General features: G+C 32.9%; 5 protein-coding genes across 9 annotated transcripts in view; 2 read left to right on the plus strand and 3 right to left on the minus strand.

Annotated features, from left to right (window-relative positions):
* The window catches only part of LOC109338646 (putative acyl-activating enzyme 19), a 16,620-nt gene extending 7,506 nt beyond the window's left edge, over positions 1-9,114 (minus strand). Inside the window, exons 1-5 of one of the 3 annotated variants that reach the window (XM_019575921.1) lie at positions 8,718-9,110; positions 4,126-4,629; positions 2,873-3,069; positions 2,407-2,610; positions 78-806 (exon numbers count right to left, since the gene is read on the minus strand). In XM_019575921.1, the coding sequence (XP_019431466.1) occupies positions 78-806; positions 2,407-2,610; positions 2,873-3,069; positions 4,126-4,629; positions 8,718-9,045 (1,962 nt within the window). In that variant the 5' untranslated portion in view covers positions 9,046-9,110. Of the gene's footprint in view, positions 1-77; positions 807-2,406; positions 2,611-2,872; positions 3,070-4,125; positions 4,630-8,717 lie in introns of those variants that run through there. The other 2 variants (XM_019575924.1, XM_019575923.1) reach the window with 2 other exon arrangements.
* A 19,266-nt stretch (positions 9,115-28,380) lies between these two features.
* On the plus strand, positions 28,381-30,779 carry LOC109338650 (geraniol 8-hydroxylase-like). Its single transcript, XM_019575929.1, has 2 exons — positions 28,381-29,313; positions 29,735-30,779. Exons 1-2 carry the CDS (start codon positions 28,426-28,428, stop codon positions 30,338-30,340), a joined length of 1,494 nt encoding a protein of 497 aa, XP_019431474.1. The 5' UTR covers positions 28,381-28,425; the 3' UTR covers positions 30,341-30,779.
* An 875-nt stretch (positions 30,780-31,654) lies between these two features.
* Positions 31,655-36,790, minus strand: LOC109338643 (ribosomal RNA processing protein 36 homolog). Of its 2 annotated transcripts, none has more exons than XM_019575918.1 (9): positions 36,460-36,790; positions 35,702-35,835; positions 35,426-35,492; positions 34,183-34,235; positions 32,927-32,981; positions 32,769-32,843; positions 32,572-32,689; positions 32,012-32,058; positions 31,655-31,908 (listed from the first exon to the last, which is right to left on the minus strand). In XM_019575918.1, exons 1-9 carry the CDS (start codon positions 36,556-36,558, stop codon positions 31,804-31,806), a joined length of 753 nt encoding a protein of 250 aa, XP_019431463.1. In that variant the 5' UTR covers positions 36,559-36,790; the 3' UTR covers positions 31,655-31,803. The 2 variants fall into 2 exon arrangements, with proteins under 2 accessions (XP_019431463.1, XP_019431462.1); XM_019575917.1 differs by having other exon boundaries at positions 35,702-35,838; positions 36,460-36,745.
* Positions 36,791-40,866: 4,076 nt separating this feature from the next.
* On the plus strand, positions 40,867-43,265 carry LOC109338642 (geraniol 8-hydroxylase-like). The gene is made up of 2 exons (XM_019575916.1): positions 40,867-41,799; positions 42,221-43,265. The coding sequence occupies exons 1-2, from the start codon at positions 40,912-40,914 to the stop codon at positions 42,824-42,826; spliced, it is 1,494 nt and encodes a 497-aa protein (XP_019431461.1). The 5' UTR covers positions 40,867-40,911; the 3' UTR covers positions 42,827-43,265.
* An 875-nt stretch (positions 43,266-44,140) lies between these two features.
* Positions 44,141-49,275, minus strand: LOC109338645 (ribosomal RNA processing protein 36 homolog). 2 transcript variants are annotated; one of them, XM_019575920.1, is made up of 9 exons: positions 48,946-49,275; positions 48,188-48,321; positions 47,912-47,978; positions 46,669-46,721; positions 45,413-45,467; positions 45,255-45,329; positions 45,058-45,175; positions 44,498-44,544; positions 44,141-44,394 (listed from the first exon to the last, which is right to left on the minus strand). In XM_019575920.1, exons 1-9 carry the CDS (start codon positions 49,042-49,044, stop codon positions 44,290-44,292), a joined length of 753 nt encoding a protein of 250 aa, XP_019431465.1. In that variant the 5' UTR covers positions 49,045-49,275; the 3' UTR covers positions 44,141-44,289. The 2 variants fall into 2 exon arrangements, with proteins under 2 accessions (XP_019431465.1, XP_019431464.1); XM_019575919.1 differs by having other exon boundaries at positions 48,188-48,324; positions 48,946-49,230.
* Positions 49,276-65,482: the final 16,207 nt, after the last annotated feature.

Genomic DNA, 65,482 nt, shown 5'->3' on the forward strand with positions numbered 1-65,482 from the left:
AGACAAATTCAAAGGAGAAATTATGATTTCAGTTCAAATACACAAGATAAATTGTAATATTAAATTATGAAACATACCTTTTTAATAAGTTGCAGAAGATTGCTACAGTCCATGTTACCAACCTTATCCCGGGCATTCTTTGTCAATAAAGCTAAAGCTGAGCCAACCAACAACTCGTAATTAACTTTACCACTAGAAGACATGGGAAATGATTCTGTAAAGATGTAGCGATTAGGAAGCACTACTGATGGTAGTTTCTTAATCAACCAACTTCTGATTGCAGGTATTAATGGTTCACCCAACCTTCCCTTGTCTTTTAATATTATAAAGGCTTCCAAAAGAAGAGGCTCTGCTTCATTATTTCGACAAATCACAGCAGCAGCATTTATATATGGATGTTCCCTTAGCAAATCTTCAATTTCTTCCAGGGCAATACGCTGTCCGTTGACTTTTATCATGCGATCTTTTCTTCCCAAAAATATAAAATCACCAGTTGGCAACCGTTTGGCTAAATCACCAGTTCTAAAGTATAATTGACTTCGGCAAGCATTAGCAGAATCTCTACAACCATGACTTTGAGGTAACTTTACAAATCTATCAGACATTATATTAAACTCAGAATAGTAGCCCCTAGAAATGCAGGAACCACCAACATATAGCTCTCCCTCATTTGACGCATCATTTTCACCAAGAAGCACCACATCACAGTTACTAATGGGTAAACCTATTGGCACACTGCGTAGCATATCTTCCTTCAAAATCGATGGTATCCTCTTGCAATCAAAATACGTACAGTCACCAGAGACCTTAGTTTAAACAATAGCAAAGGAAATGAATGATTAGCCAATGATAATGATACAAAAAAACTTGGAAAGTGCAATATGACAAGCACTGTGACAAAAATTCATATTAACCAGTTACATAAACTGCATCAATAATAAAATAAGAAAAGAAAAAGAAATTAAATGTATTAGACAATGGTAATGACACAGAAGGTGCGGTGCAAAGTAGAGCCTCATAAAAAATACTAATGTAAATAGATTACATAATATCCCCTAATCTCAAGTGGCGCCAAATTCCTTTGGACAATATTTGATACCTCCTACCAAAATGGCTTTGCTTCAACTTTATCCGATCCTTTCCTTGTCCACACTAATTCTTAAACCTCTTTTGAAACCCACGGTCCGAAAAAATAATCAAAAAGGAGATAAATACATAATTTGTATTGGTGATATTTTAGTAAATATTAAAATAAATTAAAATAAAAGGCAACTCCAAGTGCAATAAGTTGCAGAAGAGGACAAATTCATGTGCTTAACCATTTTTGTAAATCAAACCTAACCTACTACTCCTTAATCAAATCCAACATTATTATCTAAATTTCTAAAACTATTGCGCTTGAATTTATACTCATTATTTTGTTCTCTCCAGAGGGTGAACTTTGACACAACAATATGGTTGCTGCTTAGTGACCAAGAAGTCACGGGTTCAAATCTTGGAAACAGTCTCTCCGTTTGCATGTATAAGGCAGCGTGTATCTACCCCTCCCAGACCTCACTAAATAGGAGTCTCGTGCATTGGGTTTCCTCTCTTTATTTTGTTCTCTCTCAATAAATTCTGAGTCTTCATGGTTTTCTACTTGGCATGCTGATCTAGTTAAACTTTGAGTAAGTTAGGTAAACCTTGAGGTTATGAAGCCAGCCTATATAAATACATCATCTAGTTTTTTATAATAAACTCACCTAAAATGTTACAAGAAGTTGAACATGGATTGCAATAGAAATAAGGTCAAAATTTTCTAAAGCACACCCAAAATATTGCATTTGAACTGCTATAATAATCAAATATCATCTCCTACCTAAAAGAAATGGAGTGATTCCGGTAACAAAGAAAAGAATCAGTGTGCAAGATAGCTCATTCACATTATTCAATTATTTTGTCAGTGAAGTTGTGCAAGTAGTGATAATGATTATTAATAAGTGTGGCAATTTTAAAGGATGTCCCAATACAAAAGGCTCCCACTTATTGGGGTCCGGGGAGGGTAGATGTACGTAGCATTACCCCCACAAGTGGAGAGACTGTTACCAGGATTTGAACCAGTAACATCATGGTCAATAAGCAACAACCTTATGAGTATTGGATTACAGGAACCTCATGGTCGCTAGTCAATATTTCAAAACATTTCCTGGCTGTTGCCTTGTTTTTTATCCTCACTTAATCTATAATATCCCAAAATTGTGACATCATGAGCATTGGATTGCAGTAACAAAGCAAGAACAGAAGGTAAAAAAAATAAGGAAAGAATGCTATGGCAAAATTGAGCTACAACAATTAGAAGCAGACGGCAAATACAAATTACAAACTTTCTTGCAAAACCAGAAAAGAAAGATAGTGTTCGGTTCTGACCTCAGTACTTCCATATAAATTCAAGATTGATGTCTTTGGTAATATGGTTGAAATCATCTCCCACAAGGTAAAAGGAAATATTTCACCACTTAGCACAAGCAATTTCAGCGAACTTTGAATCCGTGACTCATCATGAGTTTGCAATCCAGGCAGAATTGTCCTCAACAGTGATGGCACAGCTGTAAGCCGATTAACAAAATAAGCCTACAGAAGCATTTAATATTCCAGGAAAAGTTAAGAAATTTAAAAAGTAAAATTTCATTACTAACTGATAGAGACTAATAGCATACAGACTGTTTCTCAAATATAAGTGACGTTCAAAATATAAATTACAGTGTTTTTGAACAAAGTTTAACTGATATCTCTATACACATAGAAGCATTGCAAAATAGCATTTCCTAATCTTACCAAGAGAACAATACTAACAACACACAAATTACAAAAGCTAAATCATGAAGCACCATACCTTCAGAAAATCTACTATAGAATATATGTTTTCTTTGAGCTCACTGGAAGGAGGAATAACTAACACACAAGCAGTTAAAATAGCACTGAGAAATTCTTGCAGGTGATCAACAAAGCTGATCGATGACTTAAACAACAGAAGCTCCTGTCCTTTCATTGGATACGTTCCTTGCATCCATAAAAATCGATTTGAAAGACCTAGCAAGAAGGTAAAACAAATTGTGATTTGTGATATAATATGGTATGTAGATATATTCAAGAGAATTATGATTCACGATTTTTTAAAATTAAAAGCATATATTTTATAGAGAATTCTCTGTTTTGGATGACAAGATCTTAAAAGTTTTCGTTAAGAAATGAACAAATGGAATAACAACAAAAACAATCACCAGGCCTTTGTTGGGACTTGGGACCAAGGATTATTCAAGGCATAAATGGAATAATTTTGCAATTAGCAACATGCACCAAAGTAGATCTAACAGAGCTACATTACATCTACAAAAATACACAACTTCGCAATATTGAATGTGTGCAAAGCATAAAAAACGACACCAGGCTTTAACATGGAAAGTCCTCAATATGAATGGAAAACCCATGGGACAAACCACGAAAAATATTCCACTGCATTAAAGGACAACAATATCTTCTCAACACTCTCACGTCCAACAGATACAGATATAGTGATTCCGCATGCAACTCACTCCTATTCAAGTACAACAATTCTCGGTGATTGCAGTACTAAGGAGTAATAGAGATGATACCCAACCTGCTGTATTTTTCTCACTCCTCAAACTCTCAGTATTTATTAATACTCTACTTTTCTTTCTCACTTTTCAGAAGCTCTTCCTATATTTTTTCCGATTCTAACACCCCTCAACCCCTTTTAGCCTCCTTTCTTAACTGATTCTCTCCCTTCACAGCTTGTCAGATATCTTTGTTGCACAACAGTTTTGTATGCTCATCATTTCCCAGCCCATGTTCCTAATAAATGATTCCTCCTAAAAAAGTTTGAGGTGTCCTAAAAGTTTCTTAGATCTTCCTTAAGGATCCACTTTTCATGTCGGACCCATTATTACTCTTCTTCTCAAATGACCAAACCACCTTATATAGATTTCAGTTAGAAGTTGGTAAATAAGATATGCTTATTCACATGTGTAACACGTACAGATCAAAGAGAGGAAAAGTACACTGACATTAAAGAAATCTTGTTTTCATGTACAATAACATTCAGAAGAAAATTAACTAACAACCTACCTTGTTCAGTGCCACACACTCCTTTAGGCTTTCCGGTTGATCCAGAAGTGTACATCAGGTAACAGAATGTTCTCTGATTTTCAATAGCACATGGCCATGCCAAATCTGTTGGAAAACAATGTTCCTGAAAGTTTTCTTCAATGGAGAAGTTCAAAACAGGACAACTAATTGACTTTACCAGCCAATGCAATTCATCAAGCTGGTCAAGGTTACTTTTACCAAATGAAGACTGTGACCCTATAATGAGATCAACATTTGAAGAAGTAATAACAGACAGTATCCTTTCATTTGGCCAAAAAGGATCCAGAGGCAAGAAGGCCTCTCCACACCTCAATACAGAAAGTACAGCAACAACATATTCAACAGAGGGTGGCATATATATTCCTACTATCTTTGGTCTATCCTCTTTACTTGTGTCACCCATTGGCTCGGCATTAGGCATGACAGTTTCTGTGGATTCATGTGTCTGAAAAGTTCCCCCTTCACTGTGGAAGTCATCATTAACTGCAGCAAAATACAGGATCACAATGCAACATCAAGTATAACTCTCACCTCATTTTCACATATAAAGACTAGGTGTGTTTGGATTATCTTATTTTATCATCAAAGTAACACAACCTTTATCTAACCGAGAGCTTTGGTAAAATAAAAAAATAAAAAAAATGTGAACTTCCCCTAAAGATTAATCAAATCAAAGCATGCACTAATAGTTAATGAGCCATCAAATAATTGCTTGTTAGCATTTCCTAAAACCTGTAGAGACCGGACATTAGAGCATTTGGAACCACATGGCTCCTCCTTAATATTAGTTATTAAATTGAGAGGTTATTAGGTAATCTTCCAATCATCCATTATTCACTTCTATAAACATTTCATAAAATTTTCAATTTAGAAATGAAAAATTACATGACTCTTCCCATTCTCCTCTAGACAAGCACATTGTAAAGCTTCATTAGCTACGCATGTCCAGACTGAAAAGGAAAGGAATAGGCCTAAGAATTGAGCTCATCCATTGTTCGGTATCAACTTAATATTGAAATGCAAGAGATTTTGAATAATAGGCTTTACATATCCCCTACATTTTTGCATCCCTCTCGTCTAAATGCTATGGGGTTTACATTATAGTCATTCCTGTCACTGAAAAAATGCTACTAACAGTCTTTGTTATTGAGTAGAATTCGACTCACTGAGTAGAGAGTACTGGACTCGTGTGATTTAATAAGTCCCACATGAATTCCAGTTGTGTCAAATTGTGTTTAAAAGAGCATGTTAGTAACCTTGCTCTTCATAAACGAAAAATTACGAGATTAAATAAAGGGAAACATCGTCTTTTTCATTTCCTAATAACAAACAAAGCATAATGCAACTTCTTCACAGTTATAAAAAGGGGCAGCAAGGCTCGGTGCATGAGCCTCCCACCTCGTGGAGTCTGGGATAGATGTTTACAGTCTTACAATCCTAACATGCGGTCACAAGCAACCTTAGCATTATGCCAAGTCTTACACTATGTAACTACAGTCACAAGCAATCTTAGCATGTATACAGTCATATCATTATGCCGAGTCTTTCTATGATTTGAACTCAAAATCTCTCGGTCAAAAACAACCTTAACATTACGCCGAGTCTCACACTACGTAACTACAGTCACAATTATTTTACTAATACTTTAAAATAAGTAAAACTAAGTGAATATTTTGCATAACGAAGTAAACAACAAACCTGGATGTTTATTTCCGATCAAGTGTGGGTCATCCACACCAAGCAAGATAGACCTGAGGCGATAACTAAGGGAAGTAACAGCGTTCAAAAGAAGAGAATAAGTGAAAGAAGAATCACCGTTATAGAGTGGAGGAGACAGTGATTCCACACGCTTTTCTAAGAGTGTGGTGATGTCTCGGTCGAAGTTGGGAGATGGAGAATTTTGGCGTAAGTATTTGGAAAGGTGAGCGACGCCGGAAGCGTAAATGATAGCGATTTTGTTAAGGTTGGCGGTGGCTATTCGGAAGAACTGGTGGGAAATGCAGCAGTATTGTGTTCCCCTTCCATGTGCTTTTTCTTTCATCTGTTTTCTACTGTTACAATTTTGTTTTTGTATTTTCTTTCATCCGTTTTTTACTCTCTTGATTTATTCATGGATAAAAAGGTAACTACTTAGATTAAGACTGGTTCAACAGAAGATTTGGGGAAAGCCAAAGTAGGGTTATAAATGAGGCAAATCGAATCAAACTAAAGTTCAGCTCAATAAGAATTTGCTTAGCTCGAAACTCGACTCGAGTTCGATACACTTATATTTTTAGCCTGAGTTCAACTCGATTAAAGTACGTGAACTGTTCGGTTCAGTTCGAATTGGTTCATTTGAACAATTCAAATAATTAATTAATTTTTTAAAATATTATAAAATGTATCTAGAAATATAACATTATTTATATATATAATAACAATAAATATAAAAAATAATGCATGAGTCATGGTATAATAACAATAAACATTAAATAATATTTTATATATATATTGAGTCAGCTCATGAACCTAACGAGATGAACTATATCTAGCTCAAGTTCGACTCATTTACTTAACAAGCTCAATTTTCAGCTCAAGTTCGGCTCATTTGATTCATGATGGTGAGAAACCGTCAGATAAAAATCAATTGTTAAGATTATAAGCTCATTTTAAAACCCTAATGTTACATCTTTTTCTTTCTATCCATATAAATGTGTGTTTTTGCATAACTACTCCATTCTGATGCAACTAACCTTGTATCTCCTTTGCAACACAACCCACTTTCCACCAATATTGAGCCCTATATCTCCTCTGAACTCACAAATAAATGACTCATTGTACATTCTTGTGAAGAATGTTTCATTATATTTCAGTTGTGAGGATGTTTAATTATATTTCAAGGATGCATGATCTCTTTGTCGGTTGCTTCTTCACTAGCAGCGTCTTTCTTGTTCATTATTAATAAAAAATGTCATAAGCATTTGTTAAGGGAGAAAAAAAGAAAAAGAAAACTTTATCCAAGGAATAATGTGTTTTAACAAATTACACAAGACTCGTGCTTCTTTTCAATAATCTCTACATTGCTTCATTGTTTTTACATGAAACTTTATGAAAACATTTGTTTATATCATCACAATCTCTTGACAAAAAATCCAGTTGTGTAACAACTTTAGAGAATAGGTCAATTAACTAGTACTAAATAAAATGCAAATGATAAAAATCCCAACTTAGAATCCCAAAAGTATAGACTAGAGAGAGTAATGTTTCTTTCACATACTCCACACACACTATTTGGTGAACAAAACTAACAAGTCGGTTGAGCTATTTAAGTGAAAGAAAATTACTCTTTACACAGATAATCCAAGTACATACACTCCTTAAAATATAAAAGTTAAATAACACTTATATGTCTTTTATTTTAGTGCTTGGAAGCACTATATATTTATCATTTCAACTATACATATATAACTCTGTTGCGACTCAATTTTTGACATATAAAGACTAAGTGTGTTTGGATTATCTTATTTTATCGTCAAATTAACACAATATTATCCATCCGAGAGTTTTGGTAAAATAAAAAAACAAAAAACTGTGAACTTCCCCTAAAGATTAATCAAATCAAAGCATGCACTAATAGTTAATGAGCCATCAAATAATTGCTTGTTAGCATTTCCTAAAAACTGTAGAGACTGGACATTAGAGCAATTGGAACCACATGTCTCCTCCCTAATATTAGTTATTAAAATGGGAGGTTATTAGGTAATCTTCCAATCGCCCAGTATTCACTTTTATATACATTTCATAAACTTTTCAGTTTATAAATGAAAAATTGCATGACCCCTCCCATTCTCCTCCAGACAAGCACATCGTAAAGCTTTGTTTGCCATGCATGTTCGGACTGAAAAGGAAAGGAAGAGGCCTAAGAATTGAGCTCATCCATTGTTTGGTATCAACTTCAAATTGAAATGCAAGAGATTTTGAATAATAGACTTTACATATCCCCAACATTTTTGCATCCCTCTCATGTAAATGCTTCTAACAGTCTTTGTTATTTGGCGAAATTCGACTCACTGAGTAGATAGTACTGGACTCGTGTGATTTAGTGAGTCCCACATGAATTCCAAGTTTGTCGAATTGTGTTGAAAAGAGCATGTTAGTAACCTTGCTCTTCATTAACGAAAAATTATGAGATTAAATAAAGAAGGGAAGCATCGTTTTTTTTTTTCATTTCCTAATACCAAACAGAACATAACACAACTTCCTCACAGTTGTAAAAAAGGTCGGCAAGGCCGAATGCAGGAGGATCCCACCTGGTGGAGTCTGTGATAGATGTATACAGTCTTACAATCCTAACATGCGGTCACAAGCAACCTTAGCATTATGCTGAGTCTTACACTATGTAACTACAGTCACAAGCAACCTAAGCATGTATACGGTCTTTCCAGGATTTGAACTCAAGACCTATCAGTCACAGGCAACCTTAACATTACGCCGAGTCTCACACTATGTAACTACAGTCACAATTATTTTACTAATACCTTACAATAAATAAAACTAACTGAATATTTTGCATAACGAAGTAAATAACAAACCTGGACGTTTATTTCCGATCAAGTGTGGGTCGTCAGCACCAAGCAAGATAGACCTAAGGCGACAACTAAGGGAAATAACGGCGTTCAAGAGAAGAGAATAAGTGAAGGAAGAATCGCCGTTATAGAGTGGAGGAGACAGTGACTCCACGCGCTTTTCTAAGAGCGTGGTGATGTCTCGGTTGAAGTTGAGAGATGGAGAATTTTGGCGTAGGTGTTTGGAAAGGTGAGCGACGCCGGAAGCGTGAATGACGGCGATTTTGTTAGGGTTGGCGGTGGCTACTCGGGAGAATTCGTGGGAAATGCAGCAGTATTGTGTTTCCTCTTCCATGTGCTTCTTCTTTCATCTGTCTTCTACTGTTACAATTTTGTTTTTGTATTTTCCACAACTCTATTTTGATTTATTCATGGGTAAAAAGGTAACTATGTAGGCATGACTCGTCAGCAAAATCACATTTTCTATGCCTATAGCACTTTATGTTTTCATTATTTCTAAAACTGTTAAATATGTATTAATTTTACACTCCTTAGCTAATGGGAATGAAACGGTTAGAGAAGATGTGCTCTCCCAAGTTGATGGGAGATTAATCTTGATAGACTTGCCTACGTTTGTTGTTAATTAGTGACATGGGCACACATGTTATGTTCACAATGGCGAGTTTGACATGTCATTAAGACGGCGTCGTTTTTATAAAAAAATTGTCTAATTTTAAATAAAATAACGTTGTTTTAGTTAGTTTTTAAAAGAAAACTTACACACAAACCGATGTCGTTTAGGTTGTCTTCTTTCATCTCATTTGATGTCTTTTAGAATCACAAGAAATGATCTCTCTCATTCGATGTCTTTTAGAACCATAAGAAATGATCCCTCTCATTTGATGTCTTTTAGTTTCATGAAATCCTTCATGAAATCCTTTGTAATGATCTTTGATTTTGTGTCTTATTTTATTTAAGTATTTTAATTTGGTGATCTCTTGTAATGGATGCAATTTGGTCTATATATATTATGATATCTTTCAATTTTCTTTATATACAATTTAATGTTCTAATTTGTTTTCTTGTAGTTGCTCTATATACATTTTTCCAAAATTGTCCACATCAGTAACATATTTTCATTTCATTCATAATCAATGTTCAATATATATACACCACTTCCACCAACAATCCTTAAAAGTATCATCTTCAAACACTATCTACTTAGAAAGACAAATACATATAACATTAACAATAAATATAACACAAAACATGGTAACTACAACCACAATTTTTTGGGACCATTTAACATATTTTTCATCATAATTTTAATTTGTTCATTGTAACCCAATCATGTCTAATGCATTGTCTATCACATGTTCCTTTATTATTTAAATTCTTTCTCAATTTTCGATCCACATAAAAAAATCGAACAATATTTACTTTCCTTCTACAAAACAATCAAAATGTCACGACAACAATGATTACCAAAAATTGAAAATGAATGAACATTGATAACCTTAAAATATGGACATTTATAGAACTATTTCTTTGGATTCTTCACAGTTTTTAATATGTATAAAAAAACAACTATATTAAAGTGACAGATTGGAGGAGGAAAACTACTTCTAGTCACACACTAGTTACAATGTGTGCCCAGATCAAGGTTGTTATACGTGCTCACATTGCCATAGATTTTTATCATGTTTGGGCATGAAAATTTATCAATGAGTCAAAGAAAATAGTTAGGGGTTCATAGTAACATTTTGTAGGAAAAACTGAGTTCAGGTAGAATAAGATAACTTAAACAACGTCGTTTTATATTTAATGTTTTTTTAAACAACCAAAACAAGGTCGTTTGAATGGTAAAACTCAATTAAATTGGTAATATTGCCACCAATTTTCAATTGAATACTGGCTTTGTAATTTACGAATAGATTAAACTCAATTTTAGTCTCTCCCAAAAAGTTGGAATCACCATTATATTTTTTGCAGTTAAAATATAGAAAGAGTGTAATATAAGTATACTATTAGTATAGTGATTTAAACATAGTCAATATATCATCTACCATTCATTTTGTTACTTTTTTGAAGAGTCAATGATAATTAAATATGAATAGTTGATGATATTGTGACAATGTTAAAACTCATACACTTTCACTATATACATCTTTTTCTCACGTAGAAAAATCTTTTTAGACCCAACTAGATAAAATAAGCTCGAAAGTTGATTACAAATTGGAGAATATTTTAACACTATGTTCGCCCATATTTACATAACATTCTTGCTAATTGCATAAACTTTTATACTATTAATTTATTTTATTAAAATTTTGGTGACTATAACAAAATAACACTTTTAAATTATTATTATTATAAAGTAAATTAATTAACATAAATTAAGAAAAAAGATGTGTACAGTGACTAGGGATGAGAATGACTCGACCCTACCCGCTCGCCCGGTACGACCAAATCATGATGGAGTCCGAATAGGGTCAGGTCTCATAGGTCTAGGGCTGGGTTCAGGTTTAAAAATTAGACTCGGTCAATATTTAAGTTCAGATAGGGACCAAACATGACTCGACGCGACTCATCCCATGATTGATGAGTGTGAAATTATGCTACATTTGCATTGCATTTAATATGCATTTTAGGACATAATTAGGACTTTATGATTGTTTTTAGCTTTTATTTCTCTTTGTTCGGGTTGAACGGATGTTTTTGGCTATGTTGTGCAGTTTGGATTGATTAAAGCAAAAAAGAGTAGAGATTGGGTGCAAGAAGATGAAATTCAGTGTTGAGGCTATGTGAAGACCAATTGAAGGGCCAAAAGAAGTCATAGATGTTATATTATATTCCTATTTTTTAGATTTGTTTTGTTGGGCTTAGCTCAATATTTTGTAATTAGGATAAATAAGGGTTTTCCGTCAAGGATGGGAATACTTTACACTTTAAATTATAATTCTCTAATTTAGAATTTGGTATTCTCTTCCTCATTATGAGTGAGTAATTCCCCTTGTTTCTAGGATTGGGGCTATGCCCGTTTACATGCAATAAACATTTGTTCTTACTTCTATTTCATTGAGTGTTGCGATTTGAATTATTAAACTGAGTTTTATTCATGTGAGTTGTCTGGCCAACAAATTACACCTGTTAGATACATTGGGGAAGACCATTCAGTTATTCAAACTAGAATCCTAATTCACGAGAGTAGTCTTAGGATTCTCGGGGTTTTCTGGAATTCACCTTGGGTTGCAACGAAGCGATTGGATAGAAAGATCCAAGTAAAAGATTTGATTAATAACTGTACCACGAGAGTATATGTGAATTCAATTGAGTACACATGTTGAAGCTCGAGAGAGGATGACACATATCAAAGAGCAATTCACCCTCACAATTTAAAGTGCATGAAAAGGAGCAAAACAAGGATTTTCGAGTGTAAAGGCAGTAACCCTTATCCTGTGAACTCTTCCTAAATTAGATTTCAATCTTTTTTTACTATTTTCATAATTATTTTTGTCAATTGTTCTAAATTCATTTTTAATTCCTATTTGAGTTAAAGATAAATTAATTGTCATAATTTAAGGAGTTTTCCCGTCCTCATGGGATTGATATTTTATTACTTAACGACATAATCATGCACTTGCAATTTGCCTTATCAAGTTTTTGGCGCCGCTGCCGAGGACTGTGTCAAAATTTCTTTAATTCTCAATTAATTCATTACTTTACTCTAGTGTATTACACGTTTTCCTTTTTCTTGGTACCTCTGCAGGTTGTCAATTTGGTTTATGCAAAGTTCAAATTACTACTCAGAGCCAGAAATGACTCTCCGTAGAAGAAGAAGACAACAAAGAGATAGAGCGAGAGAAAGACGTGCACATGTATAAACAATGGCTGAACGAGATGAAAAACCACTTCGCGACTATGCAGCCCCTAATGCTCATAATTCACGTCCTGGAATAATCTGCCCAACTATTGTAGGAGAGAACTTTTATTTGTCATCTGCTTTGATCCAAATGGTGATGCAAAACCTATTTGGATGAAGAGCTCTTGAAGATCTGAATGCCCATATTGACTAGTTCTTGGAATTCTGTGAGCTAGTGAGGATTCATGGGCCTCTGAAGATGTCATTCGTCTCCGCAAGTTTCCATATTCCCTTAGAGACAGAGCTAAGACGTAGCTAAGGAATCAAAATGCTGAAATTCAAGCAACATGGCGAACTTTGGAGGAGACTTTTCTCAACAAATATTTTCCTCTTTCCAAAACTGTGCTATAGGCACCTCATTCAGAACTTCAGTCAAAAGGATGGGGAGTCAAGCTGAAGCATGAGAAAGATTAAATGAGTTAACTGAAGCTTGCCCTCATCATGGCATTCCACGTTGGATGCTAGTTCAGAACTTCTATAGTGGACTAAACTTTTCATCACAACAACTCTTAAACTATTCAGCAGGTGGTGCCTTTATGTGTAAAAGAATTGATGTTGCTTCAAAGATCATAGAGAATGTAGTTTCTAATCATCGTCAGTGGGCGAATGAGAGGAGGCACCACCCAAGAAGAGACTCTGGTGCATAATATTCAGGCAATTAGATGGAGAAGGTAATTTTCACGCTGGAGAATCTTTCTCAAAGGTTTGGAAAGCTGGAAAAGTATCATACTATTTCTATTGGGTCAACTACAACATGTGAGAGGTGTGGAATAAAAGGTCATGAGTGGTCTGAATGCAAACAATTCACTACACCTATATATGGAGCTTGGGCCAATGAACAACCTGAATCATGCAATTACTATGACAACAAGGAGATGAGTGGACAACAATTCAACCCACCATACAGGCAGAGCAATCTCAACCTTTCCTCTAGGAGCAACAACACTTTAAATCATCAACATCAGGATGAACAAGGTAATATGAAACCTACAACACGATTTCCACAGGTATAATCTTCTCATATTGATCCCACTCTTATAACAATAATGGAAAGTCAAGAAAAATTACTTATTAACCTTAATAAATTTCAAGATGATCAAATCACGATTAATATTTTTTATTGCAAATATGTTAGATTTGAATTCTAAGATAGAAAACCTAACAATCAATTGAAAAATGTTAGAAACACAAATTGTCCAATAAGCCAAAGAAACATGGATGTTACCAGGACAAATAGGCAAATATGGATGTTTTTAGGACAGCCAAAGAAAAATCCAAATAATGATCATTATAAGGCTATCCGATTAAGGGTTGGGAAGGAACTCCATGATGTTCCACGAACTAAGAATGATATACAAGTGGGAGAGAAACATACTGGGACACAACTCCCCGAAGAAGAACAAAATTCTGAAAATGTGTCTAAGTATGTAGCTCCACCGCCATATGTACCACCAATTCCTTTCCCCAGAGAATTGCAAATGCAAAGTTAGAAAAGAAAGATGAGAAATTCTTAGATATCCTTAAGAAATTATATATCGAATTGCCCTTCAGTGAGGCACTACAAGAGATGCATGCGCACATGAATTTTCTTAAGGATATTCTATCTAACAAGAGAAGACTAGACGATTATGAAACAATTGCTTTAATTAAGGAGTGCAGCGCTTTAATACAAAATAAGTTGCCTCTGAAACTAAAAGATCCTCGTAGTTTCTCTATCCCTTTCTTAATTGGTAACACTTAGGGCTGGCAATGAACCGAACCAACTCGGTATTCGTTCGAAAATCGATTTGTTATTTAGCTCGATAAACTTGGCTCATGAACCAAATGAGCTGAACTTGAGCTGAAAATTAAGCTCATTAAATAAACGAGCCGAACTTGAGTTGGATGTAGTTCGACTCGTTTAGTTCATGAGCTGACTCAATATATATATACATATATATATATATATGTATATGTATCTATATATATATATATATATATAGATACATATACATATATATATATATATGTATATGTATCTATATATATATATATATATATAAAGAAGATTATATTTATATATATAAAACTTTTTTGAAGTATTTTAATTTAATTAATTATTTGAGTTGTCAAAACGAACTAGTCGAAATGAACTGAATAGTTCGCGAACTTTAATCGAGTCGAACTCGAGCTAACATAATAACTCGTATCGAACTCGAGTCAAGTTTCGAGCTGAACCATTCCTTATCGAGTTGAACCGAGCTGAGCTCTGGTTTGACTCGGTTCGGCTCGTTTACAACCCTAGTAACACTCATTTTGACCGTGCTTTATGTGACTTAGGGGCAAGTGTGGTCCTCATGCCCTTATCCGTGTGTAAAAAATTGGAAGTGGGTGAACTAAAACTCACTACTATATCACTTCAATTAGCGGATAGGTCAGTTAAATTCCTTATTGACATCTTAGAGGATGTGTCTATCAAAGTTGAAATTTTTTACATTCCAAGTGTTTTAATTTTTTAGTGTCTGCATTAGTGTCTTCTTGAGTTTGGAACCTTTGTAAGTGGATGTATATAGTATCGGATACACAAAAAATCATAAACTCTAAAATAAAAATAAAATAAAATTACATGGAAAAGTGTTAACACGACATTGCATATTAGCTGCCTCATTCAAATAGGATATTTGCACTTAGTCCATCTAGGACATATGGGTCGTTTGAGACATTTTTCTATTCTTTTACAGGTACTTCCACTACACCCAATAAAGCCAACTACTTATAATTGACACGTGAGTTTATGACACTTCCTACCTAACCTGTGAGTTTTCTTTTTCTCTCCCTTATTAATTAGATTTTTACATTGGAGACAATGTAAATTTCTAAGCTTGATGGAGTTTTGAATTTAGATAGTTCATTCATGTCATATATATCATATATATTTTAAATTTTTTAGGTTGAATATTCATATTATCATGCATTTCGCATATGTTACATATCTCATGTATTCTATGCTTTGTTCTATGTGTTGTTTGTCTTCTTTAAATGAAAAAGTATGTCTGAATAATGATGGTTGATCTGTGACCCTCATGGGAAAAAAGTTTTAATATAATAATAGCATGAAAGACATTAGATTTGACAATTATGAATTAAATTTGGTTAAATAAAAGTTTTTATTTCATTACTTCTGCTGAATGTACCAAATGCGAGAAACTTGGGTCAAACACAATAAGGGTTCTGATTTGAATTGACAATTGCATAAAACCTTTTTTTCTTTCATGAGTGTATAATTTTCTTTTATTGCACATTCTAGAACTTGATTTGTGACCATTTCAAGATTGAAGTTTGTCTGTATGCATTAAAATGATAGAAGTAAGTAGGATCTTTTCTTTTGACCTTCAACCCCTTGCTATAAATGTTGAAAACTCATTAGTTGCCCACTTTTGAGCCTGGATTTTAATGATTTTTCATAGCTACTCAAATGAGTGTTTGGGGTAATTTATGATATTTGGTTGAGGCAATAAGAAAGGTAAAAAGGTCATGTGTGATGAAAGAATCCATAAAAATATGAAGAAGAAAATAAATAAATAAATTTCATTCATTCTCTTTTAGAAAATCTCAAAAAAAAAATACAAAATATACTATAAGAGAAGGTACTGAAAAAAGTGTGTTATAAGGAGAAAGGTTTATTGAAAAAAGATCATATGATAAAGTAAAACATATGAAGAGAATCGCAATGCTTCAATCAGATGTCTAAAATGTTTAAGTATTTTGGAAAACATTTGTAAGCCTTTTGAATTACCATTTCTTTGACTATCTCACCATAAATCATTCACCTTGGTCTCATTACAACCATTGAAAGACCTCTTGATTTTTGCATGCATTCAAATACAGTCAGTGGCGATTTGGTCTATAATCAAGTCAATGGTAATTTACTTTCATGAATTTTTTTGAGCGAAACACTATGACATTTGAACACATGAGAGTGACCCTAATTCATGCAGTTGTTATGACTCAAAGACTTAGCTTGAATTAAATTTGTTTATGATTGTCTTTATCCTGATGTCTAGATTCTTTCAAAACTAACATGTGATTGCTTGTTATTTTGGGTCATGGTTTCTATATCATCATTCATACATGATTGTGAAAGTTAGACATAATACTTGTTTGAGGACAAGCAAGAGATAAACTTGAGAGGATTTGATGAGTGTGAGATTATGCTACATTTGCATTGCATTTAACTTGTATTTTAGGACATAATTAGGACTTTAGGATTGCTTTTAGCTTTTATTTCTCTTTGTTCGGGTTGAGCGGATGTTTTTGGCTATGTTGTGCAGTTTGAATAGATTAAAGCAAAAAAGAGTAGAGAATGAGTGCCAGAAGATGTAATTCAGTGTTAAGGCTATGCGAAGACCAATTGAAAGGCCAAAAGAAGTCATATATGTTATATTATATTCCTATTTTTTAGATTTATTTTGTTGGGCTTATCCCAATATTTTGTAATTAGGATAAATAAGGGTTCTCCCTCAAGGATAAAAACACTTTTTACAACATTATACTTTACATTACAATACTCTAATTTAGCATTTAGGATTCCCTTCTATGAGTAATTCCCTTTGTTTTTAGGATTGGGGCTATGCCCTTTTGCATTTAATAAACATTTGTTCTTACTTCTATTTCATTGAATGTTGTGATTTGAATCATTAAACTGAGTTTTATTCGTGTGAGTTGTCTAGCCAACAAATTACACCTCTTAGATACATTGGAAAATGACTGAGAGGTAAACCCAACTATCTGACCATTCAGTTATTCAAACTATAGTCCTAATTCACGAGAGTAGTCTTAGGATTCTCGGGGTTTCAGGAATTCACTTTGGGTTGCTACGAAGCGATTGGATAGAAAGATCCAAGTAAAGGATTTGATTGATAACCGTACCATGAGAGTAGGTGTGACTTCAATTGAGTACATGTGTCGGAGCTCGAGAGACGATGACATATATCAAAGAGCAATTCACGCTCACATCTCAAAGTTCATGAAAATGAGCAAAACAAGAATTTGCGAGTGTAAATGCGGTAACTCTTATCCTGAGAGCTCTTCCTAAATTAGATTTCAATCTCTTTTTACTATTTTCATAATTATTCTTGTCAATTGTTCTAAATTCACTTTTAATTCCTATTTGAGTTAAGAATAAATTAATTGTCATAATTAAAGGAGTTTTCCAGTCCTCGTTGAATCGATATTTTATTACTTGATGATATAATCGTGCACTTGCGATTTTCCCTATCAATGATCACCCACTCATCATATTTGTATGTTTCTCAATTCAAATATGTACAAAGTAATAACATTTTTTTTGTCGAAAATATTATTGATTCTCTAAATTTTTTATCATATATACATGATTAAGAATATGAGAATAAAGTATTTTCTGGTATAAGGAAATAAGTTATCTCATTCAGCCACTAAAATCATGACATGTGTTCTATTTAATTATTTTCTAAAAAAATATTTCTAAAACTAAACAAAATAGCACACATATTATACTTTTACTAGCTGAAGGAGATAAATTATCTCATGGTATGAGAATATACTTTATTCTCTAAAAACATATATACATATGTCATTTAATGTATCAAATTACATATTTATAATAATAAATAATATTGAGAAGATTTTATCTAAAATGAGTATGTATGATATTTAGTCGGGTGTAGGGTCGGGTTTAAAGGCGAACTCGGTTGATATTTTGGGGTCAGGTTAGCTTCGGGTATATGGTTGGGTCCGAGTTCAAAAAATGATACCACCAACATTTAGGGTCGGATAAGGACAAACCTTAACTCGTCCTAACTCAGCCCATGCTCACACCTAACATTGATAATGTAAGAGTTTTTTTACTGTTACTATGATCGAGGTTGTACGCGATACAAATAATATAACAATTAAAAATGCAGTACTAGGAAGTGACTCATAGGTCGTTTCCCAATGATTATCTTTCAAGCAAAGCTTCAAACACCTTATACTCACACACACAAGGGGTTTTTTTTGTTGGATAGTATGAACATAAATCAAATTTAGAAACAGTAGTTAAACAATGTAATAAATCGGCTAAATTCCTTTTGTTCGTTTGTTCACAACTCAATCCTCGGTTTCAAAATATTATTTTCAAATTCCAACCATTAACTTCCGAATTTGTTGAGAATCAATTAACTAAGTGATAATCAATTTAAAATTCTATAACCTAAACCTCAAACTAGGCGAAATCAGCATAAGCATGAAACGATTAACAAATTCACACGAACTAAGCATTTATGCACTAGAGAGAGTAATTCAATTAAGTGAAGATAAACTCAACCAAACAGTTTCTAAGCAATGGAATTAAGCAAACCATATTCAGAAATAAGATAGAAGAAATCAACAATAAAGAAACCGAAAATGCATTAATAACAAAACCTCAAGAGTTGTGATACATTACCAAAGGAACTTAGTCCAGAAATTTAGCCTTCCATGGCAATGGAAGAACAAACCGAAAATGAAAAATGAAGAAGGAGTGAAACCCTAGCAGAGCAAAAAGAGTGAAATCAGAAATGTGTTTATGTTTCAAAGTGAAGCAAAGTAAAAGTGTGTGTGTTTGGAGTGGGGAATCCAAATTTAACCCCTCCAACACCATAAATCGAATTGGGCCTAAACAATGAGCTCAAAGCTAAATTACAATAAAAACAACTCCTAAATTAAAAATACAATCTTCACTTCAACACATATCCTTGACTTCCATAATGCCCAAAATGTCATTGGTGCCAAATGTGATCTGAAAAATGATAATAGATTTAATCAGGCCAAATAATCCCAAATTAACTCATTTTAGGAATATTAGTCCAATAAAGTCTAAAACACTAAACCATGTGAAACAAAGTCAATTAATGTGAAACAAAGTCAATTAGGCATCAAGAATCATCAATCATGTTAAATTAAGGTTATGAATAGTGTGTAATATATTGCTCATCAGACTACATTATCTATCATTCATTAATTATTAACTCTTAAATAAAAGTAATATAAATTAACATTAGATAATACATGGACCATGTATAAATCTTTACACAATCAATACATAAATATCAAACTCTACAAATCTATTAACAATATAATATAAAAAATTCCCTCATGCCACATGTCACTCTCTCCTTCCCTCATGCCACATGTCATTTTCTCCTTACATTTTTTTCTTCATGTCACATGTCACCTCCTCCTCACATATTTTTCTTCTTACTTTTTATATATTATATATTTTATATGCTAATAATAATTTAATATTAATTAGTGATTGGTTCATGTCGCTACCCCACTAAAATTGAGTGTTTACAACGTCTATGTTTTGTTATGTTAAAAAGTAATAGTCATTGAACATAAGATGAAATCGAAATCATCTCAAATTATTTCTTTACATTAATCTATCTATATAATTTAATGTTTACCATTAATCTAAGAATAATTGTACTTTTTCACTTCATCAAAGTTTTTTGACATTTTTCGCACTGAATTTTAATATTACAGTTCAGATTCTTTGAATTTTAATTTTTCTCTATTAACAACATAATAAAAAAAACTTTCTTATGCCACATGTCAATTTCTCCTTGCATTTTTTTCTTCATGTCACATGTCACCTTCTCCTCATATTTTTTCCTTCTACTTTTTATATATTTTATATGTTAATAATAATTTAATACTAATTGTAGAAAATTCAAATTAAAAATTATCAATTTATTTTTCTTATGTGCTTAAACATGCAAATACACAAGTAAGATGTATATTCTTAATAATATGAATGTACGAGTAATATGTGCGTTTTAACTATGCGAATACATGGGTAACATGTGTTTTCTTAGTAATGCGAATGTACGGGTAACATGTGTGTTTTTAGCCATGCGAATGCACGGGTCACATTTATTTAATTACTATCATTATATTATTTAATTAAAAGATAACAATGATATATATATTCATGAAAAATATATGTATTTTAATTAGTAATATAACAAATCAATTATTAGACTCTTTTTATTATTTTGATTAAATTTATCATAAAAATATCTGTCATATCCTAACTTAGTGTGTTTTTAATTTATGAGTTATTTTCATACAATGATTATTATCTAAAACATGATCAAATAAATAACATTTAATTATACAATATTTGAATGCTAAAAATATATTCAAATATTTATACACAATGAACATTAATCTAAAATAAAACATAAGCATTTAAGAGATATGCTAAAAAATCCTTATGACTTTATATGATACTTATAAACGTAATCACAAAAAATATGATGCAAAAATAACTCCTTATATTTATAATTTTATATAGAGAATATAGTGGTGAGATATTATCCAATACAATTTGAATTTTATTTATTGAGTTATTTAAGACTCAAATATTTTTCTATAATCACACTTTCAACAAATAAATGCTTATACAAACACATTTATAATTGTTAATATTTTACATATACACTCAAAAATCAATGTTAATATTGCACTTATATGAATGTGAAATATAATGTTTCAATACTATAAAAAAAGTATATGTATATTATATTTGCATTATGCATAAACAAATAAGCGACCCGTGCAAGTGCACAGGTACACGGCTAGTAAAACATAAAATATATACCTTCACATTGCTCACATGAGAAGACGGCAATGTAATGCTGGAATGTGACACCTTGATGTGTGGAGGAGATAATCAAATCATTGCACCTAGTGGTCTTATGCACATAAGAATAGGAATATAGTAATAATATATCTCCATATTAAATTATGTCAGTGATCCTCATAAAAGGGACACATGTCCCTTATGAACTAATGTGTTAAAACGGACTACCCAGATGGGTTCGAGCTAGCCCACATCGGATTCGGACTAAGCCGGGTCGGGCTAAAAAGTACAGATATAATTTATGCATATTAAATGGTAGTCCAAATTCGCCCTAAGCGGGTTATGGGTTATTGCGGACCGGCCCGCATAAACTAAAAAATATTTTTTTTTAAATTTTTAACATATTTAATCTATTCAAAAAAATATGTATCATTTGATATTAAGTATAACTTTTCTTAACATATTTGTTATGACAAATGCAACCAAACTTATAGATCTAATGCATTGTGTTTGAGTTAAGACGTGATGTTAAGTCCACATGTATGATTTTTAACATAACTATTTTATTAAATCTCTCATTTCTATTGAACTCTCACTCTCTAACACAATATAATTTGTAACTTCACTTTAATATATAAACATTTGATACTAATAAAAATATATCTTTTGTATGTTCTTTATCAACACTTTCATTGTGAATTATTATAATAAATTTGGTGGTGTGGAGTTCTCTATGATAAACAATTTATGTTAATTTTAGTTTTGTTGTAAACATTATTTTCTTCATTATATTTTTGTGATAAAGTTAAATCTAATTAAATACATAATAACATAATACTTATTATCTATTTTTTTATTATAAGTTGTTTTGTAAATTTTCTTTTAGTGCTTATTACCAAACTAAAAGTCTCAAAAAAAGAGATTAAAACATATAAGTAAAACGGGTAGCCCGAATCCGCATAGGTAAGCCCGGCCCGAACCCGAATTTATAATAGCCTGACCGGGCCGGCTAAAAAACCCGATTTAATAAAAGTACTTAAAATGATACACAAGCCCTATAAATTTTCGAGCTTTAGCGTGCCTGCCCAACCGGCCCGACCCATTTTTACAGCTCTAAACCATACTAATAAATAAAATATTAACTTGTTACATATGACACTTTGTCAAATTATTTTGTAATTCCCACACCTTGTCAATCACTAATAAACATTTGTATTTATATTTGTTTGCATTCAGTCAAAAGAAAAATTTGTGATTTAATTAAAAAGATCCAGAAAAAAAGAAATATTTTTATATTGAGAGAAAATTGTTTAGAATTTAGATGCATGTTTTCTATTTTAGAATGTAACATTTTTTCTCTATTCTTCTATCTCACACTTTCTTCCCATTTTAATTTTTTTATAAGTAAACATCTCTTTTTGGTGAAATTATACAAATCACCTTTCAACTTTTTACATTTATAAAAACTTTCTGATTTATATATATACATTATACTAACTACCCATGTATGATAAATAAGTGTGATCTTTTATATAAAAAATATAATAAGTGTAATTAAGTTAAACAAAATATGATATATTGTAGAAACAAATCCAAATAGTATACCAATACAATTTCATTAATTTTGGTTCTCTATAAAATGCATCGTTTAATTCTAATAATATATTATTTAAGTCACTCTTATATTATATTGTAATGAACAAAAAATAATGAAAATGTATTAACTCGTATACTATTTATACTAGTTTCTATAATATATCATGTTTTGTTTAACTTAATTACATATATCACTATTTTTTTGTTTAAAAAACCACATTTATTTCTCATATAGATGTAGTTTATATAATATATATATAAAAATCAGGGTTTTTTTATGTGTAAAAAATAAATGAATGATTTGTGCAATTTGACTACAACTCATAAAATGTTAGTGTAACCTATTCTTTTTTGTTTATCCTCTCACCCTTTTTTAATATTATGGAAGAGAGCACCAAAACAATATTATGGAAGAATGATTTGTATAATTACATTAAAACTAAGTTAATTTACTCTTTTTTTGTTTATCCTCTCTCACCCTTTTTTTAGTATTTTATTTCTTTTTCTCATTCTCCTTTCACTCTTCTCTAGTTATCCATTTTTTGTGCTTTTCAATGACAAATCTTTCTCCTCTATACATCTTCTTTCCTCTACAATTTTTTTCTTCCTTTTCTATCAAAATTCTCTTTCTTATTCTCTTATCTTTTTTCTCTGTAAAATTTTCAGCCTCTCAGTCTCAAATTTTCTGATATCCCTTTTTGTGTTGCACGTTCCTCCTTTCCTTTTAAGCAGTCTTTTCATTGTTTATCTGTGATTCCCTTTTCTCCATTCCCTTTATGTTACTCTTTTTATCTTGTTAATTAAAAAAATCATATTTATCAATTCTATTCTCTTTTAAATGGAAAAAATGTATATATCACATAATGTAAGAACTTTTACAATTTCAATGTATTATTTATCATTAATTTTTAATGATCATTGATTGTTCAAAAAAACTTGCACAAATGAATAATGAATGATATATTAATTATATAAATATTTACATAGATAGTGCATAAATATTACATTCATATTTTAAATTACAGATATACTTGTCAATTTATTTTGTAATTCTCACACTCGGTGCAGATTTTTTTACTCAAATACAAGTGTTAAAAATAAGCTAAAAGATTTATTATTTATTATTATAAGTCTAAGAGGTAATCCAATTCTAAGAAAGTCTCTCATTTTATTTTCTTTGTTATCTTATTTGTTTTTTCCTTTTTCTTATCTTTTTATCCTTATATTTTTAATCATATTTAATTTAAATTCTAATTTATTTTCTAAGTATTTAAAATAATTAAACAAAATTATTTCCAATATGTGTGGGATTGATATTCTTTTATTACTTGATGAAAAACTCATACATTTCGGCATTGCATGCATCACCACCCAACCTTGGACATGATAAATGCTTATTATGCTCTTATCTTACTTTCTAATATATTTAGTATTTATTCTATCCTCACTGCGGAAAAGATAATATAATATATATGTCTTATTCTTTTAGAATCTAGAGTTTAGTGTGCCAAAAAGATATGTTATCCAAATGATTTATCTTTCAAGTTGGCCTAATGTGTTTTTTATCTCATAGGCAATCTCACTTAGAAATAAAGATAATAGGATAGTGAAGTTTCCCTTATACTCTTATAATAAACACCACTATTACCACCATAATATTATCACTACCACTATCGCATCAATATTATCATTATCTAGTCCAAATTAAATAATATACATGATAAAAGTTGATCATATTCTACCATATCTTACTTATATTTTGTTGTCAATTCTATTATGTCGTTATTCTATCTTGACCACCAAACAATGTTTGAAGATATTACTTAAAGTTTACAATGAGTTCCAATTCAAAGATCTTCGAACATAAAAAGAATATATAAAAAATCCAAACATCCCTTGCATGATCAACATAATTCTAAAAATGACATTTCTAATAAGTACATAAGGACGTTGTTAGAGCTCATTTGGTGGGCAGAAAAAAGAGACAAAATAAAATAGTTTGACATATCTCATTACAATTTCGTGAGTCGAGATAATGGACCATCTCGTTAGCAAATCCTAACATGTTTGTCTAGTGTATACTACTAAATACCATTGTCACCACCTTGACACTACCACATTAATATTGTAATTAGTTGGGGCACCAAATAGTAGACATGATCCTACTCTTGCCATGCTCTCTATCATATCTCATCCTTTACCTATCTTGTCCACTAAACGAGCTTTTAATGAATATAAAATAAGTAAATATTATTATAAAATCAAGTTTAATTGTTTTCAATATGATAAATTGATGATTTTTGGGACAAAATAACTTTTTTTATTTTCTTAAATAACACCTTAAGCACACTTGTTAAGATTCACTTTCTAAAAATGTAATAAACTTATAAAAGGGAATGTCATCTTCAACTCAAATCATGTTTTGAATATCTTAACTTCTCCTAGCAATATCCCAATTTGTTTTTTACTACACATATATTTATTTTTTATGGTCATTACATATTTTAATTTTTTAATGATATATCCACCTACATAATAAATTTAAAATTACATTTTAAAAAAATGATTTGTCTTTTATAAATTAATCCCTAATAAGTAAAATATGATTTTATCGGGCATATCACTTTTCATATTTAAAATTTTGTAAAATTTATATATTTTCCATTTATACTTTATAGTTTTTATATTGAATAAATGATTTGGAGGTAGTCATTTTCGTTTTACAATAAATGATATATATAATATAAACCAATGAAAGAATTTCATTATAAACATCAATCAAATCTCATGGTCATAAACTCTATTAATTAAGGCATTAAAGTATATGAAAGTATGAAACCATCATCATTAATTTTAATATTTTTAATATTTAATTTTTTATATATGTCAATATCACATTTTCAAAACTTGAAAGTCAGGATGTGTGATGTAAATTTGCTCAGACAGTCTCAAGAAATTTGGGAACACATTTAACTTGTGAATGACACTCTAGTTATACATCTTCATGGAATGTGCGATTATTGTTTCTTATAAATTATTTTATTTATTTCTAACCATTTTTTCTGAAATTTTCAGTTTTTATGTATGTGCAACCCAAGGCAAGGCATGATTTTTATGTTTTTTTAATATAGATGAGAATATCCATGTCTCTCTAATTTTGATGAAAGTGTGCATAGTGATGACAATAGGTTATGGTAGTAAATTACTCAACCCCACCTTGTTATGCCAAATTGAGACTTGGATCGCTTAGATACTTGTTGGGTCTGTTATCTATAAGTTATTAGGTATCTATTGGATTAAAAAGGTTGTAAACAACTTATACATTTGCATACATATTTCATATAATCATGTATGTTATTTTAGACAATCAAAAGAACAAAAAAAAATGATAATAATAATTACAGAATATAATTATAGTATAAGTATATGACTTTAAGTTGTCACTTAAATATAACTCTCTTTTGCTAAAACTATAATTTCAAATAAGTCAATAAATCATATCAAATTTATTAGATTCCTTAATCAATATAATATTACATATTTATATTACAGTTATGAATTAACAAATATAACATTAACGTTTAACAATATGATGACATCACAATTATAACAACAAAGTATATTTAGGGAATTGCAGGTATGTGGCACAGGTTTGGATCATTACCCAGACCCGAACCCATTTAACAACAAATTTCAATTTTTTTGGTTTCAACTGTACACAAAATTAAAATCACGGACCTAACCCATTCTAGATATTACTAATAGATATGAGTACTCATTGCCATTTAATTAAGCAAGATAAACAAGTAGAATAGTAAAATTCATAAATGTGAATAATAAATGATTCACTCAAAATTTTACATACACTAACTCCATACCCATCCAACTTTATTTTTAACATATATTTCTTTGACACATGCATACAAATCTAAGAAAGGAGATTGCATTTGTATAACTACTTTCTGACTCTTTTTTTATGGGTACATTATTTTCTGACTTTTTTTTAGTTTCTCACATGTATCCACGCACTGGAGGCAATTCTGTTTGAGCCGGGCACATCCACAGGTAAGTGGGGCTAACTCTCCCAACGGGCATTTTTTCTATCCACAAGACTCGAACCCGGATTCTTGCTTAAGGGGAATCAAGCATGTATCACTTGAACCAACGCTCTTGGGTTATTATTTTCTGACTTTGATTGCCTTCATTAATTAATTGTTATTATCTCATTGACTCGTGCTCTATTATTTTCTTATAATCATAGAGTTGTGAACCTTCAATTATTACAGTAAGACTATTTGGAAGCGGTGGCTATGGTATTTGTTATGTTCGCATTGCGATTATGAAAATGGATAGGTAAGGTTGAGTTGGGTGTTGGAAATGATGTTACAATCTTTAACATTTGTCTATTTATTTCGGATCAATCATATATTATTACACAATTAAAAATAATTTTTTTTAAAATAAAATAATATTTTTTATTTTTTATAAAAATGTGATTAATTTGAAACAAGAATAAAAATGGTGTTTAAAACAAGTGAATTTCATTATGTGAGTTGATGGCAAAAGGAAAGTAGTCTACGAATAAATTAGTGTCTTTGATTTTTAATTTTAATTTTTTTATTTCAGAAATCTGAATTGTTTTCAAAAGTTATAAATACTTTTGCTAAAAACATCTCTTCCATATCATGTATTTATGTCTTAAGAAAAACTTGAGTTAAATCTTAAATAAAATTTTAAGCTAAAATTATTAATTTTCTACTTTATATTATAATTGTATGATAGAAGTATATGTTTTATATAATGATATATATTTATATTAAAAATTTATAGAGAAAATTTGACAAATGTTACATACTGAATAAAAAAGTTACGCATTTGATACATTTCTATAATAAGGATGAATCATTTAAAAATTAAAAAATCAAGAATAATATTGGAAACTTAATTCAAGGATAACATTTGTAACTTAATTCAATAAAATCAAATAAACTATATTAAAAATATTTATACAATTAACTGTAATCATATAACTAAATTTTCAAATAATGAGTGATTAAAATAATGGAAGTAAATTATATTGAGTAAAATATTCATGTAAGAGCTTAAAATTTTAGAGAGTCTTAAAGATAATTGATGCGACAATATATTTCTTTCACTCCAAAAAATAGTGAGATAAATAGAAGTAGTTAAACACTCCATCACAGAGCTTATAGTATCTATAACTATATATAAGCAAGGGTATTTACATTTAGTAAAGGATTCAAGACTGGGGATCTAGGAGTGTAAGTTGTATTGAGTGGTCCAAAATATATCAGAATATTACAAATGACATAAAAATAATTTTATATAACTAAAGTTGTAAAAAATATCAACTTTAAGTGTAACATGTTCTCAATAATTTGATTATTTATACTTCTTATTAATCAATTATAATTTGACTTGAAATTTGTAAATTTGTGATTGATTCATAAGAAATACCAATAAATAATTAGAAGTGTGAATAATCTAAGGTGGTTGTCCAAACAAAACTTTCCTATATATACCCAAAAGAGTTTAGCTAGAGAAGTAAAGATTTGAAAGCAGCATCAACAATGGATTATCTAACACTTTTTCTACTCATTTCCTTTGTTTGGACAAGCATTTATGTCCTATTCTCCAAATTAGGAATCAAAACATCCAAATATGCCCCAGGTCCATACCCTTTACCTATCATAGGTAACATCTTTGAACTTGGAAAACTCCCACACCAAACACTTTCTAAGCTCTCTCAAACTTATGGACCTATAATGACCTTAAAGTTTGGTAGTGTTACTGCTATAGTTATTTCCTCTCCACAAGTAGCCAAAGAAGCACTTCAAAAAAATGACCAAGTTTTCTCTTTTAGGCCAACCCCAGATACCCTTAGGGCACATGACCATCATATATACTCAGTGGCATGGATGCAGCCTTCAGCTGATTGGAGGGCCCTTAGGAAAGCTTGCGCAATCAAAGTGTTCTCATCTCGAATGCTCGATTCGACGCAATTTTTACGACAAAAGAAGGTGCAAGAGTTGATGGATTATGTTAAGGAAAGTTGCAAGAAAGGTGAGGCTTTGGATATTGGCAAGGCAACTTTTAAGACTGTGCTTAATTCTATATCAAACACTTTGTTCTCTATGGACTTGGCTCATTATACTTCTGATAAGTTTCAAGAGTTCAAGGACATTATTTGTGGGATCACTGAAGAAGCTGGAAAGCCTAACTATGTGGATTATTTTCCAATCCTTAGTTTTCTTGATCCACAAGGTGCCCATGGAAGAATGAAGGGTTATTTTGGAAAGTTGATTAAATTTTTTGATGATCTTATAGAAGAAAGGCTACAATTAAGAGCTACACAAAAGGAATCCAAGGCTTGCAAAGATGTTCTAGATTCTGTGCTAGAACTCATGCTGGAAGACAATTCTCAAATTACTAGGCTCCATGTTTCGCATTTGTTTGTGGTAAGTAAAGAATTCTATATATGCATTATCAGCTTATGATTAATATGGATTATATACTGAAATTATAAAAAACTCTTATATTCATAGAGCATAAATATTAAATTCTATCTAATTTAAAAGACATGTAGACTAATCAAACCAACACAACACATGTTATTCAAACGTTAAATTTCACATTATATACTAGTAAAAAGAGTTTATAAGTGAGAAAAACTGCTAAAACCATTGTCTTAAAGTTTTGGTTTAAGACGTGATATCTCATTTATAACTCTTCAATTTTCTTATGCTCTGGTAGCAAACTAACAATTAAACTCTCCAGTGGTTAGAGCCACCCCATCAAATCTTGGTCGGATCCAACAGATCAACTGCAAAAATCCATTAGGTGAATGGTTTTATTTTACTAATTGATTATATATGTCAGGATTTATTCGTGGCTGGAATAGATACCACATCAATCACAATAGAATGGGCAATGGCAGAGTTGCTACGTAATCCAGAAAAGCTAAAAAAAGTTAGAAAAGAACTTCAACAAGTTACAAGCAAAGGTGAACAACTTGAAGAAACACACATATCAAAGCTTCCTTTCTTAGAAGCAGTGATTAAAGAAACTTTTCGTTTGCATCCACCAGCAGCATTCTTAGTGCCACGCATGTCAGGAGATAATGTTGAACTATGTGGTTACATGGTACCTAAAAATGCACAAATTATGATTAATGCATGGGCCATGGGAAGAGATTCAAGTGTTTGGGCCAACCCAAATGAATTTATCCCTGAAAGATTCTTGAATAATGAGATTGATTTTAAAGGTCAATATTTTGAGCTTATTCCTTTTGGTGCTGGAAGAAGGATTTGTCCTGGTTTACCATTGGCTTCTAAGACTGTGCACACTGTCTTGGCCTCACTTTTATGTGGCTATGATTGGAAGCTTGTTGATGGAGGAGAGGGAGAGAATATGGATATGTCTGAGGAATATGGGCTTACCTTACATAAGGCACAACCTCTCCTAGTTATTCCTATCAAAGCATAATGAATACATATTTATATCTTCTATCTAAAAAAATGGGTATCACTCTATATACTATTTCATTTTTATCAGTCAGAAAGTATAAAGTTAACCTGCGTTGTATTTTGTTTATGTTTTACTTTTTTGACTGGTTAAAAATGCATGGTATATGGAGTGATACACATTTTAGAAGAATGGATGTGGCTATATGAAGCTATCCTTCATAAAACCCTTATTCTGCATGCAAGGAATTAGATATTGTATGTTTTATTTTAAGTATTTCCCAAATAAGTTAGAGAAGTTTAACTTTAAACTTGTAAGTTGGTTTCAAAAAATAAAGTATGTGAGGGTACTTTTGTGTGTTTAATAATTTTCACTTATGTGTTTAATTTTGTTATCCCAATTGAAAGGCAGAAAAAATTGCAAATGGTGGTAGAGGTAATCTGAGCAAGCTCTTCATATACTACCTTTTGAGGGAATTTTTTATTCATAAGCAGACATTGGGAATATTTTTTAATTATAAGAAAAGTTGAAGCTAATACCAAACTAAAATTAGCAATTCCTCCTTGCCTTTAGCATCAATTTGACAAAACTAAGGAGCAAAGGGTGAGATTTTTTTATATATTATTTTTTTATTTTTAAGCAAAGAGAAAATATTTCTATATAATTAATGACTTTATTGATAAAGAACTAATCTTTTTCGGTATATATAACTGTCAGTAATCGAACCGTTAACCTTTTAACCTACATGAGAATATAGAAGAACCTTATATCACTAAACTAAAAAGAGAGAGCCTTGTTTAGGGACTTGGATCCTCTCAAATAATTTTTTCTAGTACGTGTGATTATTTAGATAAGTTAAAATGTTCAAACCCAAAAAAGGTTAAAGCCAAAATAAATGACACCCTTGGATGTATCTAAATGTTAATAAAAGTACAAAACATATTTTTCACAAACTGACTTAGCAAATGAATAAGGAGCCAACTAGACAAGTCCACCTTGCCCATAGAAAAGTCTCAGCATAAGAGCATAGTGGGATGGGAGAGCAATAGGAGATTATTGCATAAATTTCTTAAGAAGTAGAGTATTTGTCTATGAAATTTTTTTGGATACTTAAATATATTATTATAAAAAGCCGTACATTGCGTGGTATTGAAATGGATGAGAAAAAACAATACTATATATTTCACTCAAGTTCTTTCTTATAACTTGTACCAATTGAAAACATCATATAAGCCTTCGATAAGGCCCAAGAGTGTGTTATAGTTGCTATAATCCTAATCACTTAAGATTTTAGCAAATCTTTCAAAATAGACACTACTAAGTACTCGCAAGAGATACCTAGGCATCAACAAGGACTATCATTTTGGATATTCAAAAAGGGAATATATGGTAGACAAAAGATACATAAACCACTTTCTTCTGTTCTTTTTTGGTCCTATCTACCAGTACTATTAGCATAGTAAAGAACCTTAAATATAACAACCTTATTCCATGCTGTCACCAGATCTACGATATGGCATGTATCTATGGTCCTTTGCAGCATTCCTCCTCCTCCTTTTCTCAACAAATGATTCAAGTTTGCCGGACGACTGAAAATGGTGTTAAGATAGAGTTAGTAGAAAACACTCATTAAATGACATGGTAACAAATGGGGATGGTGGCAAACACATAGAAATGTTCCGAGATGCATACCTTGAGATGATTATATTTTTCAACAAGCCTTTGCTTCCGGATTTCAGCTGCAAAGAACATAAAACAGAAAAACCGAGTCAGCATCTACACCAATGTTTCATTTGATTCCTATTTGTCTAGTATGAAGTTTATTTGTGCTTAGCACCACTTAACACTCATTTAGATTCATATGATCACCCCGTGTACCTAATTGAGAAGCGAAAACAAATAGATTGCTTTCAAATAAAGCTACATAGATATGGCTTCATATCCCACTGTGTTCCACTAACAGACTAATAGCATCATCACTAACAAACATATTGCCAATAATACCACCATCCATCAATGTGCTAAAAGAAGTTAACAGGAATTCTAAGTACTCCCAAAAACTGGAACTGTTCAACAGTCACAAGAGTATATCTAATCAAGCAGCATTGACTTCTCGTGTTCATATTTGGGGTTAAGGAGGCCCTTAAATTCTCTTGCAAGGCAAACAAAAATTAGCAAAAGCAGGAATTCCATTTCCAATATACGGAGAGAGAAGGGAAAGGATATGGGAGGAGGGAAGGGAGGAGCATTACATTTTTTAATATAAAAAGGACGTTTTCCCTGCTTTGCTGCTTCTCTCTCTTTCTTCTTGTGATTAGCCAATATCTTGGCATCAATATGCTTTGCTGAACCAGATTTCAACTGCTTATCCTAAAAAATATGTAAATATGATCAACATGTGTGACACTTCTGGAGGTATAAGACAAACTTCTAAAAGGCAAGTACTTACAATCCACGATAAACGTTCTTCTATTTCATGGATGCGCTCTGGATCTTTATATTTTCTCAAATCCTTCTTCAGAGCCTGTTACACATGAAAGATACCATCAACGGAATGTAAAAGAATAAGCTATAGACAAACTCTACCATTAGAATCTGTAATGCTACCTCTTTTTCAGCAGGAAGATCATTTTCAAATAAAAAGTTGTATCTCTTCCTAAACCTGCAAGGCCAAGTATATGTATTACTAGTGCTACATAGTTCCCATCATAGGAAATAGGGGAGCATTCAAGATTTCGTTAAAACACTTTCTTAAAATAAAATAGCAACACACAAATAACTTGCATTAAATTGTTCAAACAAATAATCCGGCAATAGTTGCAAAAAAAAGTATTAGAAAGCAAATGCTACCCCTACTAAAAGGAAAACAGACAGGCTATCATCCAAAAAGAAGATACTAGATGATACTCACAAAGAAACATGCTTAATTAATAATGTCCCCACAAATATATCCATTTACCAACACCCCAACTTGGACAATTTTGAAGAACATGCTTCAACGTCACTGTTGAATCTAATATAGGATAGCCTACATTAGACCATAGATTGATGATTCATGAAAACTTTTATAAATCAAATGCAGTTTTTTATCATGCACTAGAAATACATATCAGTATAATGATTCTATAACATTATTCATAGCAGAGACAATAAATTGACACAAGGCCATTATTTTTTTAGAGTAAATACCCATTTTAGTCCCTGATATTTTTCGACCTTACCAGTTTAGTCCTTCAAAAAAGAAAAGACCTGAAATGGTCCCCAAAAATTTCAAATGTAGGTCAAATTAGTAATTTTTAGCATGTTTTACAATACTTGGTAGGGACTAATTTGACCCCAAAAAGGACAAATTTGACCCACATTTGAAATTTTTGGGGACCATTTTAGGTGTTTTCTTTTTTGAAGGACTAAACTGGTAAGGTCGAAAAATATAAAGGACTAAAATGGGTATTTACTCTATTTTTTATAGAAAAATAATGTGGGGAAAAAATATTATACACTACAAATACATTTTCAAGGATAGTTGTCAAATTTGAGTGGGAGGACTTAAATTTTATCACAATACACAAGACCATCATGTGAACTTTTCTAATGACTGCTTTAACTATTCTCACAATATTGACTTCTTTACATGATGGTAGCTAGCTTTTATTCAAATAATGATCATAATGGAATGATACTAGGCTGGACACGCACTCAAATCTGAAAGGCAGACAGAACCAACACAGCTTCACACTATTATTGACTTTCTTGAACTGTGTCATTAAAATTATAATTGCAGCTAAAATCATGACATTTCTAAGAAAAGTTCTTGAGAACAAAAAACAAAAACAGAGGAAGGACATATCAAGAGGTGAACTTACCCATCGGTATCAAGTGTACCACAAAGAGATTCAAATCGCGGATCACGTACAACCTGAACATTATGGAAATAGTAATTCAGTAAAAGTATCCAGCTATAAAATATGGGAAGACCATATCCATATTCCAATACAACATAACTTCCATATCATATACTGCACAACCCCTATAGTTTGAAATTTTGTTAGTATCAAGGTAGTCAATTGTGGATAGCAGAGCATAGCGGCCGAACCCAAAAACACTATAGCGGGTAATGGGACAGCTGCTACAACTAAGAAAAATACATATGTACTTTATAGTCTATAGATATAAATACTGAAATAGATCATATCATAGACACATTCCTAATTAATAGTCAAGATAATAGTATTACATATTCTAGAATTGATCGGTTGGAGGCCATAATAGAGTTGTATCTCACAAAATTGAACCACACAAAGATGGTGTCAAAATTAGGTTCAATCAGTTTGATAAGAGAATCAACAAAGAGATGATGGGGGTAAACAGTTAGGCGCAAAAGAAAATTCTGCTTAGAAAAGACGGAGTATGTTGATGAAGATGTAAGCCGCCAAACATGTATACTGGAATTAGGAGAAATAAGAAGAAAGAGAAGGAAAAAGAAATGTAGAATAGAGTAAAAATCATATGACCTACGAAAATCAATGTGTTAAGTAGAAGGTGAAGGTTAAATTACCTAAAACCTAGGGAGGAAACCGACCTCCTATTAAAAAAAGAGGGCGAAAAAGACTTTTCCTCTCTGAAGTTAGGGTTCCAGTCGCAATAAAAACACATAGCGGGTTATGACCTGCTATTTGATCAGCGATTCTACCACTATTTGATCTGCTATAGACGCTACGGCCATCTATACCGATATCCACTGTGGCATAGCGGGAAATAGCAAAACCCTCCACTATAGCGTGCTATTGACTACCTAGGTTAGTATTTACAGAAAAGGACATTGCTATAATATACTTGCAGTAAACCAGCTCAAGTCCTAAATTTACACATGTGATAATGAAACCAGAGGCTTAACCATGGGTGAGGATGAGTGTGCACATATGAAACACACAAGTAACAGACTGTAATTGGCTATTACAGGGTACATCTGAAATATTAGAATACTTTGCAAGGAAAAGGCCCCTCTTTACTTGTTAGATTTTGAAAGATTAAACATTTGATGTGTCAAGGAAAAACATAAATATAAGCAGATAAATCAAACCGAATACTATCAAAAACAAAACTTACCTTCTTAGGAGCTTGTATGACCTCTCTAAAGGCAGCTACTGGCTTCTTGCTACTAGCCTCCATTGGCCTACGAAAACATAAAAATCAGTTATTTTGATATATTTCTTGGATACAAGAAAAACACTCTTTTGGCTTCCCACAGTATCTCCACACCCAAAGGGTGTAAAAGATTAATCACTCCAAGCAAGGAGGAATTGCGGTTTTGGTGGTCTACAAAACCAGAGGAATTGCCACAACATTTCCAGCATTGTTTAGCATTTCATTACAAATACATACCTGTTCTTGTTGGCCCTTTTCAAGTTTTGGTCTTCTCTGGGTTTCTGAAAAAATGCATGTGCACCATTTGAGCGAGCTTTCTGCAACTCCTCAAAGGTTACATCAGCCAGCTCCTTCCCTATCTCCTCCTCCTCCTCCTATCATAATTGAAATCTGTGACATATAGACTTTGTTTCCACAAATTTAAAAAAAAATGTCCAGTAAAGGAGGCTCTCATTCAACGAGGCCAGGGAGGGTAGATACTGCAAGTCTGTGATCTCTTGGTCATTAAGGTGGCTTTGCGAGTTGGGTTTTAGACATGAGATGGAAAGGTAAGATTTAAAGTTATGAGTTGTGAGATACACTTATGAGATGACACTCTGAAACCTTCAATTTCCCTTCATTCCCTCCATTACTCAACTTACAAACAAAACTTGAGGCTCCTTTGTTTGGGACTTGGTTTGAAGTCATGAAATACAATTATAATGACTCTCAAACCTTTTCTTACCATTACTTCCCCTCTGAAGCTAACTCGCAATTAGACTCGAAAGTCAGTTTGCGAGTTGATTATTTGGAGGAGAGAGAAAGTAAATGAAAGACGTGAGATGTCATAAATGTACTTTATTGCTATCAAGTCTTACTTTAATACAGTTCTCTCCAAAAAATCAACTCACAAACAGCGTAAAAGACACCAACCTTAGGGTTATACCGAGCCTCCGCGCCCACTACAAATTTAAATGAAAATTTAATAAATAAAAACAAAACTATAATTTACTCACATCTTCTGAGGAACTAGAAGAAGAAGAATCGTCAATCTCACTATCCTCGTACTGGGTTTCGCTGGAACCTTCGATTCCGCTGTTGAAGTATTTCTTCATTTTGAAAAACTTCGATTGCACAAGTTACTGAACGAAGTATTGATGAAAATTGGAGATAATTTGTGTGAATTGTGAGAAGAATTGATATGGAATTGCAACTGTGCAAAACCCAAACACAATGGACTTAATCGCCGTTATTATGTATTTACTGCGATTGAAGTGTTTTCCGGGTTGACCCGGTTTTCACCAGTTTCAATGGTAGATGGTTCGACCCGAATGTTAACCCTAACAGGTTTTACCCGAACACTTATATAACCAATAATAACACCTCCTAATCTAGGTATTTATAAAATACCTTTTTTTTCGTATTTATTATAAAATCTTTAAAACTCACCAAATACAAATGTCGATTCCGAATAGTGATCATTTATTGGGATGAACAATCACACATCTAAAAAAAATAATTCTTTATTTATAGGGTGAGAAGATACTTTTGGTAATACAAAAAAAAAGAAATTTCATATATCTTCTTTTACACTTATGATGATTAATGGGTTAACTTGAGAAGTATGCTTGAAAATAAACTAAACTGAGTTGAACTAGAGTTCAGTTTGATAAGGATTTGTTTAGCTCAAAACTCGACTTGATTTCAATACGAGTTATTTTTTAGTTCGAGTTTGGCTCAACCATAGTTCATAAACTATTCAGCTCAACTCGAATTGGTTCATTTAGACAATTCAAATAATTAATCCATTCAAAAAAACTTCACAAAGTTATATACATAAATATAGTATTATTTTTTATATATAACAACAATAAAAATAAAAATAATGCATAGGTGGTAGTATAGTAACAATAAATATAAAAAATAGTTTATATAATATCGAGTCAACGTATGAATTAAATGAGTCGAACTATATACAACTTAAGTTCGACTCATTTATTTAACGAGCTCAAATTCAACTCATTTGTTTTATAAACCAAGTTTGTTGAATTTCAAACGAATATTAGATTTATTCGATTTATTTTCAGCCTTTTTTTTCTATATTTCAACTCTACAAAAACTAGCTACTACAATAGGCTTTTAAACCTACAAAAAAAGTAACAAGAGCGTATAAAAGCAAGTAAAATGAATACAAAATACTTATATAGAGGAGTACATATAGAGTGAAACAAATACTTATATGAGTTATACTTATATTCCATGCGAAAAAGGCACAAGATTTTTTTGGGGTAGAAACATAGACACAAGATAAATTTGGTATATAGTGGAGCAACTCTGCCAATTATAAATAGTAATAAAGAGCTTCCATTACGTTAATGAATTTGGAACTCAGAGACTAACTTTTTCAACAGATATTTCATAAGACTTGAACCCGAGACTAAGGATGATGTTGTAGCGGAAGACGCATGGAGAAATTTAAATAGAGAAAATGACACCGAGAAATTAACGTGGTTCAGCAATTTGCCTACGTCCACGGTTGAAGAGCAACAATGATATTATCACCATGATAAAAGAGAATTACAAGTTCACTCAAGTGTTTCACTCACTTCCCAAAACCCAAGTACACCCAATATCACTCTCTCTCAAGTATATCTTAAACACTAAAATATTCCTTACAATATTAGAACAAGAGAAGAAGAGAGAATATGCACTAAGGCTAGAATATTGGTGTGTCTTACAATGGCTTGGAGCATTCCTATTTATAGCCAAAGCCTTGAGGATTGTATGGCCAAAAACAAAGATGCTTCACCATTGCTCAGACAGTCTCAAGAAATTTGGGAACACATTTAACTTGTGAATGACACTCTAGTTATACATCTTCATGGAATGTGCGATTATTGTTTCTTATAAATTATTTTATTTATTTCTAACCATTTTTTCTGAAATTTTCAGTTTTTATGTATGTGCAACCCAAGGCAAGGCATGATTTTTATGTTTTTTTAATATAGATGAGAATATCCATGTCTCTCTAATTTTGATGAAAGTGTGCATAGTGATGACAATAGGTTATGGTAGTAAATTACTCAACCCCACCTTGTTATGCCAAATTGAGACTTGGATCGCTTAGATACTTGTTGGGTCTGTTATCTATAAGTTATTAGGTATCTATTGGATTAAAAAGGTTGTAAACAACTTATACATTTGCATACATATTTCATATAATCATGTATGTTATTTTAGACAATCAAAAGAACAAAAAAAAATGATAATAATAATTACAGAATATAATTATAGTATAAGTATATGACTTTAAGTTGTCACTTAAATATAACTCTCTTTTGCTAAAACTATAATTTCAAATAAGTCAATAAATCATATCAAATTTATTAGATTCCTTAATCAATATAATATTACATATTTATATTACAGTTATGAATTAACAAATATAACATTAACGTTTAACAATATGATGACATCACAATTATAACAACAAAGTATATTTAGGGAATTGCAGGTATGTGGCACAGGTTTGGATCATTACCCAGACCCGAACCCATTTAACAACAAATTTCAATTTTTTTGGTTTCAACTGTACACAAAATTAAAATCACGGACCTAACCCATTCTAGATATTACTAATAGATATGAGTACTCATTGCCATTTAATTAAGCAAGATAAACAAGTAGAATAGTAAAATTCATAAATGTGAATAATAAATGATTCACTCAAAATTTTACATACACTAACTCCATACCCATCCAACTTTATTTTTAACATATATTTCTTTGACACATGCATACAAATCTAAGAAAGGAGATTGCATTTGTATAACTACTTTCTGACTCTTTTTTTATGGGTACATTATTTTCTGACTTTTTTTTAGTTTCTCACATGTATCCACGCACTGGAGGCAATTCTGTTTGAGCCGGGCACATCCACAGGTAAGTGGGGCTAACTCTCCCAACGGGCATTTTTTCTATCCACAAGACTCGAACCCGGATTCTTGCTTAAGGGGAATCAAGCATGTATCACTTGAACCAACGCTCTTGGGTTATTATTTTCTGACTTTGATTGCCTTCATTAATTAATTGTTATTATCTCATTGACTCGTGCTCTATTATTTTCTTATAATCATAGAGTTGTGAACCTTCAATTATTACAGTAAGACTATTTGGAAGCGGTGGCTATGGTATTTGTTATGTTCGCATTGCGATTATGAAAATGGATAGGTAAGGTTGAGTTGGGTGTTGGAAATGATGTTACAATCTTTAACATTTGTCTATTTATTTCGGATCAATCATATATTATTACACAATTAAAAATAATTTTTTTTAAAATAAAATAATATTTTTTATTTTTTATAAAAATGTGATTAATTTGAAACAAGAATAAAAATGGTGTTTAAAACAAGTGAATTTCATTATGTGAGTTGATGGCAAAAGGAAAGTAGTCTACGAATAAATTAGTGTCTTTGATTTTTAATTTTAATTTTTTTATTTCAGAAATCTGAATTGTTTTCAAAAGTTATAAATACTTTTGCTAAAAACATCTCTTCCATATCATGTATTTATGTCTTAAGAAAAACTTGAGTTAAATCTTAAATAAAATTTTAAGCTAAAATTATTAATTTTCTACTTTATATTATAATTGTATGATAGAAGTATATGTTTTATATAATGATATATATTTATATTAAAAATTTATAGAGAAAATTTGACAAATGTTACATACTGAATAAAAAAGTTACGCATTTGATACATTTCTATAATAAGGATGAATCATTTAAAAATTAAAAAATCAAGAATAATATTGGAAACTTAATTCAAGGATAACATTTGTAACTTAATTCAATAAAATCAAATAAACTATATTAAAAATATTTATACAATTAACTGTAATCATATAACTAAATTTTCAAATAATGAGTGATTAAAATAATGGAAGTAAATTATATTGAGTAAAATATTCATGTAAGAGCTTAAAATTTTAGAGAGTCTTAAAGATAATTGATGCGACAATATATTTCTTTCACTCCAAAAAATAGTGAGATAAATAGAAGTAGTTAAACACTCCATCACAGAGCTTATAGTATCTATAACTATATATAAGCAAGGGTATTTACATTTAGTAAAGGATTCAAGACTGGGGATCTAGGAGTGTAAGTTGTATTGAGTGGTCCAAAATATATCAGAATATTACAAATGACATAAAAATAATTTTATATAACTAAAGTTGTAAAAAATATCAACTTTAAGTGTAACATGTTCTCAATAATTTGATTATTTATACTTCTTATTAATCAATTATAATTTGACTTGAAATTTGTAAATTTGTGATTGATTCATAAGAAATACCAATAAATAATTAGAAGTGTGAATAATCTAAGGTGGTTGTCCAAACAAAACTTTCCTATATATACCCAAAAGAGTTTAGCTAGAGAAGTAAAGATTTGAAAGCAGCATCAACAATGGATTATCTAACACTTTTTCTACTCATTTCCTTTGTTTGGACAAGCATTTATGTCCTATTCTCCAAATTAGGAATCAAAACATCCAAATATGCCCCAGGTCCATACCCTTTACCTATCATAGGTAACATCTTTGAACTTGGAAAACTCCCACACCAAACACTTTCTAAGCTCTCTCAAACTTATGGACCTATAATGACCTTAAAGTTTGGTAGTGTTACTGCTATAGTTATTTCCTCTCCACAAGTAGCCAAAGAAGCACTTCAAAAAAATGACCAAGTTTTCTCTTTTAGGCCAACCCCAGATACCCTTAGGGCACATGACCATCATATATACTCAGTGGCATGGATGCAGCCTTCAGCTGATTGGAGGGCCCTTAGGAAAGCTTGCGCAATCAAAGTGTTCTCATCTCGAATGCTCGATTCGACGCAATTTTTACGACAAAAGAAGGTGCAAGAGTTGATGGATTATGTTAAGGAAAGTTGCAAGAAAGGTGAGGCTTTGGATATTGGCAAGGCAACTTTTAAGACTGTGCTTAATTCTATATCAAACACTTTGTTCTCTATGGACTTGGCTCATTATACTTCTGATAAGTTTCAAGAGTTCAAGGACATTATTTGTGGGATCACTGAAGAAGCTGGAAAGCCTAACTATGTGGATTATTTTCCAATCCTTAGTTTTCTTGATCCACAAGGTGCCCATGGAAGAATGAAGGGTTATTTTGGAAAGTTGATTAAATTTTTTGATGATCTTATAGAAGAAAGGCTACAATTAAGAGCTACACAAAAGGAATCCAAGGCTTGCAAAGATGTTCTAGATTCTGTGCTAGAACTCATGCTGGAAGACAATTCTCAAATTACTAGGCTCCATGTTTCGCATTTGTTTGTGGTAAGTAAAGAATTCTATATATGCATTATCAGCTTATGATTAATATGGATTATATACTGAAATTATAAAAAACTCTTATATTCATAGAGCATAAATATTAAATTCTATCTAATTTAAAAGACATGTAGACTAATCAAACCAACACAACACATGTTATTCAAACGTTAAATTTCACATTATATACTAGTAAAAAGAGTTTATAAGTGAGAAAAACTGCTAAAACCATTGTCTTAAAGTTTTGGTTTAAGACGTGATATCTCATTTATAACTCTTCAATTTTCTTATGCTCTGGTAGCAAACTAACAATTAAACTCTCCAGTGGTTAGAGCCACCCCATCAAATCTTGGTCGGATCCAACAGATCAACTGCAAAAATCCATTAGGTGAATGGTTTTATTTTACTAATTGATTATATATGTCAGGATTTATTCGTGGCTGGAATAGATACCACATCAATCACAATAGAATGGGCAATGGCAGAGTTGCTACGTAATCCAGAAAAGCTAAAAAAAGTTAGAAAAGAACTTCAACAAGTTACAAGCAAAGGTGAACAACTTGAAGAAACACACATATCAAAGCTTCCTTTCTTAGAAGCAGTGATTAAAGAAACTTTTCGTTTGCATCCACCAGCAGCATTCTTAGTGCCACGCATGTCAGGAGATAATGTTGAACTATGTGGTTACATGGTACCTAAAAATGCACAAATTATGATTAATGCATGGGCCATGGGAAGAGATTCAAGTGTTTGGGCCAACCCAAATGAATTTATCCCTGAAAGATTCTTGAATAATGAGATTGATTTTAAAGGTCAATATTTTGAGCTTATTCCTTTTGGTGCTGGAAGAAGGATTTGTCCTGGTTTACCATTGGCTTCTAAGACTGTGCACACTGTCTTGGCCTCACTTTTATGTGGCTATGATTGGAAGCTTGTTGATGGAGGAGAGGGAGAGAATATGGATATGTCTGAGGAATATGGGCTTACCTTACATAAGGCACAACCTCTCCTAGTTATTCCTATCAAAGCATAATGAATACATATTTATATCTTCTATCTAAAAAAATGGGTATCACTCTATATACTATTTCATTTTTATCAGTCAGAAAGTATAAAGTTAACCTGCGTTGTATTTTGTTTATGTTTTACTTTTTTGACTGGTTAAAAATGCATGGTATATGGAGTGATACACATTTTAGAAGAATGGATGTGGCTATATGAAGCTATCCTTCATAAAACCCTTATTCTGCATGCAAGGAATTAGATATTGTATGTTTTATTTTAAGTATTTCCCAAATAAGTTAGAGAAGTTTAACTTTAAACTTGTAAGTTGGTTTCAAAAAATAAAGTATGTGAGGGTACTTTTGTGTGTTTAATAATTTTCACTTATGTGTTTAATTTTGTTATCCCAATTGAAAGGCAGAAAAAATTGCAAATGGTGGTAGAGGTAATCTGAGCAAGCTCTTCATATACTACCTTTTGAGGGAATTTTTTATTCATAAGCAGACATTGGGAATATTTTTTAATTATAAGAAAAGTTGAAGCTAATACCAAACTAAAATTAGCAATTCCTCCTTGCCTTTAGCATCAATTTGACAAAACTAAGGAGCAAAGGGTGAGATTTTTTTATATATTATTTTTTTATTTTTAAGCAAAGAGAAAATATTTCTATATAATTAATGACTTTATTGATAAAGAACTAATCTTTTTCGGTATATATAACTGTCAGTAATCGAACCGTTAACCTTTTAACCTACATGAGAATATAGAAGAACCTTATATCACTAAACTAAAAAGAGAGAGCCTTGTTTAGGGACTTGGATCCTCTCAAATAATTTTTTCTAGTACGTGTGATTATTTAGATAAGTTAAAATGTTCAAACCCAAAAAAGGTTAAAGCCAAAATAAATGACACCCTTGGATGTATCTAAATGTTAATAAAAGTACAAAACATATTTTTCACAAACTGACTTAGCAAATGAATAAGGAGCCAACTAGACAAGTCCACCTTGCCCATAGAAAAGTCTCAGCATAAGAGCATAGTGGGATGGGAGAGCAATAGGAGATTATTGCATAAATTTCTTAAGAAGTAGAGTATTTGTCTATGAAATTTTTTTGGATACTTAAATATATTATTATAAAAAGCCGTACATTGCGTGGTATTGAAATGGATGAGAAAAAACAATACTATATATTTCACTCAAGTTCTTTCTTATAACTTGTACCAATTGAAAACATCATATAAGCCTTCGATAAGGCCCAAGAGTGTGTTATAGTTGCTATAATCCTAATCACTTAAGATTTTAGCAAATCTTTCAAAATAGACACTACTAAGTACTCGCAAGAGATACCTAGGCATCAACAAGGACTATCATTTTGGATATTCAAAAAGGGAATATATGGTAGACAAAAGATACATAAACCACTTTCTTCTGTTCTTTTTTGGTCCTATCTACCAGTACTATTAGCATAGTAAAGAACCTTAAATATAACAACCTTATTCCATGCTGTCACCAGATCTACGATATGGCATGTATCTATGGTCCTTTGCAGCATTCCTCCTCCTCCTTTTCTCAACAAATGATTCAAGTTTGCCGGACGACTGAAAATGGTGTTAAGATAGAGTTAGTAGAAAACACTCATTAAATGACATGGTAACAAATGGGGATGGTGGCAAACACATAGAAATGTTCCGAGATGCATACCTTGAGATGATTATATTTTTCAACAAGCCTTTGCTTCCGGATTTCAGCTGCAAAGAACATAAAACAGAAAAACCGAGTCAGCATCTACACCAATGTTTCATTTGATTCCTATTTGTCTAGTATGAAGTTTATTTGTGCTTAGCACCACTTAACACTCATTTAGATTCATATGATCACCCCGTGTACCTAATTGAGAAGCGAAAACAAATAGATTGCTTTCAAATAAAGCTACATAGATATGGCTTCATATCCCACTGTGTTCCACTAACAGACTAATAGCATCATCACTAACAAACATATTGCCAATAATACCACCATCCATCAATGTGCTAAAAGAAGTTAACAGGAATTCTAAGTACTCCCAAAAACTGGAACTGTTCAACAGTCACAAGAGTATATCTAATCAAGCAGCATTGACTTCTCGTGTTCATATTTGGGGTTAAGGAGGCCCTTAAATTCTCTTGCAAGGCAAACAAAAATTAGCAAAAGCAGGAATTCCATTTCCAATATACGGAGAGAGAAGGGAAAGGATATGGGAGGAGGGAAGGGAGGAGCATTACATTTTTTAATATAAAAAGGACGTTTTCCCTGCTTTGCTGCTTCTCTCTCTTTCTTCTTGTGATTAGCCAATATCTTGGCATCAATATGCTTTGCTGAACCAGATTTCAACTGCTTATCCTAAAAAATATGTAAATATGATCAACATGTGTGACACTTCTGGAGGTATAAGACAAACTTCTAAAAGGCAAGTACTTACAATCCACGATAAACGTTCTTCTATTTCATGGATGCGCTCTGGATCTTTATATTTTCTCAAATCCTTCTTCAGAGCCTGTTACACATGAAAGATACCATCAACGGAATGTAAAAGAATAAGCTATAGACAAACTCTACCATTAGAATCTGTAATGCTACCTCTTTTTCAGCAGGAAGATCATTTTCAAATAAAAAGTTGTATCTCTTCCTAAACCTGCAAGGCCAAGTATATGTATTACTAGTGCTACATAGTTCCCATCATAGGAAATAGGGGAGCATTCAAGATTTCGTTAAAACACTTTCTTAAAATAAAATAGCAACACACAAATAACTTGCATTAAATTGTTCAAACAAATAATCCGGCAATAGTTGCAAAAAAAAGTATTAGAAAGCAAATGCTACCCCTACTAAAAGGAAAACAGACAGGCTATCATCCAAAAAGAAGATACTAGATGATACTCACAAAGAAACATGCTTAATTAATAATGTCCCCACAAATATATCCATTTACCAACACCCCAACTTGGACAATTTTGAAGAACATGCTTCAACGTCACTGTTGAATCTAATATAGGATAGCCTACATTAGACCATAGATTGATGATTCATGAAAACTTTTATAAATCAAATGCAGTTTTTTATCATGCACTAGAAATACATATCAGTATAATGATTCTATAACATTATTCATAGCAGAGACAATAAATTGACACAAGGCCATTATTTTTTTAGAGTAAATACCCATTTTAGTCCCTGATATTTTTCGACCTTACCAGTTTAGTCCTTCAAAAAAGAAAAGACCTGAAATGGTCCCCAAAAATTTCAAATGTAGGTCAAATTAGTAATTTTTAGCATGTTTTACAATACTTGGTAGGGACTAATTTGACCCCAAAAAGGACAAATTTGACCCACATTTGAAATTTTTGGGGACCATTTTAGGTGTTTTCTTTTTTGAAGGACTAAACTGGTAAGGTCGAAAAATATAAAGGACTAAAATGGGTATTTACTCTATTTTTTATAGAAAAATAATGTGGGGAAAAAATATTATACACTACAAATACATTTTCAAGGATAGTTGTCAAATTTGAGTGGGAGGACTTAAATTTTATCACAATACACAAGACCATCATGTGAACTTTTCTAATGACTGCTTTAACTATTCTCACAATATTGACTTCTTTACATGATGGTAGCTAGCTTTTATTCAAATAATGATCATAATGGAATGATACTAGGCTGGACACGCACTCAAATCTGAAAGGCAGACAGAACCAACACAGCTTCACACTATTATTGACTTTCTTGAACTGTGTCATTAAAATTATAATTGCAGCTAAAATCATGACATTTCTAAGAAAAGTTCTTGAGAACAAAAAACAAAAACAGAGGAAGGACATATCAAGAGGTGAACTTACCCATCGGTATCAAGTGTACCACAAAGAGATTCAAATCGCGGATCACGTACAACCTGAACATTATGGAAATAGTAATTCAGTAAAAGTATCCAGCTATAAAATATGGGAAGACCATATCCATATTCCAATACAACATAACTTCCATATCATATACTGCACAACCCCTATAGTTTGAAATTTTGTTAGTATCAAGGTAGTCAATTGTGGATAGCAGAGCATAGCGGCCGAACCCAAAAACACTATAGCGGGTAATGGGACAGCTGCTACAACTAAGAAAAATACATATGTACTTTATAGTCTATAGATATAAATACTGAAATAGATCATATCATAGACACATTCCTAATTAATAGTCAAGATAATAGTATTACATATTCTAGAATTGATCGGTTGGAGGCCATAATAGAGTTGTATCTCACAAAATTGAACCACACAAAGATGGTGTCAAAATTAGGTTCAATCAGTTTGATAAGAGAATCAACAAAGAGATGATGGGGGTAAACAGTTAGGCGCAAAAGAAAATTCTGCTTAGAAAAGACGGAGTATGTTGATGAAGATGTAAGCCGCCAAACATGTATACTGGAATTAGGAGAAATAAGAAGAAAGAGAAGGAAAAAGAAATGTAGAATAGAGTAAAAATCATATGACCTACGAAAATCAATGTGTTAAGTAGAAGGTGAAGGTTAAATTACCTAAAACCTAGGGAGGAAACCGACCTCCTATTAAAAAAAGAGGGCGAAAAAGACTTTTCCTCTCTGAAGTTAGGGTTCCAGTCGCAATAAAAACACATAGCGGGTTATGACCTGCTATTTGATCAGCGATTCTACCACTATTTGATCTGCTATAGACGCTACGGCCATCTATACCGATATCCACTGTGGCATAGCGGGAAATAGCAAAACCCTCCACTATAGCGTGCTATTGACTACCTAGGTTAGTATTTACAGAAAAGGACATTGCTATAATATACTTGCAGTAAACCAGCTCAAGTCCTAAATTTACACATGTGATAATGAAACCAGAGGCTTAACCATGGGTGAGGATGAGTGTGCACATATGAAACACACAAGTAACAGACTGTAATTGGCTATTACAGGGTACATCTGAAATATTAGAATACTTTGCAAGGAAAAGGCCCCTCTTTACTTGTTAGATTTTGAAAGATTAAACATTTGATGTGTCAAGGAAAAACATAAATATAAGCAGATAAATCAAACCGAATACTATCAAAAACAAAACTTACCTTCTTAGGAGCTTGTATGACCTCTCTAAAGGCAGCTACTGGCTTCTTGCTACTAGCCTCCATTGGCCTACGAAAACATAAAAATCAGTTATTTTGATATATTTCTTGGATACAAGAAAAACACTCTTTTGGCTTCCCACAGTATCTCCACACCCAAAGGGTGTAAAAGATTAATCACTCCAAGCAAGGAGGAATTGCGGTTTTGGTGGTCTACAAAACCAGAGGAATTGCCACAACATTTCCAGCATTGTTTAGCATTTCATTACAAATACATACCTGTTCTTGTTGGCCCTTTTCAAGTTTTGGTCTTCTCTGGGTTTCTGAAAAAATGCATGTGCACCATTTGAGCGAGCTTTCTGCAACTCCTCAAAGGTTACATCAGCCAGCTCCTTCCCTATCTCCTCCTCCTCCTCCTATCATAATTGAAATCTGTGACATATAGACTTTGTTTCCACAAATTTAAAAAAAAATGTCCAGTAAAGGAGGCTCTCATTCAACGAGGCCAGGGAGGGTAGATACTGCAAGTCTGTGATCTCTTGGTCATTAAGGTGGCTTTGCGAGTTGGGTTTTAGACATGAGATGGAAAGGTAAGATTTAAAGTTATGAGTTGTGAGATACACTTATGAGATGACACTCTGAAACCTTCAATTTCCCTTCATTCCCTCCATTACTCAACTTACAAACAAAACTTGAGGCTCCTTTGTTTGGGACTTGGTTTGAAGTCATGAAATACAATTATAATGACTCTCAAACCTTTTCTTACCATTACTTCCCCTCTGAAGCTAACTCGCAATTAGACTCGAAAGTCAGTTTGCGAGTTGATTATTTGGAGGAGAGAGAAAGTAAATGAAAGACGTGAGATGTCATAAATGTACTTTATTGCTATCAAGTCTTACTTTAATACAGTTCTCTCCAAAAAATCAACTCACAAACAGCGTAAAAGACACCAACCTTAGGGTTATACCGAGCCTCCGCGCCCACTACAAATTTAAATGAAAATTTAATAAATAAAAACAAAACTATAATTTACTCACATCTTCTGAGGAACTAGAAGAAGAAGAATCGTCAATCTCACTATCCTCGTACTGGGTTTCGCTGGAACCTTCGATTCCGCTGTTGAAGTATTTCTTCATTTTGAAAAACTTCGATTGCACAAGTTACTGAACGAAGTATTGATGAAAATTGGAGATAATTTGTGTGAATTGTGAGAAGAATTGATATGGAATTGCAACTGTGCAAAACCCAAACACAATGGACTTAATCGCCGTTATTATGTATTTACTGCGATTGAAGTGTTTTCCGGGTTGACCCGGTTTTCACCAGTTTCAATGGTAGATGGTTCGACCCGAATGTTAACCCTAACAGGTTTTACCCGAACACTTATATAACCAATAATAACACCTCCTAATCTAGGTATTTATAAAATACCTTTTTTTTCGTATTTATTATAAAATCTTTAAAACTCACCAAATACAAATGTCGATTCCGAATAGTGATCATTTATTGGGATGAACAATCACACATCTAAAAAAAATAATTCTTTATTTATAGGGTGAGAAGATACTTTTGGTAATACAAAAAAAAAGAAATTTCATATATCTTCTTTTACACTTATGATGATTAATGGGTTAACTTGAGAAGTATGCTTGAAAATAAACTAAACTGAGTTGAACTAGAGTTCAGTTTGATAAGGATTTGTTTAGCTCAAAACTCGACTTGATTTCAATACGAGTTATTTTTTAGTTCGAGTTTGGCTCAACCATAGTTCATAAACTATTCAGCTCAACTCGAATTGGTTCATTTAGACAATTCAAATAATTAATCCATTCAAAAAAACTTCACAAAGTTATATACATAAATATAGTATTATTTTTTATATATAACAACAATAAAAATAAAAATAATGCATAGGTGGTAGTATAGTAACAATAAATATAAAAAATAGTTTATATAATATCGAGTCAACGTATGAATTAAATGAGTCGAACTATATACAACTTAAGTTCGACTCATTTATTTAACGAGCTCAAATTCAACTCATTTGTTTTATAAACCAAGTTTGTTGAATTTCAAACGAATATTAGATTTATTCGATTTATTTTCAGCCTTTTTTTTCTATATTTCAACTCTACAAAAACTAGCTACTACAATAGGCTTTTAAACCTACAAAAAAAGTAACAAGAGCGTATAAAAGCAAGTAAAATGAATACAAAATACTTATATAGAGGAGTACATATAGAGTGAAACAAATACTTATATGAGTTATACTTATATTCCATGCGAAAAAGGCACAAGATTTTTTTGGGGTAGAAACATAGACACAAGATAAATTTGGTATATAGTGGAGCAACTCTGCCAATTATAAATAGTAATAAAGAGCTTCCATTACGTTAATGAATTTGGAACTCAGAGACTAACTTTTTCAACAGATATTTCATAAGACTTGAACCCGAGACTAAGGATGATGTTGTAGCGGAAGACGCATGGAGAAATTTAAATAGAGAAAATGACACCGAGAAATTAACGTGGTTCAGCAATTTGCCTACGTCCACGGTTGAAGAGCAACAATGATATTATCACCATGATAAAAGAGAATTACAAGTTCACTCAAGTGTTTCACTCACTTCCCAAAACCCAAGTACACCCAATATCACTCTCACTCACTTATATCTTAAACACTAAAATATTCCTCACAATATTAGAACAAGAGAAGAAGAGAGAATATGCACTAAGGCTAGAATATTGGTGTGTCTTACAATGGCTTGGAGCATTCCTATTTATAGCCAAAGCCTTGAGGATCCTATGGCCAAAAACAAAGATGCTTCACCACAACCTCTTCTTCTCATTGGCTACAAAAGAGGTTACACTATAGCCACTCATTTTACTTGGCCACAAGAAGGTTTCATCATAGCCACTTCTTTTGCCACATCATTCTCTTTTTCTTTTAAGCCAATATTTAATAAATCTTCACAAGACTATCATAACTATTTACATGTTGCTCTTTTTCATGCCCACTAGAGATTCTGGATATCAATCAGGTCCAGACAATGTCTGAACTTCGTTGTTGGAACTGGTTTCGTCATCATGTTAGCAGGATTATTTGCACTGGATATTTTCTCCAGTTTAACAATTCCTTTCTCAATGATATCTCTGATAAAGTGCATCCGAACATCAATATGTTTAGTTCTTTCATGATACATTGGATTTTTGTGAGATGTATAACACTTTGACTATCATAGTAGATGGTTGTGTCTTCTAATTGTATACCCAACTCTTCAATTAGACCTTTCTCCCAAATGGCTTCCTTTACAGCTTTTGTTACTGCGATGCACTCCGCTTCAATTGTAGATAAAGCAACAATTGATTGTAGTGTTGCTTTCCAACTAATAGTACAACCACACAGCGTAAATACATATCCATTGAGTGATCTTCGCTTATCCAAATCTCCGGCATAATCTGAGTCAACATATCCGATGACCTTACTTCCAACATCTTTGACTTTTCCATACAATAAGCCAATATCCATGGTACCCTTTAGGTAGCGCATAATCCACTTCACAGCCTTCCAGTGAACTTTACCAGGACTTGCCATATACCTACTTACCACACTTACTGCTTGTGCAATATCTGGTCTAGTGCATATCATGGCATACATAAGACTGCCAACTGCACTAGCATAAGGTACACTTGACATCTCCTCATTTTCGCTCTCAGTTTGTGGACACAAGGCCATTGAAAGTTTGAAATGAGACGCCAATGGAGTAGTGACTGGTTTAGCATTTTGCATGCCAAATCGTTCCAACACTTTCTCAATATACTTCTTTTGTGATAGAAAGAGCGTCCCTTCTTTTCTATCTCTCTGAATCTCCATTCCTAGAATTTTCCTTCCAGCTCCTAAGTCCTTCATTTCAAACTCTGAGCTCAATTGAGATTTTAAGCTTTTTATTTCTGACATGTTCTTACATGCGATCAACATGTCATCAACATAAAGAAGGAGATAGATAAATGACTTATTTGCCAGCTTCTTGTAGTAGACACAACTATCATGCTCACTTCTACAATAGCCATTTTCGAGCATGAAGGTGTCAAACCGTCGATACCACTGTCTAGAAGATTGTTTTAAGCCATATAAGGATTTCTTCAGTAAGCAAACATGATCTTCCTTCCCTTGAACTTCAAATCCTTCAGGTTGTTTCATATAGATTTGTTCCTCCAACTCACCATGCAAGAATGCTGTTTTGACATCTAGTTGCTCAAGTTCCATATCAAATTGAGCTACAATGGCAAGTAGGATGCGAATAGAGCTATGTTTTACCACAGGGGAGAAAACTTCATTGAAATCAATTCCTTCTCTTTGTGTAAAACCTTTGGCCACTAATCGCGCTTTGAATCTTGCATCTTCAACTCCAGGAATTCCTTCCTTCTTCTTGAAGACCCATTTGCATCCAACAACCTTTTGAGACTTTGGTCGTTTCTCAAGAACCCAAGTATGATTCTTATGAAGAGACTCAATTTCCTCTCTCATGGCAGAAATCCATTTGGAAGCTTCTTTATTGTTGATAGCTTCTTCATATGATTGTGGCTCACAATTGCTGATATCATCAGCAACATTTAGAGCATAAGACACCAGATCAGCATAACCATATTTCTCAGGAGGTTTTATATGTCTCCTTTGCCTATCCCTAGCCAACTGATAATGTTGCAATTGGGATACATCACTACTAGTAGATGCATCATGAACTTCTTCTTCTTGATCAAATGTATTTTCCTTCGTTGGCTCCACCTCAAACTCCACCTCAAACTCCACCTTCTCCGAGATACTAGGGTCTTTGTTTTCACTTGAAGACTCTTTATGAGGCTTTAGCATTTCAGCTTCATTAAAAGTAACATCCCTACTGATAATACATTTTCTTTTCTCTGGCCACCACAACTTATATCCTTTTACACCATCAGGATATCCAAGAAAAATGCATTTCAATGCTCTTGCATCAAGTTTTCCTTCTTTGTTATGAGCATATGCAGGGCAACCAAATATCCTCAAATTATCATAATTTGCAGGAACACCCGACCACATCTCTTCTGGAGTTTTAAAGTCAATAGTAATGGCAAGTAGAATGCGAATAGAGCTATGTTTTACCAAAGGTGAGAAAACTTCGTTGAAATCAATTCATTCTCTTTGTGTAAAACCTTTGGCCACTAATTGCGCTTTGAATCTTGCATCTTCAACTCCAGGAATTCCTTCCTTCTTCTTGAAGACCCATTTGCATCCAACAACCTTTTGAGACTTTGGTCGTTTCTCAAGAACCCAAGTATGATTCTTATGAAGAGACTCAATTTCCTCTCTCATGGCAGAAATCCATTTGGAAGCTTCTTTATTGTTGATAGCTTCTTCATATGATTGTGGCTCACAATTGCTGATATCATCAGCAACATTTAGAGCATAAGACACCAGATCAGCATAACCATATTTCTCAGGAGGTTTTATATGTCTCCTTTGCCTATCCCTAGCCAACTGATAATGTTGCAATTGGGATACATCACTACTAGTAGATGCATCATGAACTTCTTCTTCTTGATCAAATGTATTTTCCTTCGTTGGCTCCACCTCAAACTCCACCTCAAACTCCACCTTCTCCGAGATACTAAGGTCTTCGTTTTCACTTGAAGACTCTTTATGGGGCTTTAGCATTTCAGCTTCATTAAAAGTAACATCCCTACTAATAATACATTTTCTTTTCTCTGGCCACCACAACTTATATCCTTTTACACCATCAGGATATCCAAGAAAAATGCATTTCAATGCTCTTGCATCAAGTTTTCCTTCTTTGTTATGAGCATATGCAGGGCAACCAAATATCCTCAAATTATCATAATTTGCAGGAACACCCGACCACATCTCTTCTGGAGTTTTAAAGTCAATAGCCGTTGATGGACATCTGTTGATCAAGTAACAAGCTGTATTGACAGCTTCCGCCCAGAATTGTTTTGGCAATCCAGCATTTGACAACATACACCTTGTCCTTTCAAGTAAGGTTCTGTTCATCCGTTCTGCAAGTCCATTTTGTTGAGGAGTGTGCCTCACAGTATAATGTCTGACAATACCATGATCCTTGCAAAAGTTTCCGAATTGTCAGTTCTCAATCGCTTGATCTTCCTCCCAGTTTGCTTTTCGATCAAGGTTTTCCACTGCTTGAACTTCACAAATGCTTCACTTTTGTGTTTCAAAATGAAGATCCAAACCTTCCTTGAATAATCATCAATGAAAGTTAGCATATATCTCCTACCACCATGAGAAGGTACTTGGGAAGGACCCCACAAGTCAGAATGTACATAATCCAACGTGCCTTTTGTTCGATGAACTGCATTGTTGAATTTTATTCGACATTGCTTCCCAAAAATGCAATGTTCACAGAAGTCTACCTTCCCGACTTGTTGACCACATAGCAATCCTTGCTTGGCCAACTCGGCTAGGCCTCTTTCACTAACATGACCCATTCTTAGATGCCACAATTTGGTGACATCATAATCACTTGTTGATGAGACAGCAGCAACACCCGTGATTGTGTTTCCTTGTAGCATGTAGAGACTATTCTCTTTCTTTCCTTTCATTACAACCATAGCGCCTTTAGATATTCTTATAGCTCCACCTTCACCTTTGTAGCTATAACCTTTTGAATCTAGTGTTCCCAAGGAAATCAGATTTTTCTTCAATTCTGGAACATGCCTTACATCTGTCAACGTCCTTACGATTCCATCGAACATCTTGATTCTAATTGAGCCGATGCCAATGACCTTGCAGGGAGCATTATTTCCCAAAAGGACCTTGCCCCCATCTAAGGGTTGGTAAGTTGAAAACCAATCCTTAATGGGACACATGTGATATGAGCATCCAGAATCAAGTACCCATTCATCTTTTGAATCGTGCTCTGAGACTATTAGTGCATCTGCACTATCATAGTCATTTGCTACAGCTGCATCTCCATATTCACAAATCTTTTCCTTGCCTTTGCGCTCTGGACAATTCTTTCTTATATGACCTTCCTTATGACAATGAAAACATTTATACTTTCTAGGTTTCGCTTTAGACTTGGACCTAGATTTCCCTCTTTCACCAAATTGATTTCGCCTCTCTGTTCTTCCTCTGGCAAAAAGACTATCACCTGAGCCTTCAGATCTCGAATATGATACTCTTTTCTTCAGTTCTTTTGAGTGCAACGCCGCCTTTACTTCGTCTAAGGTCAGATCTTCTCGACCATACATCATGGTGTCGATGAAGTGCTCATAAGAACTTGGAAGGGAACATAGTAGAAGAATTGCTTGGTCTTCATCTTCAATTTTAACATCAATATTCTTTAGATCAAGAATAATTTTGTTAAATTCATCCAGATGATCTTTTATGGGTTTTCCTTCCTGCATTTGAAGGGTATATATTCTTTTCTTCAAATACAGCCTGTTGGTGAGTGACTTCGTCATATACAGGCTTTCCAGCTTCAACCATAATGAAGCAGCTGTATTTTTCTTCAAATACAGCCTATTAGTGAGTGACTTCGTCATGTACAGACTTTACAGCTTCAACCATAATGAAGCAGCTGTAGTTTCATCTGACACTTCTCGTAGAACTTCATCTCCCAAGCACAACAAAATTGCACTATGTGCTTTTTTCCAAGTTTTCATCCTTCTCATCCTCGGTCAGACTCTGCGGTAACTTGTTTCTACCTTCCAAGGCTTTTCCCAAGCCTTGATGAACTAGTAGAGCTTTCGTCTTCAATCGCCATAGGTTGAAATCATTTTCTCCATTTAATTTCTCCAAATCAAATTTAGCACTCGCCATGATAACCGTATACCAGAACAGTATCGTAGTCCGTGAACATACACCAGGAAAGCTCCCAGGAAAGAGAGGTGGGTCTTAACAGACACGCTTAAATACCAGGTCTTTCCTAAGACAGAACTTTCCTAGACATGCACTTTCACACTATTATACCTTTCTAGTAACAAGAACAATTCTTTTCTGGTGTGTAAGATCAGACAATGCTGCAAACACAGAGCATACTAAGAATTTTCTTTTAGATCGTACGGCTTAGCATGCAAGAGCTCTACGAGCTCTGATACCAGTTTGTTGATGCGGAAGACATATGGAGAAAATATAATAGAGAAAATGACACCGAGAAATTAACGTGGTTCAGCAATTTGCCTACGTCCACGGTTGAAGAGCTAATGATATTATCATATGATAAAAGAGAATTACCAGTTCACTCAAGTGTTTCACTCACTTCCCAAAACCCAAGTACACCCAATATCACTCTCACTCACTTATATCTTAAACACTAAAATATTCCTCACAATATTAGAACAAGAGAAGAAGAGAGAATATGCACTAAGGCTAGAATATTGGTGTGTCTTACAATGGCTTGGAGCATTCCTATTTATAGCCAAAGCCTTGAGGATCCTATGGCCAAAAACAAAGATGCTTCACCACAACCTCTTCTTCTCATTGGCTACAAAAAATGTTCCACTATAGCCACTCATTTTACTTGGCCACATCATTCTCTTTTTCTTTTAAGCCAATATTTAATAGATGACAAAAAACCCTGTACAAGTGGATACCCGCAGGTAAAACCCATACAGGCACGAGCACGATTCACAAACAGGTACCCACGTGTTTTACAAATGATTTTTAAAAACACCCCTAGTACATACGGGCGGGTAAGGGTATTATGGTACCCGTTATTTATATGTTTAATATATTATATATTTAATAAAAATAAATTGTAAACTATCCTAATATTCATTACACTATGTACATCTTTTCCTTTTCCTTTGTTTATATTTTTTACATTGTTTAGATCTTTTATTGAATTTGGTGGTGAATCACCCTATAAATATTATTACATGGGTAGAAACACACATGTATTGCAAGGAAAATATATATTTATTGTTAAGGAAATGAGAATAACAAATACACAAATAGAAAACACTAATAGATTTAGCATTTTGTCAAATATTCAATCAAAATGCATAAAAATAATTAAGTTTCATCTCATTTGAAACTTAATAGAAGTAGGAAGTTAAAAATTCATTTATAATATAAGAAACACGCGGGTACCTGACCTATGGCTATCCAAAATATCCGCAAAAACCCCACGCGTAGATACCCGTATGGATACAGACGAGTATGGGTAATGCTCTCCTATTTTGAAACAGGTAGCGGGTAGCTACTACTCATGCTCGCCCGTGGCCGTTGCCATCCCTACCTAAGATTTTGCTTAAGAGGAATCAAACATGTATTACTTTAACCAACACCCGTATGTAACTTGAGAGGTTGTATATGCATGATTACATATACTTTTGATTCAGATATTAGGAGATTCAAATTTTAGGAGATTCAAATTGGGGGTGTGCCTTTTAAAATCATATAAGTGGAGAACATGGTGAGGTGTTTTAAACACTCTAAACCTGAAAATTACTAAACTACACTGCATTGAAACAATAACAAAAAAGAATGATTGAAATGCTTTCTTCTTTAGCCTTCATTTGGTTGGGTAGAAAAAGAGAGGAAAAAGGTTAGGAGGAGAGGAATTGTAGAGAAAATAATATTTTCTCTCATTTGGTTGAGAAGAGAGAAATGGTGGAGAGACTAAAAAGCATGTGAGACCTATACAAAACCATCTCTCACAAAAAATGAAGAGAAAATTAGTGGGAAGTGTTGGATAGTATAAAATGATAAATATGACCTTGATATAAAATAATATAATAATGTCCCATTCTTTTTGGTATAAGAGTATTTTCGTATTTTCAAATATAATATTTTTCTCACTAAACTCGTTCTCATCTCTTTCTTTTCCATTTCACTCATATCAAAAAATATAAAAATATAGTTCTTTTCTCATTTATTTATTTCCCTTTTCTATCTCTTACATCTTTTTCTCTTCTCATTTTCTACTCTCAACCAAAGAAAGTTGGGTGTTTGATGGTATCACACACTCTATCTTTTGATGTTAGTTATTTTTTGGAGCACATTTTTTGTCATAAAAAGTGTGTTACTCTATATGTCACTTTTTCTATTTGGTCAGAAAAATACTTTATCATTAAATAATATATATTTTCCAACCAACCATAATAAGTGATACACTTTTGTGGTACAATAAATGTTGACCCATTATCCTTTTTGGAAATTATCTCATGTTCATCTTTAATCCAAATGAGAAGTATCATATTTTTGAAGGAATGCAAAAAAACACAACGTGGTTAAATATTTTAGAATTAATAATTCATGTCTACAAATTTATAGCACTTTCAATCTTAAATAATAAGAGTTGAGAGGTATGGACGTGTTTCATCAAGCTAGTAATTACTAAGATTTGTTACTATTCTTTAAGGAAAGCTCTAACAGTTAGAAATTTCGAAGTATGAAATTTTTTAAAATAGTGTTATTGGAATTTTTTTTATGAACACTATGCTTAATTTTCTCTCATATATAGGTGTGATATTTAATTTTGAACCAAATTGAAGACTCCATATTGGCTAATCATACACTTGACTAATATATAAATTATTTGATATTGTACAAAATATTTTAAAGAGTTTGTATCAATGTGACTTGTGAATTATATTCAATTCTTTTAGTTTAATGCTAAATATCATTGTAAAAACAATGTATGTTTTTATATGTTATTTAATATTCAATGAAATATATTAAAATTTTAATTTTAAGATATTTATTGATTGTGTACTTTAATGATCCTACAATGTGAAAACTTTGTTATGAAAAATTAGGATGTTACCAACCATCTCAAACCTAATAATATTTCGAATATGTAAGTTCATCATAAATTATATTTATTTTGTCTAGCAAATGACCTTTTCATAATAAAAAATTACATAGCCATCAATGTCTTTTGTTGTACTTTTCATATTTAAATATGAATTCTTTCCATATGGTTAAAAATACTAATAAGGTCACAATCTATTATTACGTACAGAAAAAAATATAGGTTTAAAATCTACCCATCATCAATGTAAAGTTTTTTATATTTTTAGTACATTTACCATTGATTTGTATTACACTGACAACGTAAATGTTTTTGGATTTAAATGTATATACTAATAATGTAATTATTTTTTACATTGTCAGTAAATCATTTATCAATCGTATATAATCTCTCAAACAAAAATAATACAAATCAACAAAAATGATAGATTGACAATATAATTTTTTTTACATTGATATTACATTAGTTTTAAACTCTTTAATTATAAATAGTACAGATGAACGAGGAATAATATACTGTTTCTAATATCTACACTAATAATACATAAATATTACAATATATTATTATGTAATGAGTTATGATATTTAAGTAAGAGGATTAAAAAATATGTGAAACAATTTTTAGGCCCAAGATGTGCGTGAGCTTCACGCTGAGCTTGTAGCTATAAAATGCGATGAACTAAGTCATTTATCAACGCAGGAACATGGAAACCATTTAATTCATCACTATGGGAAAGTCTTAGATCTTGCGACCCTTTATTATCCTTGTTAAAACTTAGAAATTAAGAGATAGCAAAAAAAACAAAAAACAAAGAAAGATTGTGTTGTTATTGATTCATCAACTGAGGCTATTTATAGCCTTTTGCAAAACATAAAAAATAATAGACCACGTTTTTCAAGCCAATAACGTGGCCACTAAAAACTGAAACTAAACAAATTTATTCTCCCTAAAGACTAGGACCAAATAACAAAATACTAAACAACTCTAACATTCCCCCCTTAAACTAACATTCCCCCTTAAACTAATGCATATGTATTTTAGTCTCGTTTGAGTGAGCAGGATAACTGCGTGTCTCGCTTAAGCGAGACACACACATCGATTTGGCTTCCAAAGTTGTAAATTGTCGCTTGAGCGACACCCTCTTACTCAGGCGATAGTCACATAACGATTTTGGCTTCTAAAACTGTAAATTGTCGCTTGAGCGACACCCTCTCACTCAGGCGAGACATACACTGATTTTGGCTTCTAAAACTGTGAATTGTCGCTTGAGCGACAACCTCTCGCTCAGGCGAGAGTAAAACTGGACGCTTTCTCATTCTCTTTAGTAACTTCAATCACTCCAAGCATGCCACAAAGTTTCTTAAACTGCTCCAACTTTATTGGTTTTGTCATGATATCTGCAATTTGATCATGAGAGTTGTAGTAGCTCAGCTCAACAACTCCATCATTCATCAAGTCTCTTAAGAAATGGAACCTCACATCAATATGCTTACTTTTCCATGAAACAATGAGTTTTTAGATAACTGCATAGTGGAGCTATTATCACACATAATTGTGGTTCCTGTCTTTTCTTCAACTCCAAATTTCTTCAACACCCTTCTGAGCAAGATTCACTAATAAGCACATAATGATGCTACTATATACTCTGCTTCTATAGTAGAAAGAGCAACCATTGACTGTTTCTTTGAGGACCAAGAAACACGAGCAGACCCCACCATAAACATAAATCTAGAAGTACTTTTTCAATCGTCTAAGTCACTGACATAGTCACTATCTGTAAAGGCTGTGAATCTCACATTGTTTTCTCATTACTTATAAACAATCCCAAGATCAATTGTACCTTTCAAGCACCTTAAAATTCTTTTTGCTGCAAGCTAATGTGATATAGTGGGACTAAACATGAACCTGCTTATTAGACTAACACCATATATTAAGTTAGGCCTAGTGACAATTAAATAGATAAGACTTCCAACCACCTGCTTAAATAGAGTTTCATCAACTCTAACGCTACCTACATCCTTGGACAACCTTGTACCTGTGACTATTGGATTCTTTACTGCATTACAACCTCCTCTGTTAAACCTTGCTAACACTTCTCATGCATACCTTCTTTGACAGATGAAAATTCCATATGAACCATGCTTAACTTTTATTCTGAGAAAATGTTTTATCCTTCCAAGTGAGACATATCAAATTTCAGCATCATTGAATTTTTAAATTCATCACACATGACTCTATCATTCTTAGTAAAGATCAAATCATCAATATAAAGACTTACTATTAATATCTTACATTCTTGCGACTTTGTGAACAGTGTGTGCTCACTGAGACACTTCTCAAAACCTTCGCGCACAAAGTAAGCTTCAATTCTATTGTACCAAGCTCAAGGCGCCTGTTTAAGGCTATATAATGCCTTTCTCAACCAATAGACTTTCTCTTCTTCTCTTTTCTTAATGAATCCCTCAGGTTGCTACACAAAGACTTCCTCCTTGAGCTCCCCGTGAAGAAAAGCACTCTTCACATCAAGTTGAAAAACCTCCCAACTAAATTGTGCAGCAATTGCGAGTATCACACGGAAGTATCTAGTCTTGTCAATGGAGCAAATACTTCAGTGCAATCTACTCCATGGCGTTGTGCATACCCTTTTGCCACCAGCCTTGCTTTGAGCTTCTCTACATCCCCATCTCCGTTAAGCTTAGTTTTGAATATCCATTTAACTCCAATAGGTTTGACTCCTTTAGACAGTATAGTAAGTTCCCAAGTTTGAGTCTTCTCCATGACTTCAATTTTTGTTGACATTGCTTCTCTCCAATTTTTGCTCTTCATTGCTTCTTCAAACGAAACTGGATCATTCTCAGTCATCATCATCATCATCATCATCATTATATTCAGATTTTCTTCTACAGATAATCCTTCTCTTATTTCATAATCCGCCATCCAACCTGGTGGTCTTCTTCTTTGTTCACCCCTCCCTTCAACCAATTCTCCATATGTATTTAGCTTATTTGAAGGTGCATGTGCCTCTTTCGGATTGCTATTCAATTATTTGAACTTGTTTCACCATTTTCCTTTTCATCTGGGTCATCCTCTCCATCACTTTCATCCTCATCTTCCCATTCTAATAAATCTTGCTTAATTTCTTCTTCTGTTCTGCCCAGTCCCAACATTTTTCTTATTCAAAAGTAACATCTTTACTGACAAATATCTTCTTTGAAACTGGATCATATAACCTCCAAGCCTATTCATCACTGGCTCATAGAAAGATACATCTTCTACTCTTATCTTCCAACTTACTCCTCATTTGGTCTGGTATATGGACATGTGCTACACATCCAAAAATTCGAAAATACTTCACCACTGGTTTCTCACCACTCCATGCTTCTGTTGGAATTTTGTTTCAATTGCTATTGTTGGACATCGATTTTGAATGTGCACACACCATCTCACAGCCTCGAGCTAGAACACTTTAGGAATTTGCTTCTCGTTTAACATAGATCGAACAACAGTCATAATCGTCATGTTTTTCCTTTCGGCAACTCCATTTTGATGAGGAGTATAAGCTGCTGTCAATTTTCTACTAATGCCTTATGATTGACAAAACTCTCCAAACTCGTTTGAGGTGATCTCACCACTCCTATCTGTCCTCAAACAAGTTATGTATGCACCTATCTCATTTTCAACATAAGCCTTCTATTTGTTGAATGTTACAAAAGCTTCCGACTTCAAATGTAAAAAATAAGCCCAAGTTTTAAGAGTAAAATCAATGATAAAACTTAAGATGTATCCATTGTCATTATTTGAAGCTGGTTTGATAGGACCACATATATCTAAATGCACTAGCTGAAGTTGCTTTGATGCTCTCCACAAGCTCTTCCTCGGTACATGCTTTCGATGCTGCTTGTCGGTTAAGCATGTGGTGCATATTTTCTTTGGAGATTTTAGAGAGGGTAAGCCAATCACCATTTTCTTGTAGGTAATTATTCCCAATCCCTTGTGATTCAAGTGCCCAAAGAGACAATGCCACATGTGAGCCTCATTATATGATTTTTTTCCGGATTGCAAACACAAGGAATTTTCCGGTTACATAGAAGCTGACACATAAAACATTCGATTCCCACTCATGTTAGTTTGCATAATCAACCCCCTAATAGGATGAAATACTTTGCAAGTCCCATCCTGAATTAAAATGGCTAACCCCTTCTCTAGAAGTTATCCTACGCTTAATAAATTGTTTTGCTTAGGAATATAGTAGACATAAGATATTACACGGGTTATGCCATTTAATTACATCCTTATACTTCTTTTTGTTGCCACTACCATTCTCATATCATTCCCAAGCTTTACTGTCCTGCTAAAATCTTCTTCCAAATCTAGAAAGATATCATCAAAATCTCCTCCTCTTCTTCTTCTTCTTCCTCTTCCTCTTCCTCTTATTCTTATTCTTCTTCTTCTAATAATTGCTTTGTTTAGAGGTTGTCTCCCTCTACCTTTGCCATGTCCTCCTCTAAACACACCTAGATCCCCTCCTTTTCTTGATCTATATTCTTGAGCCACTTTCAACACATGTTATTCCTTTTGGTATCCCTGCATTCTTTGTTCATGGACCAATAGACTACCATGCAACTCATCAATGCTCAAAGTACTCAATTGATTTGACTCCTCTATTGAGCAAACAACGTAATTGAACTTAATTGTCAATGATCTAAGTATCTTACTAACCATTGTGCTATGCTCCATTATGTCACCATTTGACTTCATCTTGTTCACCATAGTTAAGGTTCGTCCCAAAAAGCTGTCCACCTTCTCTCCTTCTTTCATGGCCAACAACTCAAACTCCTTTCTCAAGGCTTGAAGTTGTGCCCTTTTTACCTTTGTGGACCCTTGATACTTTTGTTTCATTGAATTCCAAATTGCCTGCTACATCCCTTTGTCAAGAATTGTTTCCAGGATTTCTCTACCAATTGCTTGGAATAAGAAGTACTTGACCTTCAGATCTTTGAGCTTGGCCTCCTCAACGACCTTCAGAAAATTATAAGATTTTCGCCCCCCACTTATAAGATTTTAGTCATCGAAAATTAAACGTAACTCTTAAGGAAACAGATAGGGGTAGGACTCTTGTATGGCATCTTCGACTTCCCAAGTTGTATCTTCTCCGTTTGTTTGACTCCAAATCACCTTCACTAGGGCAATCTCCTTGCCTCATAATATCTTCACACTACGATCAACAATTCTCGAGGGCATATTTTCAAAAGTGAGATTATCCTTTAGCTGGATTGAATCGGGTTCGATGATGTGCGACGGGTCACTAATGTACTTTCTTAGTTGAGACACATGGAAGACATTATGTAGGTTTGACAATAAAGGTGGGAAGACTATTTGGTAAGCTACTGGTCCGACTTTTCTAAGGATTTGGTATGGTCATATGAGTTTTGGGGTAAGCTTACGGGCTTTAAGCACTCTGCCAATACCAGTCGTTGGAACCACCCTCATGAACACATGATCTCCTTCCTCAAAACTGAGAGGGTTCCTCCTTTTGTCATAATAGCTCTTCTGCCTACTCTGAGCTATCTTCATGTTTTCTCTTATCATTCTAGTCTTTTCTGTCGTCTACTGAACCGCATCGGGTCATGGTATCAGATTCTCCCCTACTTCAAACTAGCGTAATAGTGTTCTGCACTTTCTGCCGTAAAGAGCTTCATATGGCGCCATGCCGATGCTCAAATGGAAACTGTTGTTGTAGGTGAATTCTATCAAATGCAAGTAGTCCGCCCAACTTCCTGAAATCTCCAATACGCAAGCTTTAAGAAGATCCTCCAATGATTGGATAGTCCTTTCCGATTGACCATCAGTCTGTGGATGGTAGGCTGAACTCATACTCAACTTGGTTCCCAAAGCTGTTTGTAAACCATTCCAAAACTTCATAACATTTAGATCTTCAAACGAAGATCATAAACAATCAAACAATCACACAAAGTCACACAAGAAAGCATGTAAGGTCATGCTCAGGCCGAATAGGATTGAACCGCTCTGATACCATGTTGTAATGCCCCGAAAATTACTCCATAAATATAATGCCCAAAAATGGGTAATTTTTTTTTTTGAATAATGTAACGTAAACTTATCATCTTTATATTCGTTTCTTTTTCAGGACATCACTTTAAGTAACTACATTGCGGAAAATCAAAAACTGTTACCTAATGGTAACAAAAAATAACACAATATAACTTGGAATAATACTTCATTTAATAACGGAAAATATCTGTACGAAATACAAGACGGAGGAAATGTTCCCCCAACCTGAAATTATACAAAAGCCTGAGACATCCAACACATCAAAAAGTACCCTACACAGATCTAAGTCGCAAAGGCTTGTGTAGGTGTACCGATCTCCCTCAATCCTCCATGCCCCCTCTTGGGACATCGAGAAGTGGTAATTCCGAATCCTCGCAGAACGATCCATCTGAACAAAACGCGATCCGAAGACAAAAACATAAAGAAGACGAGGTAAGATATCTAATGAATATTACTTATTGACGGCGTGGAATTACACGGAATATCACATCCAGACAGACACGCATAATAAACACAATATATACATCACATATAAAAATGCACAATGATGAATGATGTTATAATCTCAGATTATGAGGATCAAAGTCCACGATCTCAATTTATGAATGTTATGCTTGTTTCATCCATCCTTTCACCAATAACCTCCCAATATACTAATCAGAAATAACCAAGAGTACAGGTCCCATAACAAGCTGATTTGAACGCACCAAAATTATTCCTCGCAAGGATA

This window comes from Lupinus angustifolius, unplaced genomic scaffold, assembly GCF_001865875.1.
Source record: "Lupinus angustifolius cultivar Tanjil unplaced genomic scaffold, LupAngTanjil_v1.0 Scaffold_32_82, whole genome shotgun sequence".
Classification (NCBI taxonomy): domain Eukaryota; kingdom Viridiplantae; phylum Streptophyta; class Magnoliopsida; order Fabales; family Fabaceae; genus Lupinus; species Lupinus angustifolius.

Coding starts and splice junctions, on each gene's coding strand:
- LOC109338650 (XM_019575929.1), top strand. CDS start 28,426: ATGGATTATCTAACACTTTTTCTACTCATTTCCTTTGTTTGGACAAGC. Junction 29,314..29,734: donor ATGTTTCGCATTTGTTTGTG/GTAAGTAAAGAA, acceptor TATATATGTCAG/GATTTATTCGTGGCTGGAAT.
- LOC109338642 (XM_019575916.1), top strand. CDS start 40,912: ATGGATTATCTAACACTTTTTCTACTCATTTCCTTTGTTTGGACAAGC. Junction 41,800..42,220: donor ATGTTTCGCATTTGTTTGTG/GTAAGTAAAGAA, acceptor TATATATGTCAG/GATTTATTCGTGGCTGGAAT.
- LOC109338645 (XM_019575919.1), bottom strand. CDS start 49,044: ATGAAGAAATACTTCAACAGCGGAATCGAAGGTTCCAGCGAAACCCAG. Junction 45,468..46,668: donor GGTACACTTGATACCGATGG/GTAAGTTCACCT, acceptor TTGGCCTTGCAG/GTTTAGGAAGAGATACAACT. Junction 44,545..45,057: donor TCCTTTTTATATTAAAAAAT/GTAATGCTCCTC, acceptor TGTTCTTTGCAG/CTGAAATCCGGAAGCAAAGG.
- LOC109338643 (XM_019575917.1), bottom strand. CDS start 36,558: ATGAAGAAATACTTCAACAGCGGAATCGAAGGTTCCAGCGAAACCCAG. Junction 35,839..36,459: donor CTTCTAGTTCCTCAGAAGAT/GTGAGTAAATTA, acceptor CAATTATGATAG/GAGGAGGAGGAGGAGATAGG. Junction 31,909..32,011: donor AAAAATATAATCATCTCAAG/GTATGCATCTCG, acceptor CACCATTTTCAG/TCGTCCGGCAAACTTGAATC.